The 72089-nt window shown below is 36.9% G+C and overlaps 5 protein-coding genes across 6 annotated transcripts in view; 3 read left to right on the forward strand and 2 right to left on the reverse strand.

The window, feature by feature from the left end:
• Positions 1-537, reverse strand: part of LOC143690079 (olfactory receptor 10A7-like) — a 945-nt gene extending 408 nt beyond the window's left edge. Inside the window, exon 1 of the mRNA XM_077168071.1 lies at positions 1-537. This exon is cut by the window's left edge and continues 408 nt beyond it. Within this exon, the coding sequence (XP_077024186.1) occupies positions 1-537 (537 nt within the window).
• A 16180-nt stretch (positions 538-16717) lies between these two features.
• On the reverse strand, positions 16718-54901 carry LOC143690081 (uncharacterized). 2 transcript variants are annotated; one of them, XM_077168074.1, is made up of 4 exons: positions 53995-54901; positions 52704-52957; positions 39889-40114; positions 16718-16807 (listed from the first exon to the last, which is right to left on the reverse strand). In XM_077168074.1, the coding sequence occupies exons 2-4, from the start codon at positions 52783-52785 to the stop codon at positions 16786-16788; spliced, it is 330 nt and encodes a 109-aa protein (XP_077024189.1). In that variant the 5' UTR covers positions 52786-52957; positions 53995-54901; the 3' UTR covers positions 16718-16785. The 2 variants fall into 2 exon arrangements, with proteins under 2 accessions (XP_077024189.1, XP_077024190.1); XM_077168075.1 differs by lacking the exon at positions 16718-16807 and adding an exon at positions 37443-37794.
• On the forward strand, positions 31781-32710 carry LOC143690265 (olfactory receptor 10C1-like). Its single transcript, XM_077168152.1, has one exon. It carries the CDS (start codon positions 31781-31783, stop codon positions 32708-32710), a length of 930 nt encoding a protein of 309 aa, XP_077024267.1.
• On the forward strand, positions 41678-42607 carry LOC143690276 (olfactory receptor 10C1-like). The gene has a single exon (XM_077168154.1). The coding sequence runs from the start codon at positions 41678-41680 to the stop codon at positions 42605-42607; it is 930 nt and encodes a 309-aa protein (XP_077024269.1).
• On the forward strand, positions 47005-55385 carry LOC143690080 (olfactory receptor 10C1-like). The gene is made up of 2 exons (XM_077168072.1): positions 47005-47052; positions 54371-55385. The coding sequence occupies exon 2, from the start codon at positions 54371-54373 to the stop codon at positions 55319-55321; it is 951 nt and encodes a 316-aa protein (XP_077024187.1). The 5' UTR covers positions 47005-47052; the 3' UTR covers positions 55322-55385.
• The last annotated feature ends 16704 nt before the right edge of the window (positions 55386-72089 follow it).

Genomic DNA, 72089 nt, shown 5'->3' on the forward strand with positions numbered 1-72089 from the left:
ACCATCACAAAAGAAGTGATCTAAAGCGTTCGGTCCACAGAAAGGAAGAGCCATCATCCATGCTGTCTGCAGTATAGAGACAGGGACACCAGACATCCAGGAGCCTATGGCCATCCATAAGCACAGGGTCCTGTTCATTAAGATTGAATAACGGAGAGGGTTACAGATGGCCACGAAGCAATCATAAGCCATCAGAGAGAGGAGGAAACATTCAGAACTGCCAAAAATGAAGTACATCTGGGTGCCACAACCCAAAAAAGAGATGGTTTTCCTTGGGGACATGAGATCTACGAGCATCTTTGGCACCATGACCAAGGTGAAACAGACTTCAAGAAGTGGTAGATTACGGAGAAAGAAGTACATGGGTGTTTGAAGAGCAGGATCCACACTGGTAACTACGATAATAAGAATATTGCCCAGCAAAGTGACTGCATAGATGGCCAGGATCAAAACAAAGAGGGTGACTTGCATTTCAGGGTTGTTTGAGAAACCAAGAAGAACGAATTCAGTGACTCTGGTCTGATTTTCGCAAGTCATGTCTTAGACCGGGTTCTCGCTAAGAATCGAAGTTAACATGTGTGTCAAAGAGTACTCTTTACATATAGATGTTATTTCAAAAATAACCATAAAATCCACAAAACACAGATCTGTTTTCAGTTATCTTTCTCATCATTCTGTTTCTGTGAAGCAGACAGAATATTTAGAATAAGAGAAAGTCAAAGAAATGAAAATAGTTTGCATGAATACCACTAATTGCTATCACCTAAGGGCAGATTTTTCTCTTATCAGTGGTCAGAGTGTGCAGTTCATATTTTTCATCAACAGCATGTTTTCTTGAAGAATTAATAGAAAGGGTTCAGACTGAAAACAAAATAATTAAAACAAAATTTAGTATTTTTTTAGTGAGTTCAGGATACAATAAAAATGAATACTGGACTTTTCTAATCTTTGATTTTTTAAATCACATTTTTACCAAATGAAATATATTTATACCGGTCGATCCACTACATACATACATACACATACTATACACATATCTATATAATAGATATGTGTATAATATGTGTATACTATACGCCTTGAAAAAAGGTGTAGCAAAACATAATATATGGTTTTGATTTGGATGCTCTTCTGTAGTCTCCATGGAACTGCTAATTTGTGTGATTGTCTCTTGACACATGACTAGATTTCATTGGGCCCTGTTTCTTTTTATGCACATGGGCATAGCCTTATGGTCTGAATTAAGGTTTAAAAAATATCTCCTGAAAAATATGACTTGCAATAAAAAGTTGTCTTCCCCACACTCATCTCACTCCTGTATATCAGATGTGATTCTGTTTCCTACTGTCCATCTTTTCCAAAACTACAGAGTCAGCAGTGAGTGCTGGTAACATTCGTTTCTATTTCTTCTTAAGTCCAATCATAAAAGTGATAATTTCATTATTATATATGAATCCAAACACCATCTTATTTAGCGTAAAATGTTTTGACCAACAGTAGAATACTAAATTTTTTTTTTCTCCAGGTCATAATTACCACGCCAAACATTCTCAGTCACACAACTGCATGTTGCAGAAACAACTATTCATAGTGCTACATTGGAGCCGGGCATATTTAAACAATGTTTTATTTTTTTCAAACATTGTAGATAGGTAAACATCGAATCAATTATTTTACAATGAGTTTTTCAAATTAGTTTACCAAAAATGTATACAATTTTTTACAGTCAAAATAATAAATAAAATAAATGTATATTCCTCTCTGAAAGTCAGAGCCCAAAATCCACAGCCTCTAGATCCATGCCAAAATAAGTGGCCTATTTGTAGGATTCTATGTTTTGTACTATACTGTAAAGATGTATATTCTGGTAACATCTCACCTATTTGCTAACTATAAGTTCTCAAACAAACACTCTCAACAGCATAAGAAAAGGAAACTTGGTGATCCCAGGCTGTTGTAATGCACCTAGAAGTCCTAGAATCTTAGGTAAACAAATAGAAGAGGGAATATGACTACCACTATCGCAAATTTATATAATACCCCCCTCATTATCCATAGTGGTAGCAACTGCATTATTATTCTAGGTATATTTAGCAGGACTTATAAAAAAAGTTTCATATGCATTATCATGCTTGCCAGCATTTTGCAACAATTCTAAGCTTGTGACTCTAAAATATCCCATTATCTGTCTTTCCTAAAAGAAAAAAAAGTGTTGGAGGTTATTTATTGTAGACTAAGAATTATTCAGTATCCCTAAAATGCTTTATCCACAACTGCATATCAGAATTCTGTTGCTGACAGTGGCAGAAAGTAATGCCAGCCTGACTGGCTGTTTCTTGGGTAATCAGAGGATGGTGTACCACACCTGGTCACCAATGCAATGTGAAATAGGAATAAGTCTATCCAAGAATATTGCCTTGTTTTAATAATTAGTATTGCAGGTTTGGAGAACCAGATGTTTAGAATGTACCTCCAAATATCTCCCTCAGTCTTTCTATATCCTAAAGAAAACTACTGGCTATGTTATAGATAATTTCTAAATAAAGAGATTTATCAGCAGTGTTGTCACTGTCACCACAATAGAGGTACACTGATGTCTTAAAAAAAAAATTGCAAACTGCAACTGAGTCCCATGATTACTGCATAACTCTAGAGAATGTGATATTTTGTTACATGAACTTTTGATAATTTAATGACATTAAGTCACTAATTTAGTTAGTTATGTCCTAATGAGGACAAAGAATTTCATTATTTGCATTAAGCAGGTCAACTTCCATCTTTTTTCAGGCAACAGACTTTACCCCTCATTTTAGCCTGCTCTCTTACAAATAAATGTTATCTCTAAGAATACTTATGGATCAATATAAATACATCACCAGTATTTAGAAAACAGTCCCAGAGCTGAGATCATCATTAAATTTGTCAAAATGGAGAAATACTTCTAACAACCCCAAATATAAGTGATTTAAAAATTGGAGAGCAAATGACTCTGGTATCAGAATTGAAAATGCTTTCTTTGTCTTGCTGTAACACACAGTAATTCTTAAACATGCAAATATCATTTTCTTAATATACTTTTCTTTAGCATTTTTGGATTTCATACAGAAAGGCCTTTTTGTTTCTTACTTTTATTTTAATAAAGTTTAATGATATTCAGTTTTCATAATTAAATGAAGTTCCATTATTTATTTCTATTTTTCTAAATGTTTTTGTTGTATGCAGATAGCATCATAATTTAAGCAGAAATGGATAAAATGGGGTGTTTAAAAATTGAGGAAAAAATACATTATAAATAAATACTTTACCAAATTAAATTCCATACCATATATCTTCTTTAATTAGAGGTGTAAGGATTAAAAAGAGAGACATGCAATCTTTTCTGATAATTATTAACTGGTTTTGAAATCTATTGCAAATGTTCATAACAAAGTAAATATCTTAGGCAGACTTCCCTGTTTTGCATTGGCTCTAACTGGTTGTTACATTTTAGTAATAGTATTTAAAATGTGGCTGACCTTGGGGAAATGAACCCTAGGACATTAGAAGGTATAGGTGGTAATTAAATAACTATTTATATCTCATAGGGATAATAAAGAACTTTCATGGAATTTTCTTTATTTTCTGTAAGTCATAATGACTGCAATTCAATGTTTATTTCTCAATGATAGATATCTGGGAGGCAAGATTCTTAGGTTCATTGCTTAAGTCCCCTGGGATTATGAATATTAATTAATATATCAAGTATATGTTAAAAACATTAAAATCTTTTAATTTGCCCTGTAAGATTTTCGTATTCACTGTGGAGTAGATTTTGGCCCAATTATTGCAAGAGAAATATGCACCATGTACTTTGAACCTTGCATAACTTTTAAATTTCATTTTTAAAAATCAATACTAGGAAGGTACACGGGTAGTTCAGTGGTTAGAATGCCTGCTTTCCATACAGGAGACCTGGGTTCGATTCCTGGACCATGTACTCCCCGCACCCCCCCCCCCCAAATCAATACTAGGAGAAAACCAGAATTTTCCTAATAATTACCATTCTTGAATGTTCAAATTGATAACTGGCATGTATCATATTATTAAGTATACCTAAAAGTATTCAGGCTATTGGTTCAATTTACTATGAGAACATTGTAAGCAATTCCAGTAAGATATATTGTTTCATTCAATGATATCTTATTAGTGTAAAGCATAGTTAATGTCATAAAGAAGTAGGTAATTTTTTTTAATCCTTAGAATTTTTAAGACTATACAAATAAAACTATGGACTAATAAAACTGCAGAAACCACTCTTTTATTGCAGTTTTATTTGTTGCAGTAACAACTCATATAAATAAAAATAAATTTAAAGCAATTATAAAGAAGCACAGAGGTAGTGATTTCAAAGACTTCTAATAAAATCTTATGGCTCAAGAAGCCCTGAAAATCTCTGAGGAGTTTAAGGGTAAATTTTACATCAGTAGAAGCATGGAGGGAGATTCAACACTGCCTAAATTCTACTTCCTTTTAGAGGAAAAAAAAGATGCTTCCTACATTTGGGGAAATTTCAATACAACTTCCTTAACCCCTATTTTCCCAGTAAACCAAATAAAATGTTAATAGGTTGAAATCTTATTTATTTTAATCCTAAACTAGGTGTAGTTATCTTTAAAACAAGTATAAATAGGGACTTCTGGGCAGATGGCAGAATAGGGAAAGCAGAGTTCACCCCTGCTCTGTGGAATAGCTAGAGAAGTGACAGAAAAAGGACTGAAACCACAGTTCCAGGGTATGAGTGACCAGAGGGGGACTTCTATATCACATAGGGAGGGGCTGGATGAAAAAGTGGAGCACTTATGAGTGAGTGTGCGGGGTGAGTCTAGCCACACCTGGGGCGGGCTGCAATGTGCAGGCCAGAGCAGGAGCCAAAGGAGCGCATCACTCCTGCACTCCCACTGCCAGATCAGCTTGAGAGCTCTTCTCTTCCAGCTCCACAGCCTGGGGCTCCCATGGGGAACCCAGGGGCCAGCATTGGTATGCCTATGCACAGAAACCTTGCTGGACACAGAGACCACTGCCCACACCTGAGGCAGGCTGCTGCGGGTGCTGTGGCCGCCTGGTATTGGTGGAGTCTGGAAGGAGGGAGACTCAACAGGGAGCTGAATTGATCAGACAATTGGCCAGTGAAAGAGACTCCTTAGTTCCTGCTGCTTTTATCCTTTTGCCACAGAGACCCAGAGTGCTCACAGAAATGGGCACAGATGGTGAGGTGGGGATGAGGGAGTGACTCAAAATACACCACCAGGCACTCCCAGGCTGGCTGTGGACAGGAGTAGTGGAAATACTCTGTCCCAAGCCCAAGGTCATTGCATGTGGGATCCTGGGGACCACCAAATCCATTGGGCCCATAAACAGATTCTCCATAGAGGTGTACACTGCCCAACCCCAAGCCCCATGGTTGGCAGGTTTCAGCACACATAGAGACCTGGGGCCTTGACTTCCTTTGCAGCTTGTTGGGTCCTGGCCCAGATGGCTGACATTATCAGGGAAAGTCAGGCCTGAGGAGAAGAGCACCAATAGCACCATCTGCTGGGAAGATGCAGAAAGTGCAGTCTGGCAAACAGGCTTTCTGTCTACGGTTTAATACATCTCCTATTAGAGCTGCACCTCCTGCATGAGGTCCCAGACTTGGTTTGGCAGGGACTTACTGACAGTCCAAGAGCAAAAGGACACCTCCAATGCAAAGCAAAGCAACTACAAAATCATAGGCAGATGAGGGAAATCAACTCTCAAAATAGACTATTAAGATAGTCAAATGTCTTGAGGGCAGCAGAACATCACAGAGCACATGAAGATGCAAGAAAATGTGGGCCAGCCAAATGACCAAACTGAAATACTGGAGGAAACACTTAATTTGGAACAACTAATCAAAAGTGTCCATTCAAATCTCCTAAATAAGTTCAAGAGATTTGCTAAAGACATAAGGGATATCAAGACGACACTAGAAGAGCATAAATCAGAATTTCAAAGAGTAACGGAAAAATAGTAGACCTTGTGGAAATGAAAGTTACTGTAGAATGATTCCACCTTGTTAATATTTTAATAATATTAAAAATATAATAGAGACACATAATAGCAGACTTGAGGAGGCAGAAGAAAGAATAAGAGAATTAGAGAACAGGATAAATGAAATCAAATGGCAAAAAAAACAAAAGAATAGTGAAAAAATGGAAAAGTTTGAACTGGATTTCAGGGAAATGATGTACAACATGAAACACACAAATATAAAAATCATTGTTGTCCCAAAAGGAGAAGAGAAGAGTTAAGTGCTAGGATGATTAGTTGAGGACATAATTAGGGAAAGCTTCCAACCCTTATTAAAACATTAATATGCAAATCAAAGAAACTAAATGAACTCCAAATACAATAAATCTAATAAACCCACTATCAGACACATACTAATCCAACTGCCAAATGTTAAAGAGAAGCAGGAAGTACTGAAAGTGGCAAGAGAAAAGTGATTCATCACATATAAAGGAAGCCACGTAAGATTAATTTTGGGCTACTCAACAGGCATCATGGAAGCAAGAGGGCACTGGTATGATGTATTTAAGATTCTGAAAGAGAAAAATTTCTAGTCAAAAATTATTTATCCTTCAAAAGTGAGGGAGAGATCAAAATTTTCACAGACAAACAAATGCTGAGAGAATTTGTTAACAAGAGACTGGCCCTGCAAGATATATTAAAGGAGGTTCTATCAGCTGAAAAAAAAAATACAAATGAATGGGACCTAGAGGAGGGCACAGAATTGAAGAGTATTAGTAGGGGTTACTTAAAAAATAAAAAGGAAGAGAGAGGAAAATATTTAGATTTGATAAATGAAAAGCCAGAGGATAAGATGGTAGATTCAAGAACTTTGAATGTTAATGGACTAAACTCACCAATTAAATGATACAGATTGGCTGAATGGATTTTTAAAATAATCCATCTATATGCTGTTTGCAAGAAATTTATCTTAGACCTATAGGTACAAATAGATTGATAGGGAAAGCATGAACAAAGAAATACTTTGCTAGCTGTAGTGAAAAAAAAACCCAAGAGTAGTTATACTGATATCAGACAAAATAGGCTTTAAATGCAAAAAGGTCATACAAGGAAGGATACTCCATATTAATAAAAGGGATAATTCACCAAGAAGAAATAATGATCGTAAATGTTTATGCACCCAATCAAGGAGTTCCAAAGTACATGAGGCAAACATTGGAAAAACTGAGGGGAGCAAATGATGTTTCAACAATAATAGTGGGAAACTTCAATACACCACTCTCTTCTATAGACAGAACAACCAGAGAAATGATAAGGAAACAGAGAACATAAACAATATAATAGATGAATTAGACTTAATAGACATATATAGATTGTTGTACACCAAAAACACCAGGATATAAATTCTTCTCTAGTACTCATGGAATGTTCTTCAGGGTAGTTCATATTCTGGGCACAAAACAGGTCTTAACACATTTTAAAAATTGAAATTATTCAAAGTACTTTCTCTGAGCACAATGGAACGAAGCTGGAAGTCAATAACTGCCAAAGAACTAGAACTCTCACAAATATATGGAGATTATATAACACACTCTTTTAAAATATTTTTATTGATAATTTTTCAAACACATACAGTCTAGACACAGTATGCAATCATTGGCTCACTATATCATCACAAATTTATGTATTCATCACCATGATCATTTTTAGAACATTTGCATCACTCCAGAAAAAATAAATAAAAGAAAAAAGAGTAAGCTCATAATCAAATACCCCACCCCCTCCCTCTCATTGACCACTACTGTTTCAATCTACCCAATATTTTTTATCCTTTACCCCCAATTATTTGTTTACTTATTTTCCCTTATTTTTTTATTCACCTGCCCATACCTTGGATAAAAGGAGTATCAGACACAACATTTTCACAATCATGTACTCACACTGTACAAGCTATATAGTTATACAATCATTATCAAGAATCAAGGCTATTGGAATACAGTTAGACAGTTTCAGGGGCTTACTTCTAGCCACTCCAAAGCACCATAAACTAAAAAGGGATATCTATATAAGGCAGAAGAATAACCTCCAGGATAACTTCTCTCTGTTTAAATCTCTTAGTCACTAATACTTTATTTTGTCTCATTTTTCTCTTCACCCTTTTGGTCAAGAAGGTTTTTTTTCCATCCTTTGATGCTGGATTCCAGCTCACCCAGGAGTCCTGTTCCACATTGCCAAGAAAATTTACCACCCTTGGGAGTCCTGTCATAAGGAGAGGGTAGTGAGTTCACCTGCCAAGTTGGCTTAGAGAGAGATGCCACATCTGAGCAACAAAGGAGGTTCTCTGGGGGTGACACTTAGGCATAATTATAAGTAAGTTTAGCTTCTCCTTTGCAGGAATAAAGTTCATAGACTCAGGACTCAACCCATTGAATTGGTTGTCCTTATCGCTTGTGAGAATATCAGGAATTCCCCAGGTGGGGAAGGTGAATATTTCCTCCTTCTCCCCAGCTCCCCAAAGGGATTTTGCAAATACTTTTTTACTCTTTGCCTAGATTACTCTGGGATATATCAGGGTATCAAACTAACCTCTACAAATCTACAAGATCTCACACCTTATTCGATCCCATGTAACTATGGTATTCAAATAAATTGACCATACTTCTAATTTATCTAAGTTAAATTAGATAATGCGCAAACAAAAACATACATTGCACCAAGTAAACATCTCTTGTTTTGGTGTCACACAGAATTTGAAATTTTAAAATATGTACCATATCATCGTTTACCCTATATTCTGATTTGCCTTAGTCCAGCCCAGATCAGCTTCATTCCTGTCTCTACTCAATGTCTGATCTATTCTTTTAAACTTTTTTAACAGTTGCCATAGGAGGTAATACTGACTTTCATAGCTTCAAAATAACACAATACTAAATAACCAGTGAGTCAAAGAAGAAATTTCAAGAGAAATTGTCAAAAATATTAAATGAATGAAAATAAGAAAACAACATATCAACACTTATCAAATGTAGCAAAGGCCATGCTGAGAGAGAAATTTATTGCCCTAAATGCATATATTAAACAAGAAGTAAGAACAAAATTGAGGACTTAACTGTTCCCCTGGAGGAGCCAGAGGAAGAACAGCAAACTCACCCCAAAATAAATAGAAGAAGAGAAATAAAAAAGGTTGAAGAAGAAATAAGTGAATTGATGAACAAAAAATGAAAGAATCAATAAAACCAAAAGACCTCAACAAACCAAATACAAGTAAAACAATTCAATCATTCAGCAGAAATCTTCTTATGAATAAAAGCCCAGGGTCAGATGGCTTCAGAGGTGAATTTTATCAAACATTCCAAAGAAAAAATAATGCAAATCATGCTCAAACTCTTCAAAAAATTAAGGAAAAAGGAATGTTACTTAACTAATTTTATGAAGCTAACATCACTCTAATACCAAAACTAGGTAAGGAAGCTATAAGAAAGAAAAATTGCAGGCCAATATCTTTAATGAATATAGATGCAATAAAACTCAGCAAAATACTAACAAATCAAATCCAATGACACATTAAAAGAATTGTACACCACAACAAAATGGGGTTTATATGAGGAATCCAAGGGTGGTTCATTGCAAGAAAATCAATCAATGTAATAGATCCATGAACAAATTGAAAGGGAAAAATCACATGATCATCTTGATTGGTGCTGAAAAATTTAGCATCCCTTTCTGTTAAAAACACTGCAAAAGATAAGAATTGACGGGCACCTCCCCAATATCATAGTGGCATATATGAAAAACCCAGAGCCAGTAACATACTCAATGGTGATATACTGAAGGCCTTTCCCCTGAGATTGGGAATGAGACAAGGATGCCCACTGTCACCACTTCTATTCGATATTGTGCTGGAAGTTCTAGCTAGAGTAATCAGGCAAAAACGAAAAAAGAAAAAGAAAAAGAAAAGTCATCCAAATCAGCAAAGAAGTAGTAAAACTTCCTCTATTTGCAGATGACATGGTCCTACAATTAGAAAAATCTGAGAAATTTAAGACAAAGTTACATGAGCTAGTGAACCTGTAAAGGACCTGTAGCTATAAAACTACAAAAATCAAAGAAGATCTATAAGATGGAAAAACATTCTGTGTTCACAGATAGAAAAGTTAAAAATCATTAAGATGTCAATTTTACTAAAATTGATCTACAAATTCAACACAATACCACTCAAATTTCCAACGACATACTTTGAAGATTTGGAAAAGCTAGTTATTAAATTCATTTGGAAAGGAAGGGCCCTGAACAGCCAAAAACATACTAAAAAATGAAGTGGGAGGATTGGAGGATTAACACTTCCTGGTTTTAAAGCTTATTATAAAACCATAGAGGTCAAAACAGCATGATACTGGCACAAATATAGACATATTGGTCAATGGAACTGAATTGAGAGTTTGAAAATTGACTCCCACATCTATGGTCAATAGATTTTCAACAAGACCTCCAAATCTACTGAACTGGGACAGAACAGTATTTTCAATAAGTAATGGATGGGATGACTGGGTATCCATAAGCAAAGGAATGAAAGAGGACCCTTTTCTCACATCTTATATAAAAATTGAAAGTGGTTCAGACACCTAAATACAAGAATCACTACCATAAAACTCCAAGAAGAAAATATAGGGGAACATCTTCAAGACCGAGTAATAGGAGGTAGCTTCTTAGACCTCCCTCCCACTTAAAGCACAAGCAAGGAAAGAAAAAACAGATAGGCGGGAACTCCTCAAAATCAAACCCTTCTGTGCCTAAAAGGATTTTGTCAAAAAGGTGAAGAGGTGGCCAACTCAATGAAAAAAATGTTTGGAAAACATATAAGTTATAAGGGTTTGATATCAGTATATACAAAGAAATCATACAGCTCAAAAACAAAAGAACAAACAACCCAATTATAAAATGGACACAAAATATGAATGGAAATTTTTCTGAAGAGAAAATGCAAATGGCTAAAATATACATGAAAAGATGTTCATGTTCATTAACAATAAGGAAAATGCAAATCAAAACCACGATGACAACGGACTTCCAAGAAGTCGGCAGAATAGGATAGGCTAGGTTCACCACTCTGCTCCAAGGAACAGCTAGAGAAGTGACAGATAAACAACCAGAACAGCAGTTCCAGTGTGCAGGTGATCTGAGAAACTCTTCTACAACACACAGGGAGGTCCTGGATGAAAAAGCTGAGGAACTGAGATACAGAGAATGGGAGGCCATCCAGCTAATCCAAAGAGCCTAATGTACCGCTTCCCAAACAGAGACCTAGAGCCCTCAGGAGTGCATGGACAGGGAAGTGGGGATGAGGAAGTAAACCAAGTCACACTCCTAAAACATGCTACATCCACGTGCCAACACCCCCCCCACATCCTGTGACCTGTGCCCCTACACCCCATGCAACCCAGTCGAATACCTGGTACCCAAAGCACTCCCCACCCCATGCCCTGACTCTGGAATCCCAGACCCTGTGGTCACATGCACCCACATCCCATCCAACTGCATTTGCACACTGCCCCCAAGCAACCATCACACATGCGTACCTGCATCCATCCCCCAACCCATGCCCCCCCATAAACCAGGCACTGTACACCAGCACCCTGCCCCCCATGATCTGTGCAACACATACCTGCACCCCACCCCCTGCACCTCAACCCCCATGCTCTAATCCCCACAACTGCCACTCCCCTCACACACATGCAACTGTGTTTTGCTTCATCTTAGACACAAGGATACAAATAGATTGAAAGTGAAAGGATAGAAAAATTATACCATGCATGCTGTAACGAAAAGAAAACACAAGTAGCTATACTAATATCAGACAAAATAGACTTTTAATGTAAACAAGTCATAGAGATAATAAAAAGGACAATTTACCAAGAAGATATATGGACCATAAACTTTTATGTTTCCAATCAAGGAACTCCAACAGACATACGACAACCTTTGGCAAAACCAAAAGGAGTAGTAGATATTTTAACAATAATTGTGGGAGACTTCAATATACCACACTCCTCTATAGATAAACAACCAGAAAGAGGATCAACAAGAAAATAACAAATTTAATGTGATAAATGAATTAGACCAAATTCATATTTAGATTGTTACACCTCAAAACACCAGGATATGCATTATTCTCTAGTGCGTATGGAACATTCTCCATGATAGATCACTTGCTGGGGCACAAGCTACATGCTTATAAATTTTAAAAGATGGAAATATTCAAAGCATTTTCTCTGATCACAATAGGATAAAGCTGGAAATCAATAACTACCAAAGAAAAAGAACTTTTCCAAATGTATGGAGATTAAGTAATGCACTCTTAGACAATAAGTGGGTCAAAGAAGAAATTGCTAGAGAAATCTGTAAGTATCTGGACACAAAAGAAAATGAGAATATGAAATATCAGAACTTATGGGATGTGGCAAAGGTTGTGTGGAGAGAGAAACTTATTGCCTTAAATGTGTATATTAAAACAGATTAGAACAAAAATCAAGGACTTAACTGCTATCTTGGAAGAACTAGAGAAAGAATAGCAAACTAACCCCAGAGCAAATAGAAGAAAAATAAGAAAGATCAAAGAAGAATTAAATGAATTGGAGGACAAAAGAGTCATAGAAATAAACAATAAGACCAAAAATCGGTTCTTGAGAAAATCAATAAAATTGATGAACCCCTAGCTAGGCTGAAAATGAAAAAAAAAGAGAGAAGATGCAAATAAACAAAATCAGAACTGAAAGGGGAGTCATTACCATGGACCCTGGAGAAATGAAAAATAATCACAAAAGAAAGCTATGAGCAGCTCTATGCCAACAAACTAGACAACTTAGATGAAATGAACAAATTCCTAAAAACACATGAACAATCTACACTGACTCAAGAAGAAATAGAATATCTCAACAAACCAATCACAAGTAATGATATTGTATCAATCATCAAAAATCTTTCTACAAAAGCCCAGGATCAGTGGTCTTCACAGGGGAATTTTATCAAATGCTCCAAAAAGAAGTAACTGCAATCCTATGCAAACTCTTCTAGAAATTTGAGAAAAAAGAACACTACCAACTCATTTTGAATGGCTATCATTACTCTAATACCAAAACCAGGTAAAAATGCTATAAGAAAGGAAAATTACAGGCCAATCTCCCTAATGAATATAGATGTAATAATTCTCAGCCAAATACTAGCAAATCAAATCCAATGACACATTAAAAGATTTGAACAATGTGACCAAATGAGATTTATACCAGGAGTGCAAGGGTGGTTCAGTTCAAGAAAAATCAATCAATGTAATAAATACTAGAACAAACTGAAAGGGAAAAGTCACATGAACATCTCAATTAATGCTGAAAAAGCATTTGACAAAATTCAACGTCTTTTTCTGATAAAAACTACAAAAGGTAGGAATCAAAGGAAACTTCTTCAATATGATAAAGGGTATATATAAAAAAAACCCAGAACCAGCATCATATTCAATGGTGAGATACTGAAAGTCTTTTCCCTGAGGTTGAGGATGAGACAAGGATGCCCACTGTCACACTATTATTCAGCAATGTAGTAGAAGAGCTAGCTAAAGCAATCAGGTAGGAAAAAAAATAATAAAAGGCATCCAAATTGGAAAGAAACAAGTAAAACTTCCATTATTTGCTGATCACATTGCGATTCTACCCAAATTGATCTATAAATTCAATACAATATCAATTATAATTCCAAAAACCTACTTTGAAGACTTGGAAAAGCTAGTTTCAAAATCATTTAGAAGGGAAAGAGAACTCAAATAGTGAAAAATATCCTAAAAATAGAAGCAGTAACATGAAATGAGGTCCTAACACACATGACAACATGGATGAACCTTGAGGATATACTACTGAGTGCAATAAGCCAGAAACTAAAGAATAGGTACTGTATGATTTTGCTTTTATGACCTTGGTAAAGGTAAACTCAGAGGCTTATAATACAGAATATATGGCACGTAGAGATACACAGAAGCTAGCAATGTGTGAAAGGTTAGCTAATGAGGTTGCACTTAAATGTTAGGGATTGTATAGAAATGAAATTAGTTTATTAGAGGGTTTATAAGTAGTACTACCATAATGAAGGGGAATGTTCTTGAAGGTGGTTGTATAGAGCCATGCATCCAACAACTAACACTATAAATATAAATAAGTTCATGCATGAATTACTTCAAAGGTATGATTTTAGTACAAAGAATAAATAATATCAGGATATGGGGGAAAGCTACTACTGTGTGCTTTGGGATGTGATTTAGAAGAAGACATCAACAGTATGACAGCAATACCTGGGGGGCAGGCAAGAGTTAAGGGGAGATTTAAATTTTCTATTGGGTAAGTGTGTGTTTATCAGTTATTTTTCTCTTGAATGCAATGAAAATTGTCTGAAATTGACAATGTTTATAACTTTACAATTAAGTGAGGATAATGTGATACATGGGCTGTTGACTTTGGACATTATACATGATGTCGGATGGATGAAGGTGGCTGAAGGACACACTGACTGAGAAGTAGAATGGTTAACTGTGGTGTATACATATGATTGAATATTGTTCTCCTATAGAACAGAACAAAGTTTTGTGGCATGCAATGAGGTGAATGAAGCTGGAGGACATTATGTGATGCAAAATAAGCCAGAAACAAAAGAGCAAATATTGTATGGTATCATTTAGAAAATATTTATAAGAAAATTGGGGTCTAGATTGTGTATAGCAGTCACATTTGGTCCAGAGGTCTAATTGTTATTACTAGATTTTGAGAGGTTCTGCTGTATATATATAACCTGGTGTTTCCCTGGAGCTTTGGGTACCTAGGTGACCTAAGACTCAGAGTAGGAGTTCTGTAGTTCTGAAAGACGTCATTGCCACATTCATCTGTTGAAGAAATGAAAAAAATAGATCAGGCTTCAATTAGATAAGAATGAAGCCAATTGGGTCAGGACTAAGGCAAATCAGAATACAGGGGTGAAGAGGACATTGTCTCTATTTGAGAAATTCACCTACTCCATGAGACCAAAGGAAGAGATGTTTATTTTGTCCAAAATTTAAATTTTCTGTAACTCACAATCTAACTGAACCTTTTTGGCCAGCTCAGTTAAGGAGCTTAAATCTATGGAGTTTAGAATTAGCAATAAGGTCTTGCAATTCTGTAGAGCTTAAGTAATACTCTGATACATCCCAGAGTATGTTGAGCAGATAATTAAGATGTACTGCCAAAATCTCTTGAGGGACTGGAAAAAAAAATGGAACTGTTAAACTTCTCCATCTGGGAAATCCCTGATACTGTCTCAAACATTAGGAGCTCCCAAGTTAATAGGCCAAGCCCTTGATCTTGAGACTTGCTCTTATGAAACTTGTATCTGTAATAGAGAAACTAAGCTTGACTATAATTGCACTAAATAGTTGCTTTTAGAGAACCTCTTTTGTTGCTCAGATGTCCCTCTTTCTTTCTAAGCACCACTCTGCAGGTAAAATCGTTACCCTACCCCTAAGTGAGACATGATCCCCAGGAATGAGTCTGGCCCTGGCACTATGGAATTGACAATGCCTACCTGACCAATAGGGGGAAAATAAATGTAACAAAATAAGGAATCAGTGGCTTAAAGCTTTCAAATAGAGTTGAGAGACTATTCTGGACTTACTCTTATGCAAGCTTCAGTAGATATTGCTGATTATTATGATACACCAAGCCCCAACCAAAAGTATTCCTGTAAACTCTAAAGAATATCCAGGACACTATCTCCAACACATAAAAGTTTCACTCACTTAGTTTATTTTTCATGGTCTTCAGGGCCAGATAACCCTGAAATCCAAAGTTACCAGTCTCTTCAAGAGCATTAAGCAGTTGCATTCCTCTATCCTATGATGTTGATACCCCTTTTCAACATGAAGAAATTAGAATGGCCATTGCCCACTCTAAAGAGTGGGAGAAGGATGAAAAGAGAAGGAGGTGCTGTATAAAAGAAGATAGGATTTAACAAATGAGTATGGCTACTGAATCATTATATTGATATTTCTTTGCAGTCTCCAGTATTTTAGAGCAGCTGGAAGGAATCACCTGAAATGGATAAAGTGTACCCATACCATACTTTGAAATTTGTTCTAAAACTACATGCTAAAATGTACTTAGAATTTTATCACCTCTTATATATGTTATATTTCACAATGAAATGTTGATGAACAAGTATAAATAAATTTCTAATCATCCTCAAGAAAACAATGTTGTAAACGTTGTTAAAATATCTTTCATAATTAATTCCTGTACCAAATAAATAGCCATATTGAAGGAAACAATTCCAATAGTATGCAAGAAAAATCAAAAGACAAAAATGTGAATTATTAAAACAAGTATCAGTTGTTGTTGTTTTTAAATTTTGTTTTGCTTTTTCAAAAAAGTAAACTAAAATGAAAGTTTTGAAAGACCTCAACAAGTAAGTTTTTAAAAATCTCATTATCTGAAACTGAGGTAAAACTTCAACAAAGTCATTTCTATATTCTCTGTTCCTAAATAAGCATCAATACCCTAAGGTAATCGGTAAAGTACAGCTCATGTACTTGCTCTTACAGATGCAAGAGCCCAATTGCCATTCCAGAGCAGTCCAACTGTTGATCAAACAATTCCTAAATCAGACTATAAAGTTTACTTACTGACACTTTTATTTTTCCATGCTGTTTTGACAAATCCCACACAATGTGCTGTCTTCAACAGTGAGAAATTACTGCCTTATGATTTTGAGGCTAGGAGAAGTACAAAATTGAGGTGTTAGTGAGGTGCTGCTTTCTCCCCAAAAGTCTGTAACATTCTGCTACTGGCTGCCAGTGACAGATGGAGTCCCTTGGGTTTCTCATCACATGAAGATGTTCTCTCCTTTCTCTTCCACATTCCTGCTGATCTGGATTCTCCCTGTGACCTTCTTTCACTATATCTGAATTCCTTCTGCTTATAAAGGACTCCAGTAATCTTGATTGAGAGCTAACCTCATTCAGTTGGACCACACCTCAACCAACAATAACCTCTTCAAAAGATCCTATTTACAATAGGCTCACACCAACCAGAATATGAATTAAGATTATGTACAAATTTGGGATGCATAATTCAGTCTACCACACCAACTATATATTAATGCCATCTTGTGGATAGCTTACCTGAGTTATTTCAGGGGAAAATAGTTTATACTGTTATATGTTGATTTTGCCTGGGAGGAATATCAGTAATTATTTTCCTCTAAATATTTTGGTTAACCTACTAGGTGGAAGGCACTACGCTAAGCAACAAGTTGGAAGGGTAAAACAGACACAGTCTCAAAAATATTGCATTTTTCATGTTACTCATTGGACTTATTCATTTTGTGGAAATAAAGAAAGAAGAAATGTCAGCAAGAGAGGCTGTTTAGTAGCTCATGAAAAATGTGAAAATGTATGTTGGTCTAAGGTTTGGTCCATAGAGTTCAGGTTCATAATTTAACTATGTGAATTAATACAGGTGATTAACAATGTTAGAAAAAGACAGACGAATTAAATTAATGCAAACCTGTATAAATCAAAATACTATGTGTGTGCTTAAAGCATAGAAATACATATTTTTAATAGCCTGACAAATCATGCCTACTGACCTGGAGGTTACTTTGTAGAATTCAAATCACTTGGCAAATTAAAATAGTATTTACAACATTACTTTAAAAATGAGAGCAAATGAAAGTGAATGAACTTTGGAAATTCTCCCCATAGAGGCTTCAGAAATTGTTGTTGAACAGACTTTTTTCTGAATATAGTATATATGCCTTCTAAAAAGTCAGAATATTTTTGTCTTCATATCATAATGAAGACAACCTTAAGCAGACATTTCAAAATATAATCACTGTACACAATATAATCTTTTAAGTACATTTATTGTAAATAATAAATTGTAACCTCAAACAATTATGAGAGAGAATAGTTAGATGAATATAGAAGAAAAATTTCAAATATTAATGTTTTAGATGTGCATTAGTACTGAATTATTCGTTCTCTCAATATATTATTCTGAGAAAGATACTAAGCATTTCATTTCTTTTTAGAAAAGTGTTGAACATTTCTCACTTACTAGAAAATGTTGAGGGTTAAAATAAAAGAAAAGAAAAAAATCATTGTAAAGCATTTACTACAGTGCTACAACATATTGGATACTATCAACACTAATTTTCCCCTTGGTATTACAGTTCTAGTGTCATGGAAGAAAAGCTGATGAGTATAGAAGACAATCACCAGTTCAGCTAGATTAGTATTTGAGTGAACTTTTGATGCTAAGGCTAAAATTGATGGAGTTTTAGACACATATCAGATAACATTCGAAGTGCTTTACATTTATTAGTTCCTTTAAGTTCTGCTAAAGTTTAATAAAGCAAGAAATGCTTAATTACCACTTTATAGGTGAAAATATTAAGTTAGGAATCAGGGTACAAATTTAAGCACTCTGATTCCAAAGCACATCCTTTAACTGCAAAAGTATGCTGACTCTAATTTGATAACATTATATAGAATTCTCCAAATCATCAAGTCCTAGCCCTTTTTGTTTAACAGTATTCACCTCAATTTATCTCTCTCTTTCCACATTTTAATAAGGTAGCAAGAGATTTCACTGTACTTAGAAGTCTCGGCTATATATCTAAGTTCACTGTTTATAGGTTTTGCTATCCATATAAAGGCAGGATATAATTCAGCTAAGTTTTCTACTACTATTTAACAAGGATCCTATTTCCTTCAGGTTCCAATAATATGCTCCCCATTTCCTTCTGAGCCCTCTCAAGACTTGTGTTTAATGTCCACATTTGTACTAGCAATCTGTTCACGGATATTTAGATATCTGTAAGGAGACTTAGGTTTTCTCTATCACGCTCCTCACTTTCTTCTGAGCCCTCATTGTTTAAGCCTTCAACACACAAGTTTCTACTAGAAGTCTCTGAAAGGCAAACTAGGTTCTTTCTATCATGCTCTTCAAATACTACTACTCTTTACAATTTGACTGATCTAGAAGCCACTTCCATATGGTTAGGCATTTGTTAAAACAGCACCTCATTTCCAGGTACCAACATCTGTATTAGTTTTCTATTTCTCCCAAAACAAATTACTGCAAACTTAGTGACTTAAAATGACACAAATTTATTTTCTTACAGTTCTGTAGATCAGAAGTCTGAGTGAGGTCTGAATGGGTTAAAGTCAAAGTATTAAGGGCTGCATTTCTTTTGGAAGTTTTAGGGAAGAATTGATTTTCTTGCCTTTTCGGCTTCAAAGGCCACTGTATTAGTCAGGGTTCTCTAAAGAAATAGAACCAACAGGAAATATCTGTAAATATGAGATTTATAAAGGTTTCTTATGCAACTTTGGAAATGGAAGAATCCAAAATCTGTAGGGCAGGTGTGAAGCTGGCAGATCCAATGGTTTCAGTGAACTCCACAGGAGAGGTTCACTGGATAAAGAGCAGTGAAAAAGTCTCTTTTCTTCCTTAAGTCTCCAACTATTGGATTATCATGTTTGAGGGAGACATGCCCTTAGTTGATTGCAGATGTGATCAGTCACAGCTACAATCAACTGACTGATGACTTAATAAACCCAAAAATATCCATGCAGCAATGGTCAGGCCAGTGCTTGCCTGACCAGACAACTGGGCATATCACCTGGCCAAGTTGACACCAGAACTTATCCATCACGGTCCACACCTTGTCAACTTGGCAGCTATTCACATCACATTGAAACATGCTTAATTTCCAAATAGAACACAATAACAAACATATGTTTCACCTAACAATACTCAATTTTCCTGTGTAAAATGCACTACATCTCTCCAGAATAGGGTGCAAATCTTTAGGGAACATTCACTCTTAAACTTCAGATCCTGTAACTTAAATACTATAACATGAATAATACAACAATGTCATATGATAAGAGAAACAAAATATTTGCTTACACACAAATATTAACTTAACTCATTATAAAACAGGTAGGAAATATTCATACCATCACAGTCCTAATTTCTGTAACTGTAATATGGTCATAACTCATATTTATTACTACCTTCTTCTACTAAGCATTCAATGATCCCTTTACCCTCAGTAAGAACTTTGGCTGGCTATAGTTCTATGCCAGATGGGATGACACAAATTTTCATTCCTGAAGTTTCTGGACTTGGTGGCCTTGCCTGGATTGGATTGTTGAAGTTTTCCATTGACTTTAATTATAGGGCATTGTACTACTAACAGACACCCTAGGGAATCTCCTGCATTCCAGGAAAATACTTCCTTACCTCCATTGTCTAATTGCAATCCTATTTCCCCTTGATAGTCAGGATCAATCAACACTTGTCGATTCAGTGGCATGAGGATCCCAAAATAGCCAGGTTTAGCAGTCTTAGATTTGAAGTTCAGTGGAATCATTACTATGCCTCCTGGTAGGAGCACTCCTTTTGGAACTAAGATCTGTTGACCAGCAGAACTTAAGTTACCAGTGTCAGTAACCCAAAATGCTCCTAGTGGATCACTAGTGATGACAGTAAGTGATGCCACTCCCATTTCCACCCCCTTGATTCCTGGACCTATGAATCCTGCCTATGGGAGAAATAGCACCATACAGTGTAGGCTGATTCAGAGGATACACAGCCTCCCTGATAACATTGTCCCAGCCCTGCAAGGTATTGCCACCTAGCTGGCACTGTAATTTGGTCTTCAAAAGACCATTCCACCATTCTTTCACCCCAGCTGCCTCGGGATGATGAGTAATATAGTAAGACCAGAGAATTCCATGAGTATATGCCCATTCCTGCACTTCATTTTCTGTGAAAAGGGTTCCTTGATCAGAAGCAATGCTGTGTGGAATATTATGATGGTAGTTTAGGCATTCTGTAAGTCCACAGAGTATAGCTTTACAGAAGTATTGCATGCAGGAAAGGAAAACCCATGTCTGGAATTTGTGTCTATTTCAGTTAGAACAAACTACTTCCCTTTCCATGATGGAAGTAGTCTAATGTAATCAACCTGCCACCAGGTAGCAGGTTGATCACCTCAGGGAATGGTGCCATATCAGGGACTGATTGTTTCTCCAGCTGGCAGACTGGGTATTTATCAGTGGCTGTAGCCAGGTCAGCCTTGGAGACTGGAAGTCCACCTTGCTTGGCCCATGAATAACCTCCATTCCTACCACCATGACCACTTTGTTCATGAGCCCAGTGGGCAGTGGCAGGAGTGACTAAGAAAAAATGATGACTTGTATCCATAAGATGAGACATCTTATCCACTTGATTATTAAAACCTTCCTCTGATGAAGTCATCCTCTGGTGAGCATTCACATGGGACATGAATATATTCATGTTCTCTGTTCATTCAGAAAGGTCTAACCACCTACCTCTTCCCCAAACCACTTTGTCACCAACTTTCTGATCATGCTTCTGATTTCCTGACCATCCAGCCAAACTATTAGCAACAGACCTTGATTCAGTATACAAATGCACCTCTGGTTAGCTCACCTTCCAAGCAAAATGAGCAACCAGGTGCACTGCTTGAAGCTCTGCCCACTTGGGAAGATTTCCCCTCACCACTGTCCTTTAGGGACATCCCAGAAAAGGGTTGTAGTGCTGTAGCTGTCCACTTGTGGGTCGTATCTGCATATCATGCAGAACCATCTCTAACCAGGCCCAAGTTTTATTTTCCACAGTCAACTGACTATAAGCTTGCCATACTCTGGTCTGGGAAAGAGAAAGTAATGTGGCAGGAGGGGGGGCCATGGGCATATGGGACACTTCCTCAAGTAACTTACTTGTGCTTTCAGTGCATGCTCAAGCCCTATCTCTTATATACCACCTCCATTTTTTGATGGAGTGGTGCTGTATACACCCAACTTTATGGCTTGGTTGGTCAGACAACACCCAGTTGTTGATGATAGGCAAATCAGGTCTCAAGGCAACTTGGTGACCCATGTTTAAGTATTCAATCTTTACAAGACCTGGCATCAGACTAAAAAGAAGAGTAATTATCTGCAGCATATGGTAAGGCTTTGCTCCAAAATCCTAGGGCTCTGCATTGTGATTCTCCTATAAGGGCCTACCGAGGGCTCTAGGCAGCATCCCTATTTGCCATTGGCACTTCTAGCACCATTGGATCTCCTTCATCATTTGGCCCAGGTGGCAGAGCAGCTTGCACAACAGCCTGGACTTATCATAGAGCCTCTTGTTCTGGTCCCCACTCAAAATTAGCAGCTTTTCTGGTCACTTGATAAATGGGCCAGAGCAGGAGTCCCAAATAAAGAATATGTTGTCTCCAAAATCCAAACAGTCCAACTAGGCATTGTGCCTCTTTTTTGGTAATAGAAGGGTCCAGATCCAACAGCTTATCCTTCATCTTAGACAGGATATCTGAACATGTCTGATACCACTGGATACACCCTCAATTATGAGGTGGAGAACCCCTGTATTTTTGTTGGATTTGTCTCCCATCCCTTGACCCACAAATGCCTTACCAATAGGTCAAGAATAGTTGCTTCTTCATGCTCGCTATGCCCAATCAACATGATATCATCAATATAATGGACCACTGTGATGCCTTGTGGGAGGAAGAAATGATCAAGATCCCTGGAGACAAAATTGTGACATAGGGCAAGAGAACTGATATACCCATGAGGTAGGACAGTGAAGGTATACTGCTGACCTTGCCAGCTGAATGCAAACTTTTTCTGGTGCTCCATTATTGACAGCTAATGAGAAAAGCACATTTGCCAGATCAGTAGCTGCATACCAGGTACCAAGCAAAGTGTTGATTTACTAAAGCAATGATATCACATCTGGAACAGTGGCTACAAGTGCAGTCACCACCTGGTTAAGTTTATGATAATACACTGTCATCCTCCAAGACCTATCTGGTTTCTACACAGGTCAAATAGGAAAGGTGAATGGGGATGTGGTGGGAATCATCATCCCTGCTTCCTTCAACCTCTTAAGAGTGGCTCTAATCTCTGCAATCCCTCCAGGAATATGTATTGCTTTTGCTTCACAATTTTGCTAGGTAGAGACAGTTCTAGTGGCCTCCACTTGGCCTGTCCTACCAGTATAGCCCTCACTTTATAAGCCAGAGAACCAATGTGGGGATTCTGCAAGTTGCTGAGTATGTTAATTCCAATTATGCATTCTGGAACTGGGGAAATGACCACAGAATGGGTCCAGGGACCCACTAGACCCAATGTGAGATGGACCTAAGCTAAAACTTCATCAATCACCTGACCTCCATAAGCCTGTACTCTGATTAGTGGACCTGAGTGATGTTTTGGGTCTCCTGGAATTAGTGCCACTTCTGAGCCAGTGTCTAATAATCCCTAAAATGTCTGATAATTTCCTTTTAATTTATTTTCCCTCAATTAACAGTCACCCATGTAAAAGGCTATAGGTCTCCTTAGGGAAGGTTCAGATGAAGGTTAAGATTGTAACTTTTGGGAAGTGTAACAGGGTCCTTCCCCAAAGGTACCCAGCCCTCCCCTCATTCAAGGGGCTCTGGGTCTCTAAACAGTCTCCAGTCTTGGAATTGATTAAGGGGCTTTACTCTCTGTTTTTGCAATTCAAATTAGACTTCTGTTCACTTGACCAAGAACTCTTTGGCTTATATAGCTCAAATAAGAATCTAGTACACTGCCCTTCTATTTTACTTCTAGGTACTTCATGATCTACTAACCAATCCCACAGTCTCAGCATGTCAGATTATTTCGACTGCTGCTTTGAGTCTGCTATCTATTATGGTGGCCACATTCACATTGTCTATGATGATTAACTGTTATCGCATGGCTTCTGCCAACTCAGGACCCAATCCTCTCCATTGTGTTTAAGGACTCCAGCTCAGTGACAGAAGTTCACACTGTAATATCTGACCTACAGAGAAAGGCAGCTACAGAGCTCTTCAGGGATAATAGAGCTAGTCTCAAGAACTTATTTCTTAAGGTTCTGGTGAAATATGTGTCCTCTGGACATTCCTGGGGTGTGTGAGCAGGTTTTAAATGGTAAATCCACTCTCACATTCCAAGCTTTCTAAGTATCTGGATCCCCTCATCTACATTATACCAGGGCAGTTCTGGCATTTCTACCTCAGATAATGTTGGCCACCTTTTGATCCACGTTTCAGCCAACCATCCAAACAAATTGTTAATGCCCTTTCTAACCTCTTGAGCTACAGCAATGAATGCAGAATCTCTGCTTGGTGGGCCCATATAAATAATTCAGCTTGATCCAACTTTATATTCCTTATACCACTATCCCACAACTGTAATATCCATTCCCACATATATTCCCCTGATTTCTTTCTATGTAGATTGGAAAACTCACGCAGTATAGCATTCCTCCTCATAGGTCACCTACTTCGTACCTCTCCTTTCAGGGCCTGTTGGGTCTTTAGTCTAGTTACAGGTCTTGAAGAAAAGAAGCATAGTGTGAGTAGGACATGAAAATAAATAGAAGTGTCTTTCAAATCAATTACCTCAGGACAATCCATTGCAGTATCATCTGGTGAGACAGGATTAGTGATTCCTGACAGAGGGATGAGGGCTGGGTTGTTTCCCCAGGGGAGGTGGATATATATTTCTCAGGCACTGAAGGGTTAATCTCTTTAGGTGGAGGTTGGATGACTGATTCTTCTGGGTAGACTGGTGGCTGAGAAGCTGTTTCCACAAGGCAGTCTGGAGGTCTGGAAGAACTTTCCTCAGGGCAATTCATTACAGGTCTATCTAGCAAAGGCTTAGCAGATTCAGAGATTCCATCTCCCCATCACCATCATTATCAAGCCAAAGATTCCCATCCTGAGTTTCAGGACCCCATTCATTTCCAATCAAAGCCCCTACTTTAACCGCAACCCCCCTGCAAGGCTGCAATTTTAGTTTAGATTGTAAATCTTTAACTCACACAATGAGGCTCTGTGTCTTGTTTTCAGAGATCTCAAGTGTGAGACCAAAGGAAATAAGATTTTCTTTCAGGGTTCACAGGGAAACTTTTACATCTTTCATACAGTGCTTAAGTGGCAAACTTGAAGTCTTCAGCTCATTTCTTTCTCTCATTACTGTATTCAGCATATCTAACAACAATCAGCCAACATTGTTATACCTTTTGATTCCAAAAACCTCCACAAAACTGTCAAAATACTCTCACCCAGAGCTTTGCCATATATAAGCATACAACTAACAGAACCTAATGGTGATATTTCATGTATCCATCTTGTAAAATCATGTCAAGAACTGTCAGTGCCATCTTGATTACTGGAAAAATTCATTAGTACCATTGAACATAATCAGAGTGGAAAACCAATTGTAAAAACCCATTTTTAAGATTCTGTTTCTGAAGAACCACTCCTGGTAACTAGCTGTATTAGTCAGGGTTCTCTAGAGAAACAGAATGAACAGGAGACATCTGCAAATATGAGATTTGTAAAGGAGTTTCATGCAACCATGGAATAGGAGAGCCCAAAATCTGCACAGCATGCTATGAAGATGTCAGCTCCAATGAAGGGTCTTGACAAACTCACAGGAGAAGCTCACTGGCTCAAAAAGCTATGAAAGTCTCTCTTCTCCCTTAATAGCCTTCAACTTATTGTAGGAGACAAATTATTTGTGGGAGACATGCCCTTAGTCGATTGCAGATGTAATCTACCACAGTTGCAATCAACTGACGAATGATTTAATAAACCAGCCTTCTAGTTTATCAACAAGCCATGAAATAGCCTTGCAGCAATAGTCATCCCAGTGCCTGATCAGACAACTGGGCACATCAGGTGGCCAGGCTGACACAAGAACCTATCTCTCACAGCCACCCACATTCTTTGGTTCATATATCTCTTCCTCCATCTTCAAGCCAACAATGTCACATCTCTTCAATTCTTCTTTCATTGTCACATCTCAGATTGCAGTTGAGAAAGTTTCTCCACTTTTAAAGACTTGTGATTAGTTTGAGCTCATGCAGATGCAGATAATGAAAGGATAATCTCCACCCTTTTAAGTTCTCTAATATTGATTAAATCTACAAAATTTATTTTTTGCCATATAAATTAGTGATTCCACAGCTTTTGAGGATTAGAGCATGGACATATTTGGGGGCCATTATTTTTCCTGCCACATTGATTTATCAATAAAATGACCTGGAGTGCATAAAATCAATACTTAAGGTGAAGTTAATATACTTTATTTTTGTGTTTTTGCATGGGCAGGCACTAGGAATCAAACCCGGCAATAATTCTGCCCATCAGCCACCATTGCACCACCATAATATACTTATTTTAGTAAGGATGAAAAGATATCCATCCCAAGAATTTAAAAATCAATGGCAAAGTTGTGATGGTCAGGCTCATTCCGCTTGGCCAGGTGATGGTGTCCAGTGTCTGGTCAAGCAAGAACTGATCTATTTTGTTGTTATAAGAACATTCCATGGACTTAAACTGTGAGCACATTGGTTTTGTTTTTTTCTGTTTCTTTGTTTAGTGTAACATATATACAAAGCAAAGAAATAAAAAAAGCAATAGTTTTCAAAGTACTCTTCAAAAAGTGGTTACAAAATAGATTCCAGAGTTTGCCATTGGCTATCATATAGTCCCCTCATATTTTCCTCCTAACTGCTCCAGAATATAGGAGGCTAGAGGGCTTAAATACTTTTTTATCATCACAATTGACTTTTTTCCTTCTTTTATTGTGAACAATAACATATATACAAAAAAGTTATACATTTCAAAGCACAGCACCACAATTACTTGTAGGACATATTTCAGACTTTCACGTGGGTTACAATTTCACAATTTTAGGTTTTTACTTCTAGCTGCTCTGAAATACTGGAGACTAAAAGAAATATCAATTTAATGATTCAGCATTCATATTCATTTGTTCAGTCTTATCTTCACTGTATAATTCCACCATCACCTTTGTTCCTTCCATATGTCTCATTGGGGTTGTTTGGGCTATGGCAATTCTAAATTTTTCATATTGGAAGAGTCTTTCACTAAGATGAGATCGGGAGATGGAACTATCTGATGTTCTGGAGAGGCTGGGCTAGGTTTCAGGACTTATCTGGACCAGGACTCATCTAGAGATGTAGGTTTCTGGAAAGTTACTCTAGTGCCTAGAACCCTTGTGGAATCCTATATATTGCCTAGGTGTTCTTAAGGATTGGCTGGAATGGTCCTGGTTGGGGATTGGCAGGTTATGACAGGTAGCAAGGTGTAACTGAAGCTTGCATAAAAGCAACCTCCAGAATAGCCTCTCAACTCTATTTGAACTCTCTCTACCACTGATACTTTATTAATTACACTTCTTTTCACCCTTTTGGTCAGGATGTAATGGTTGATCCCACAGTGCCAGGTCTGGATTCATCCCTGGGAGTCCTCTACCATGTCACCAGGGAGAATTTTACCCCTGGATGGCATGTCCCAAGTAGGGGGGAAGGCAATGATTTCACTTGCAGAATTGGGCTTAGAGAGTCTGAGGCCACATCTGAGCAACAACAGAGGTCCTCCAGAAGTAACCCTTAGACATGCTATAGGTAGTCTAAGCTTCTCCACTACCTACATGAGCTTCACAAGAGTAAGCCTCTTGATCATGGGCATGGCCTATTGATTTGGGTATCCCTAAGATTTGACACAGTATCAGGGAATTCCTTGATGTTAAGGTTTAATAGTCCCATAGTCTTTCTCCCCTTCCTCAGGGGACTTTGCGAATACTTTTTGATTATCTACTTAATATACCCTAGGATGTGTCCAGGTATTACAACAATCTATATAGGAGTAAAGAACCACTTTCTTATTCTGTGCTTCCTGTGTTTCAGTTGTTCGAGTGAGCTAAACAGATAGGTTGAATTAGATTATGCACTACAGAAAATTTCAGTTTCAGATCAAGTAAACCTTTCTTCCATTGGTCTCAAAAAGTATGTGTGGTTCTAAAATATAGAAACTGTCTTCCTTACCTCTGTGCTCTAAATTAATTTAACCTCAACCTGTTCAGCTTCATTCTTACCTCTAAATATCAGGTAATATATATAAAACAGCCTCTCAAAATCCAGAAATAATAAGCACCACTAAGGAACTAAATGTGTCTGCTCTAGAAGCTCGCAATCTAGGCGCAGCACACTGGTTTTCATCCATGGTTGTTTACAACTGCAGTTGGTTAAGGGAAGTGTCTTCTACAGTGAGTGATGTTTAATCCTCAAGACATGGCAGCTGGCTCTTCCCAAAGTAAATGATCAAAAGAACAAGGTGACAGCCATGTTGTCTTTTGTAAACTTTTTCTATTATATAAAATAACAAAAAGGAATGGATTTCAATGCACTCTTCAACAAGTAGTTACAGGACAGATAAAATTGTGAAATTGTAACCAATGTCAAAATCTGAAATATGTTCTACAATTAATCACAGGGTTGTGCTTTGAAATGTATAGCTTTTTTGTATATGTGTAATTTTTCACTGAAAAAAGAAGGAAAAAATGTCGATTGTGATGATAGAAAAATATTTAAGCCTGGTAGCTTCCTATATTCTGGAGCAGCTATAAGGAAAAATATGAGAGGATCTTATGGTTGCCCATGACAAACTCTGGGATCTGTCCTGAAACCACTTGTTGAAGAGTGCCTTGAAAACCATTGCTTTTTTATTTCTTTGCTTCATATATATGTTACACTATACAATGAAAAAAGTAAAAAAAAAAAATACATGTTGGTATTGAGATAACTTGGCTTCACATTGCAGCTCCACTCCTTTGTAGTCATAATACCTTGGAAAATTATTTAATAGCTCCATATTTAAATTTCCTGTCCTCTATAATAGGATAACAGTATTTTTTTTCATAAAGTTGATAAAAATATTAAAGGAAAAATGTGTATAAATTTTCAGGCACTGTACCTAGCAAAGGGTAAATTGTAAAAATATTAGCAACTATTATGAGTAATGGTACCACATCTGTTATTATTGTTATTATCATTATTTAAAGATTATCTCAATATTGCAACAAGCAATGGATGAGATTAAGCTCTCTAAAACACGATTTGGAATACAATTAAGATGACCCCTTATCTTAAATATAATATTGCAAGTAGTGGAAGCCTAAGGTCTTTAACATGACAAATATATCTCTTTGTAAGCGTTCTACTATGAAATGCTCATAGTATTTGAATTAATACTTTAATTCAAAAATTAAAATTGCAGCAATACAATTACATTTCCAAAATGTTGGAAAAGGAAGGCTTTGTATTAGATGACTTCTTTACATCAGCTATTAAACAGCTCGTGGCTCTTCTATCTTTAAATTTTAATAGTGAATAGCAATAATAAATAAACTTGTCCTGTCCTTTATTTTTGCCGTCTTTCTTTACCTCTTCATGGCCAAATTTCTTCACTTGTTGCTTCCTTTGTTTCTTTTATTTTTAAACTATTATTCACTTCTCATTTCTAACCAGTTCAAACATTTAACTTTCTCAAAATTGTTCTTTTCTGAGGTCATAAATGACCTATGTGTGCCTAAAAATCAACATATAATTCAAAACTATTTGCCTACTTGACTTCTCAGAAATGTTTGGTACAGGAAAATCACTCCTTCCTTAACTATTCTGTTCCCAAACATGTGGATTCCCACGTTGCCATGATCCAACCTTATATGCCAAGTCTATTTTTCAGGATCATTTACAAAACTCACGTTGTATGGGATTGGTTGGTTGTGAGAAGTCATTACAGGATCTAGAGCCCATATTTTAGTGTCACAGGACCCTGTTAATCAGCACCCCACATTTAACCATTCACCAATAATTATTTTTTTAAATATCTTCTTCTGGATTCAAAACCAGTTTGAAAAATAGACACAGCACACTGGGTACAGATTAAAGTAGATAAATATTACAGGTTTTCTTGATTGATTTGTTTGGTTTTGTTAATATTTTGTTATAGAAATACATTAAAGAAATGTAGTTGCTTAGTTCTATCTCTGGACATTTTGGGGGAGTTTTGGTAAATTTCATGATCATGAATGTTGACATCTTTTCATGCAATTGTCCAGGCAGAATAAAATGCTGTCAAGTAGAACTTTCCACCACCTATTCAAGGTAACACATTATTCCTTCCACAGTGAATGGAAAAGCAATATCCCCAAAAGTTAAGGCTTTATTTTCTCTCTAAAGAGCATAAGCAGAGAGAAAAAAAAGATCAGAAATTTTTGCCTGATATTTTAGGGGAGGAGACAGAGTTTAAAGCTCACATTCTTTGATTTTTTTTTTTTTTTAACATGGGCAGGCACCGGGAATCAAACCCGGGTCCTCTGGCATGGCAGACAAGCATTCTTGCCTGCTGAGCCACCGTGGCCTGCCCCCATCCTTTGATTTGATGTGGAATTATAGAAAAGGAAAAAGGCAACTCTACAAATAACTCAATCGTTTCTTAAATATTCTTACAATGTCCACTTCACTTCCATAAACCCTACTCCATTGAATTTACCATGTTGACCAGGTAGTAGAAAGAACATGTGTCCCATTTGAATGAATGGGAGCCCTGGAGATTAAATAGTATGTTCATTTTTTTTTTTTTGAGGGCAGTGTCAAAATCAACTTTTTTTTCATATTTTTGATAAATTATTTTAGTTAATTTCATTGGAAATTTGAAATTTCCCTTACCCATCCAGTCTATTTATTTATGCTGAAGCATTGCATTTGAATCATAGATAATGAGTAAAATGGTTGTTTTGTGTGAGATTTGGGGAGACCATTCTGTATACAGCACTGTGCCTACCAATAACACAAGGGCCTAAAAGCAGACATATGCCCATTTCAGGAATTTATACATTATAATGGAAAGCAAACATTAAAGGTCAAAAATAATTTCAACTGTATCATGGGTACCAACTAGAAATTATTATCATTAAGGCTTGATTTTTCTGGAAATACATGCTCAAGAAATGAAATCCAAACTGAATATTGAATACTCATTGTTATTGTTTCTTATGAATTTCTCTTGAGGCAAGTATAATTAAGTTTAAATCCCTATGCTCTCTTGTAAGAACATAAATACTGGCTGTTCCATTGCCATATTAACATCTTCAGTCTTAGAAAGTCAGAAAGAAAAATTGTTAACCTTGTCAACTCAGGCATGTTCCCCTATTCATACTTTCTTATAAAACTATAGTTGATATGGTGGAAAGCAGACATGTTGATTTTGTGTTCCTTAGATTTTAGCTGCCTATTAACTGGTTTATTTGTTCAAGTAAAAACTAGTAAAAATTAGTATTTAAATAGATAGATAGATGGCTAAAACATACCTCCTTCCAACCTGTTAAGAATGGTCAGGAAAGTTGGGAATTTAGAAGATCAGAAAATAGCAACTTTTAATTTTATGGTTTATACCTAAGTATTGTATGACTCCAAACAATTAGAATGCCTTCCTATATTACTTGTGTAACAATATGTGTACATAATTAGAATAAACACTAAAAGATTAGAATACATAACTGAAAATAATTCTTTCCTCCAAATTTTTGTGAGAAGAGTATGATATCCACAATTTAAAAACAGGAAGGAATATGGCATCCATTTTAATTGGGCAATTATTTAGAAAGATTTAACAAAAGAAATTCAGATGTCCTCATCCTCAGCTGTGACCACTGATCCTATCAGAGCTTCTTTTGGTGAAGACTGTGATAGGTAACTGGATTTGTTTAAAGTCATCCTCCTGTTTGTCTCTACAGATGTCTAACTCTGAGCCCACGATGATTGGAAACCAGTCCCTCTGTACAAAATTCACATTTGTGGCTTTTTCCGCTCTAGCAGAGTTGCAACCTGTGCTCTTCATTGTGTTCTTAGCCATCTACCTGTTTACTGTGGGAGGAAACCTCCTCATCATCTGCTTAATCTGTGCCACCCCTGCCCTGCGCACTCCCATGTATTTCTTCCTGATGAACCTCTCCTTTCTGGAGATGTGCTACACCACCAGTGTGGTGCCTCAGGTGCTGGTGCACCTGCTGGTGGAGAACAAGACCATTAGCATGGGAGCCTGTGCAGCCCAGATGTACACATTTACTATACTGGGACTGACAGAATGCTGCCTGCTGGCAGCCATGGCTTATGACCGCTTTGTAGCTATTTGTTACCCTCTGCATTACACTCTTCTTATGGGCCCTCGTGTGTGTTTGAAATTGGCTGCAGCATCTTGGACCACTGGGGTGGTGGTGGAGTCAGCCCAGACGACCTGGATCTTCACTCTGCCCTTCTGTGGAGCAGGAGAGATTCAGCACTTCTTCTGTGACATCATGCCTGTAGTGAAGCTGGCTTGTGTGGATACCTCACAAAACGAGGTCGTGATGTTTGTTCTCTCATTGATCTTCATTGTGAGTCCATGTTTGCTCATTCTAGGCTCTTATGTGCTCATTCTTATGGCCATCTTAAAGATTCCCTCTGCAGCTGGCAGACGCAAAGCTTTTTCTACTTGTTCTTCTCATATCCTGGTTGTTTCTCTTTTCTACATCACTGCCTTGTTCACTTATATCCAACCTAAGACTGCCCACAGTCCAGAAACAGACAAGGCAACTGCACTCATGTACACAGTAGTCACGCCTGCTCTGAACCCTCTGATCTATACCTTGAGGAACAAGGAAGTGAAGGAAGCCTTTCAAAGGAGCTTTTTTAGACAAATGGCTTAAATCTTGATGACTAGATCATTGAAGTTGAAACTTTCACTACTATACAGAGAAATTACATGAGGTTTATGACCCTGCTACCAATGTATGTTACTTTTAAAGCATTTATAGCCTAGAACACAAAAGTACTTGGATTAGGTCTAAATTTTTCAGTGTGTTTAAGGAAAAAAATCTGTACAATATGGTTACCAGGTAGTTTAAACATTCATTTGTTCAACGATATTGACAGAGCCTCTTACGTGTGCCAACCACCATTTATTTTTTCCTTTCCCAGTGGTAACAGGATAAAGGCCAGTGTGTTTTGCCTCATATTAAAAAGAAAATGAAATGCTTTTCTTGAGGAAAAATATAATTTAAATTGAAAGAAATAATTAACATATTTGACTATGATATAGATTAAAATCTGCTTTTAGTAAAGACTAGGCTCTCTATTTGCTCTCCTCTTATTCTCATATATCATTAAAAAACAGCTATTAGTAATCATTGATGACTGATGTATACTGTGAGGCCATCCTAAATATATATCTTCTAAAATCCACTGAGGCACTATGATCCTTTTCCAAAACTATATTCTTTCAATTTTTAATTCATAATTTGTTTTACTTTGTTTTGTGTCTAGAGAAAATTCATCCATAGTAACATTCATTCTTGTTATTCCTGTTATTAATCCTGTATTGATCTCAATGTAATTTCTTTTAGGCACTGTCCATAATATTCTACATAATTAATTACATTGACTTTGCCTCCTTGAATAATAAAGACCAAGATGCCACAAGTGACTAAACTAAAAACCTACTTTTAACAAATGCTGTTTTCTTTTGACAATATTTGGTCATTAGATTGACAAAAAATTAAATGAACACTGTCATTTTTCAACGTGAGAGGTAATCATTGATTTCACCTCTGTGATGTTATCTTAGAATCAAACCTTAAGACAAGAGCTAGTAATTTATTTGAGAGAGGCTCAGAAGTGGGAAATTTACAGGAAAGGAAGAATCCAGGGACCACAGAGGGCCACTAGAATAATCTCGAGAGAAAGAGAATAAAACATGATCCAAAAACTCGCCATCTAGGTGCAGGTAGTTGGAATATACACACCATGGTCAGCAATCACTGCTGGAGGGCCCTGCCTGGGAGGTGCTGACTCTGAAACTGCTGCTCTGCTGTCAGCTGGAGCAGACTTCTGGAAATGCCTGCAGGTCAGGGATGCGGATATTGGGCAGCTGGAAATCACAGGCAGCACCATGAAACCATAAAGTCTGAGGAAGATGGGAGTGGACTCCATCAACAAATGCTGCAAGTTGAAGGATTCTTGTATGTGGACTAGTAAAAAGGGTGAAGCGGGTATGGAAAATTAAAGCTTGTTGTAAATATAGGTGAGAAGTTATATTGCAATAATTACTTTTCTCTCTTTCACCTTCTGTCTCCTTATTAGAGGGGCAGGTTAATTCCCAAAGTCTGAACTATTGCTACATATGAAAGCAATTAGTAGGGGAAAACTGCGAATCTTACCATATCATCCTTTTTTTCATCATGGCTCCGTTTTCCCTTGTCTCACTGATTTATTTTCTTTAGATGTCTAAAAATCCTCCCCTCCTTAGAGTATCAAGATACCCAAAAAATATTTCTCATGACCCATTTCTTAAACTAAATATACTGTAATTAATCAATTTCACTAATTCCTTCTCTGTTTGCAGCTGTTAGTCCCATGATTAGAAGAAAACATGAATTAACTTGTATAATTATTTATTCACCAAAATATCCACTATTGTAAATATTTTGATGCTTATGTTAGATAGTGTGATACCACTAGATTTGCTTTTAGCATTAAACAGCCACATCATCTTAAAGATTTTAAAAGAGGCATAGCAATCTTTTTAGGACATTCAACAACCTTTTTATTTGTTTGTTTTTACTGCTGCCCTTGTTTGAACTATTCAGGTCCATTGGTAGGAAAGTCTTGGATAATAATTTTGGATTTTTTTCAAAACAAAATAATTTTTTTTATAATGAACATAAATGTGACTTCAATTTTTTCTTGATGAACTTCTTTTTGAAACACATATTACTTTAAAATTTTTATTATGACCGAATAACAGGAGTCAATTATTATTATTTTTGTTATTATTATTTTGATAATCCCTCTATAATGTGGTGAGTCAGTGAGTTAAAAAGAATTATTAAAAGTCACCTAATGTATATACTGACAGCAAATAGCCACTCAAAAAGGTTTTATTATTAGCTTTATTAATATTGATATGCTTTGATAAAATTCAGTGTATTGTTAATAATTTTGAGCTATTCCTCTTCATTCAAAAATGGATTTATTTGCAAGAGTTTCTTGCACTTCTAGCACTTGTGAATCTACTTACAGTCATAATGTAGTGTTCTACATGCCCTGATTCTGATACTAAAGTGAAATAAATTAGAATATTTTTGAGCAGTAAGTTACATTCAATGATAAATAAAGAAATACAATACATAGCTTTTCCTGGAAAGTATTAAGTAATAATTTATAATAAGAAATAAGTTTCTATTGTTTTAAAGATTATATATCTATAATATTCTCTGTTGGGATATTTCAAATAATTTTCTCAGATGTGTACAAGACTGGCAAATATCAAGTAAATATTTCAAGTACACAGAAAATTAAACAGCAAAATTTGTTAACCACGTTCTCAGGCCACAATCTTGGTCCTCACAGTTAACTTACATGAAATATTTTGAAAAACATTATACACCTATCTATCTATCTATCTATCTATCTATCTATCTATATTTAAATACACAAATGTATGTAGATATACACATATATACGTATATATATATTATTTTTTCTTAGCTGATGTTTGATACATGAGTTGCATCTTATTTACATGTCTTAAATACTTTTAAATGTCAATAGCATTTTTTTCCACTTTTCCTGTTTTTCCCTGCACTGAATGCACAGTGCTTTATCTTGGACAAATAATTATTTCAGTCAAGTTATCATTTTAGCTCATGTTTTATTATGCTGAGGGTCAGCAACTGGAGTGCATATTAGTAGAATTAGAGATGGAATGGGCACAGTTTAGATTTCATATTCAGAGACTAAACATCACTACAAGTAGAATCTGAACAAAATGTTCATTACCTGTGGCTAGGCAACATGATTTTCTCCTTTCCTTATTGGGAAAAGATAAGTGATTTTCACTGTCTACAGGGTGCTGTGATAATCTTACATGAAAGCACCTTCAGAAAAGTAGAACATCTCAAGCTTCCCAGCCACAATCTGTACAACAGCAAAGCCTCACACCCTCAGACCCTTTAAAGACGTCTTGGTTGGCTCTGAGACACAGCAAATGCCTCACAATGGACACAGACGTCAGACTGGCAGTTCCGATCATCATGGAGTATCTGATCTTTTCTATGGTTTTGCTCCTACTTTTAAACACACACTACTGTGCAAAACCACTTAGAGAAGTTTTGCCATTGCTAAGCATTAATCAAAGTCTACTAAGAGATCCATATTGGGGCCGGAAGTAATGTTTCTGGATTCTCTTATTCTCTAGACTTCTGGGATCCAAAAATGATGCTGCATTCCCAAGGAAAGAACGAAAAAAAACCACCTCTCTATTAGTCAAACCTATTTTATTGCTTGGGCTCCAGACAGGTCCTCCCCAAGCTAATAGTATGAAAAAGAATAGCATCCATATGTATCATGAGAGACAAACCAATGCCAGCTGTTTGTTTAGAGATATGGTTCCAAAAAGCAAATGCAAAGAAATGCCATACTAAATGTAAAATATGTAAAGAAAAAATTATGTATAGAAATGGAATATAACTAATAAAAATTCATGGTCACCAATAAGATGCTTTCCCAATACATATCTATTTCAGTGGTTATTGCCAGCATCAAGCTCCCCCAGGTTAAGACTCAACTACTTCCACAGCCAAAACTGATTTTAAGTATTGGAATCTCCAGTGGTTACTTCTAAAATTCTCCAAAATAATAAAAACTGATGTTGACATTTTTTCAAGATGTCAAAGTACTTTAAACTCATGTAGTAAAGTTGATACTGTGTTCACTGGAACCATTGTTGTAAATATATGACAGCTATGAAGACATCACTTTTCACTGTTTAGCAATTTCAGATGGGGACAGAGTAATGGAAAGATGCACTTTAAATTCTAAGAAAGACTAAAACTGAACCAATATTAACTGTGCTTAATAAGAAGGTGGAAAATGACCCCAGCTACCTTACATATCAGTCTGTATATGAGAAGACTATGGAGAGTACGAGGAAATCAGAGCTGTTGTGTTTATAGAATTGCCATATTCATGAGGAGACTTTCCCTTTCTGTCTCAGGAGAAATAGGAATGCAGTACTACCCAGTATGCCAAATTATATTAAGGGTGCTTCAAGGGGAATCATTTGTAGATATCACAATGACTATGAAAATAAAAAACTGTACTGTAGGGGTTTGAGAGTGTGGTAGGGGTTTATCTTACCGCAGCTGACTGCATTTCCTTGTGATGAACAAATAAACCCTATGCTCCAGAGTAGATGAGTTACAGTGGTGTTAGGTCAGGGTGATAAATGTGGGCTAATTCCTTCTCGGAACAGCCTGTAGGTAAAATATATCCCATTGCAGATACTGGATCCAAGACACATTCCTTTCCTTTTTGTTCCAAGCACACATATTCATTCACTGGTGACAGCTGGCTAAATTATTTAGATTTTTATACCACTTGCACAACCTCTGCTGCTATATCTGTTCCTGGTAAGGAGGACACAAAATTTTTCCACTATGGTACAGGAGGGGTATGTATATATGTCTTCCTTCGTGGGCCATATATTCAGACATGCTGACCATCAGGGACCATTGGTCGCTAAGCAAGCTGACTTTGATTTGTGTCTTCTCTTTGTATATAAATGTGGCTCCATCCAGGTGTGTGTGAATTAATTTTTGGTCAGTGACTCCATACCTTCAAACCTTGGGGTAGATTGAGACCTGAGGACACACCCTGTTATGCTCTCCTCCCACAGGTGGTAACAGGTGTCTCTTCTGAATGACAAATAGGGTGGCCCCCAACTCATGGCTACCTGGAACCAAAGAACATGTCCTTATTTGGAAGCAGGGACTTTGCAAATGCCATTAGTTCACCTAGATTAAAGATGGGTCATAAATCCAATGATAAGTGTCCTTTTTAGAAGGAAGAGCAAAAGGGCACACATAGAGGGAAGGCTATGTAAAGACAGGGAGGCAGAAAATGGAGCTATTCTGTCACAGCTAAGGAATGCCAAGAGCCACCGTAAGCCTGAAAAGGCAAGAAAATTTTCTGCCCTAGAGCCTTTGGAGTGAGTGTGGCCCTGCTAATGACTTGATTATGAACTTCTAGCCTCTAAAACTGGGAGGAAATAAATTTCTGCTTTTTTGCTAAACTACTTAACCTATACAATTTGAGGCAATTTGTTATGACAGCCACAGGAAATCAACACAAGGACTATAGTTCTACAGCTGGATGCTTATTGAGATGCCAAATCTGTGTACAAATTATGCACTCCCATCTGAGTGAAGCTTGCAGATGGCAAAGAGTTGAAAACTGAGCTTCGGTATCCCCTAGAATTGGGACTGTATTTGAACATAAAGGCTTGGGTTTTTTCTCTTCCAGTGATTACCGTGGGTATGATGTTCGTTGTAGGAGTCCTTGAAAACATCACTGGAAAGGAATTAAATGCATCATAATTGAAAAGGTGTCCAAAACTCTCCAAACTTTACCAACTTTCTATAACATGTGTAGACAATAGGGCAGGACCTAGTTTTTCCCACATCTTTATCTGAAGAGCATGGAGAATAGCAACAAGAAAGAAGAAAAACAAAAGAAGAAACTGGGGTATACACTACTAGATGAACCAAAGGAGTACACAGTTGGCCCCTCTTCTGGGGAGGTTCTCAACGTTAGAGGGAGCTAGAGTGAAACTGAACATTTACTGCAAGAAATTATATGCATATCTTCATTTGGAAACCTAGTGGATTTGTTGAAATCATATGCAATTATATCAGGGACATAATTGCATTGGTAACTATATCCCATCGTTTCCTTCCTCACACAGTGAAGACATTCGCCCCATCCTTCTCCCTCACATGTGGTTTAACAATTCACCGGAGGACATGTTAGACAATTGCTGAGTTTTGATTTAAATGGTATTGGAAGATTTAAAATTGAAATTCCATGAATTTTAATAACTAAAATATTATACAATCTGACAGATATAGTTAAGGAATTAAAAAGGGGAAATCAAACGAGCAAGGTTAGCCAATGCTTGAAAAAAAAGGGAAACAATTTCATAATTTATTCCCAAATATTTGTATATTTGAGACAAACTTACAAGTGCTTTTTTTTAAATTGCTTCAAAATCAGTTACATAGTGTTACATTATAGACCTGATTAAGCGGTATATTTGAATTCTCCATCCCTATATTAGGCCCAAATTGGCAGAATTTACTACAAAAAAGGAAAATTGGTAGTTACCCCCCACTTAATATACTGCTTTATAAATTCCTAGATACAATGTGCATAGAAACTTTTATTTTATCTTCAGAAACCTTCCTTGTTTCATGCTATTTAAATTCTTCCAGCAATTTTAGTAAAAAAATCCTATAATACATACTAAAAATGTTAAATGAAAATTTAATTTTTTAGAAGAAAAAGATGTTTGCCAGTCTGTGAACACAATTCAGGAAAATTATATTTAAAAAATTTACCATTTCCGGTCAGTGGAAAAGAAAGAGAAGAAGAGAAGATATTTGGTATATTTGAAAGTATAAAAGTGCGTTTTTTGTAAAAGGTTAAGAGAAAGATTTCCGTAAATAGTTTGAAGAGAGTTAACATTTTCCCCGTATTTTCCTTTTCAAAAAAAACGTTTAACCCAATTTTTTAGTAAGCGATCCATATGTATGTAAAAGCCTGTTCATCAGTTTGGCTGATAATATGTGGTCTTTAAACTGTACATACTCCAATGAAATTTGGCATACTGCCTATTTCAGCTGAATTTCAACACTTTAAGCCATAATCAACCATATAACAACTGGAAATTTTTTTTTCTTCAGCAGGTACTTCAGATGTTTATCCAAGTTAATGTCTTCGTTTTTTGGAATCAGAAATTTTATTATTCAGTATTCACTCTTAAAATTACCTTTCAAATTCGGGACGGAGGAGTTTGCGAAACGTTTGTGGGGTGTTTTGGAAGATATCGCGATCATGCACAGTCTGATCTTTGGCGGCAATAAGGGGTCCCGTGACCGTGAACAGAACGTTGTCTCCTTGACGACTTCTCAGTGTGATGCAGTCACTCAGGCGGTGTTCCCGTGGTGGCTGGGGAAACGCTGTCCCCAAACCAAGCCTCTCTAAGGAGCATGCAGCTACAGAAAAGAGAGCAGAGTTTGTGTGCCTGGTATTTTATGAGAAGGGAGACAGCGTTTAAAACTCACAGATTTAGAATACTTGTGGGAATTTGGGAAGAGAAAAAGTCATTCTTTCCAATAATGCTATAACTTCCTGTTCTTTAACCTCCCTTTTATAACCCTTAATCCCTATCCCAGTGATTTTACCATATCGACCAAGGTATGGGAAAGAAATAAAAGTGTTCTACTTGGGACCACAGTGTGTCAGCAGGCAGAGTTCTCGTCTGCCATGCCGGAGACCCAGGTTCGATTCTGTTGCCTGCCCATGTGAAAAAAAAAAAAAAGTGTTCTAGTGGAATGAATGGAGATCACGGAGAATGAATAAGATTTTCATTTGTTGAGAATAGTGCCAAAAACCTCATCTTCCATAGTTTGAAAACTTATTTTTATTAATTCAATTAGAAATTTAGAATTTTCCTAATAAGGTTTATTTATTTTTGCTGCTAACAATTGAATTATGAATCACAAATAAAGTGCATATTACCTATGGGACTCATAGACTATACTCTATGCAATGCCCTGTACCTACAGGACCTGAAATTAAACACAAACATGTTCATCCAATAGAGAAACGTAAAGGTTACTCTAGCAAACATAAGATGAAGGTGAATAATTATTTAAAATGCAAGATGGATATCTATTAAAAAGTATTACTTCTACAAATCGAAATCTTAAGTAAAGTGTCTGAGAACAACAGATCATCTCTGGGAAAAAGTACTCAAAACATGAAAACCAAATTACATGTTGGATATTTATTGTTGTTACTGTACATATTCCTCCTGGGACACATATAATTATATCATGCAGAGGATGCAATCCCCATGGTATTTTTAAGTATATGAATAAGGTCTGGTTCATCCTAAGTTAATATTTGGAAGCCTGGAAATATTAGAAGTTCGCAGAGAAAAATTAGAATTACCTAATGGTTCTAGGTATGTTCCCTTTTTCCTAATTTCCTGTAAAATTACACATATGTAAAGGAAAGGTGATTCTGTCTCCACAGATTTTAGCTATCTATTCATTGGCTCATTCTATTAAAATCAAAATGAGTAGAAATATGCATATAAATATATAGATAAATGTCTTGAAATACACTTACTACCAAATTTTTAAGAATGTCTGTATAGTTGAATTTGGAAAGTCAGAATATAGCGTCATTTAAAATTTTATGTCTTAGGCGTTATGTGACTCCTTTACAATTAGAATGCCAATATACATTAATTGTATGGTATTATGCATATATAATTAGATTTTAAAAGGATCAAAATATGTAACTTTAGGTGTTTCATCTAAATTTCTTGATGAAATCATGACAGCCAAAACTCAAAGACAGGATGGAATGTTGCTTTTCTTTTATTTGAGTGGTTATTTAGAAAATGAGAGAACAGGTGTTTCTATTCTCAGCTATGACCACTTATCCTTCCACAGCTTCTTTTGGTGAAGACAGAGACTGTGATGGGTGACTGGATTTGTTTAAATTTGTCCTGTTTGTCGCCACAGATGTCTGGCTCTGAACCCACGATGATTGGAAACCGGTCCCTCTGTACAAAATTCACGTTTTTGGCTTTTTCTGCTCTAGCAGAGTTGCAACCTGTGCTCTTCATTGTGTTCTTAGCTGTCTACCTCTTTACTGTGGGAGGAAACCTCCTCATCATCTGCCTGATCTGTGTCACCCCTGCCCTGCGCACTCCCATGTATTTCTTCCTGATGAACCTCTCCTTTCTGGAGATGTGCTACACCACCAGTGTGGTGCCTCAGATGCTGGTGCACCTGCTGGTGGAGAACAAGACCATTAGCATGGGAGCCTGTGCAGCCCAGATGTACACATTTACTATACTGGGACTGACAGAATGCTGCCTGCTGGCAGCCATGGCTTATGACCGCTTTGTAGCTATTTGTTACCCACTGCATTACACTCTCCTTATGGGCCCTCGTGTGTGTTTGAAATTGGCCGCAGCATCTTGGACCACTGGGGTGGTGGTGGAGTCAGCCCAGACGACCTGGATCTTCACTCTGCCCTTCTGTGGAGCAGGAGAGATTCAGCACTTCTTCTGTGACATCATGCCCGTAGTGAAGCTGGCTTGTGTGGATACCTCACAAAACGAGATTGTGATGTTTGCTGTCTCTGTGCTCTTCATTATGAGTCCCTGTTTGCTCATTCTGTACTCTTATATGCGCATCCTTGTGGCCATTTTGAGAATCCCCTCTGCAGCTGGCAAAGGCAAAGCTTTTTCTACTTGTTCTTCTCATATCCTGGTTGTTTCTCTCTTCTATGGCACTGCCTTGTCCACTTATCTCCAACCTAAGACTGCCCACAGTCCAGAAACAGACAAGGCAACTGCACTCATGTACACAGTGGTCACACCTGCTCTGAACCCTCTGATCTATACCTTGAGGAACAAGGAAGTGAAGGAAGCCTTTCAGAGGAGTTTTCTTAGACAAATGCCCTAAATTTTCAGGACTAGATCATTGGGGTTGAAACTTTCACTAATACACAGAGAAATTACACCAGATTTGTCATACTGCTATCAATATATATTAGCATAGAAAATTTATAATGTAGAACACAAATGCATTGAATTTGCTCTAGGTTTTTCAATGTGATTGAGGGGGATTCTGTAGGTCTTTGGGGTCATTGCCCAGCACAGCAAAAGTGACTTGTCACAACAGTTTGATCTCAGAAGAAAGAGATTTATAGTAGTAAGATGCAGGGTACCTCATGGTCTATGACCTGCCTCTCCAAAGCACTGCATGAAGAGGTTTATATACATTAATTGAAACAAAAAGGATTGGAAGAAATATAGAAAATCACAGAGATGACATTTATGGAGTCTTTGGAAAATGAGAAAAGTTAGGAGATGCAGTTAAAAGTTTAGGGGTGCAATCTAGTTTCCTATTTGTGTCTGCTAAAATTAACCGAGATGTATGGGGTATAAACATTTGATCAAAAAACTTTAATCAAGGCCTAAATGTCTATTTACTATTCTATTGACAGATCTTCTGTCAGAATATTCTGGACTACTGGGAGGGGCTAGAGATATCAGTATACTATTATTACCTCTGCTAGGAAATAAGAAACTTCATTACAAGGGGCTTTTAGAGAGATTAACACAATGTTGTTATCATCAATGCTGGGAACTGAGGGACCTAGTTGCTCTTTCATAATAATGCAACAGAAACTATGCAGAAAGGTCATGAGGGTGTTTAAACATTTATTTTTCAACAATATCGACTGAGCATCTCACATGTGACAGCTACCATTCAATTGTTCCTTCCCCAGTGGAAATAGGATGAAGGTCAGTATGTTTTGCACCATTTCAGTAAGGAACATGAAATATTCTTCTTGAGGAAAAATGAAGTGTGAATAGAAGAAGTAGTTAACAATTTTTTGCCTGCTGTAGAATACTAAAATATATTTTCTTGGTTGGACTACACTCTCTTAATTGCTTTTCTTTTATTCTTATACCTCATGAAAAAAAAAAAAAAACTCTTAGTAATTACTGATGAGTGATACACTCTGTGGTACATCCCTAAATACATATCTTATAAAATCCATTAAGGGACCATGAATTTTTTTTCCAAAACTATATCCTTCATTGCTTTATCCATCTGTTTTTGTTTTGTTTTTAGAGATGCATCACCCATAGTGACATTCACTCCTTGTTACTCTTAATTGTGAACTGTACATTGATTTCAATATAATTTCCTTTAGGCACTATCCCTAGTATTATAGATAATTACCTACATTAGTTTTGATTTATTGACTAATAAAGACCAAGACTGCCACAAGTTACTAAAATAAAAACTCACAACAATTTTTTTTCTTTTGACAATACTTGATAAATTGAGAAAAAGTATTAAATGTACAGAATCATTTTGTGAATGTAAGAGGTAATCATTGGTTCCATAATAGTATTTTTACACTAGAATCAAGCCGTTAAGACCTGAGCTAATAATTTATTTGAGAGGGGCTCAGAAGTGGGAAATTTACAGGGAAAGGAGAGGCCAGGGACCATAAAGGAACAACAGTTTAATCCTAAAAGAAAGAAAATAAAACATAGTCCAAAAACTCGCCTTCCTCATGTAGTTGAGGAATTTACACACCCATTGTATATGGCCAACAATCATTGCTGGACGACCACGCCTGGGAAGTGCAGCTGGAGCAGAATTCTGGAAATGCCTGCAGGACAGGGATGACTCCTCATCACTGGGCAGCTGGAAATCATAGGCAGCACTTCGAAACCATCAAGTCTGAGGAATATGGGAAGGGACTCTGTCAACAAAAGCTGCAAGTTGACTCTATAGAAGGATTTTTGTATGCGGAATAGTAAAAAGTGTGAAGTGGGTATGTAGAATAAAGGTTTCGTGTAAATATAGGTTGAGGATTTATATCACAATAATTACTTTTCTCTCTTTTACTTTCTGTCTCATTATTGGAGTCGTAGGCTACTTCGCCAAAGCCTGAGCTATTGCTATATATGAAAGACAATTAACAGAGGAAAAATGCAAATGTTGCCCTATCATCTTTTTTTCATCATGGCTCCACTTTCCCTTGTCCCACTCGTTTAATTTTTTTGCATGTCTAAAACTCCTCCCTTCCTCGGAGTACTTCACAAATACAGATTTAACAACTTTACGTTAATCATTAGATGGAAGAAATATAGGTGTGAGTTCTAAAAACATATTCATATAAAGTGAGTTTAATTGCAAATATTTTTTAAGATGCCTAGTAAATATTTCTCATGACCCATTACTTAAAATGAATATACTGCAATTAATCAATTTCAGTATTTCTTTCTCCATTAATAGCTGACAATGCTATTATTAGAAGTAAATATGTAATCAGTTATATAAGTATAAAAGAGACATAACAATCTTTTTAGGACACTCAACAACACTTTTAGAACCTTTTTTGTTTGTTTTTTTTTACTGATGCTATTGTTTGAACTATGAACTATACCCATTACCAAGGTCTTGGGTTATAAATTTGAGCAATTTTCAATACAAAACAACTTCTTTTATAATAAACATAAGTGTGATTTCCATTTTTTTCTTTTTGAAATACACATCATCTTTTATAATGTTTAGTACAATCAAATAATAGAAGAGCCAATTATTATTACTATTATTATTATTATTACTTTGGTAATCCCTCTATAATATGATGAGTCAGTGACGTAAAATGAATTATTAGAAATCACCAAAGGTATATATTGACACTGAATAGTTACTCAAAAGTTTTTTTTATTCACTTTATTGACACTGATATGCTTTGACAAAAATCAGTGTATTGTCAATAACTTTGAGTTATTCCTCTGCATTCAAAAATGAATTTATTTGCAAGGGTTTCTTGCACTTCTAGCACTTGTGAATCTACTTACATAGTTTTCTGTTCTACATGTCCTGACTCTTATACCAAAGTAAAATAAATTAGAATATTTTTGAGTAGTAAGTTACATCCAATGGTATTTACAATGCATAGCTTTTCCTGCCAAGTACTAAGAAATAAATCTGTTTTGAAGATTATATAAGTAAACTATTCTTTTGGGAAATTTCAAATATTTTTCTCAGAGATGTGTAAGACTGGCAAATATTAAGTAAATATTTCAAGAACACAGAAAATTAAATTGCAAAATTTGCTAACCATGTTCTCCACAGTCTTGGTCCTCTCAGTTAACTTACACGAACTATTTTGAAAAACACTATGCACATATATGTATATGTATTTAAATAAATGCATGTATGTAGATATATACATGTATATATATATATATTTTTAGGCTGATGTTTAAAATGTTTCCTTTTGTTTACAACTCTTACATACTTTTAAATGTTGATGGTATTTTTTCCAGTTTTCCTGTCTTGCCTGAACTGAATGTACAGTGCTTCTCTTTAGACAATAATGATTTTAGTCAAATTACCTCTTTAGCTTGTGTGTTTTAGTATGCTGAGGGTCAGAAACTGGAGTGCATATTAGTAGATTTAGAAATGGAATGGGCACATCTGAGATTTTATATTCAGAGACTGAACATCACTACAAGTATAATCTGAAGAAAATATTCATTACCTGCGGCTAAACAACGTGATTTTCTGCTTTTCCTATTGCGAAAAAGTGAGTGATTTTCATTGTACATGGAATACTGTGACAATTTTAGATAAAGAAACCTTCAGCAAAGCGAATGTCTCAGGCTTCCCAGCCACAATCTGGGGACAAAGCCTCAGACCCTCCAAAGATGTCTTGGTTGGCTCTGAGACACAGCAAATGCCTCTCAATGGACACAGATGCCAGTCTGGCAGCTGCTGGTAATCACGGAGTATCTGATCTCCTCTATGGTTTTACTCCTACTTTTAAACACCCACTACTGTGCAAAACCACTTAGAGAAGTTTTGTTGTTATTAAGTATTAATCAAACTCTATTAAGAGATCCATATTGGGGCCAGAATAATGTTTCTGGATTCTCTTATCCTCCACTCTCCCAGGATACAAGAATGGTGCTGCATTTGCAAGGAAAAAAAACAAGACACAAAAAAACCCTCTTCTTTTAGTCAAACCTATTTTATTGCTTGGGCCCCAAACTTATTTTATTGCTTAGGCTCCAAACAGTTCCTCCCCAAACTGATGGTATAAAAAAATAGTTTCCATACATATCATGAGAGACAAACCAATACCAGCTGTTTGTTCAGAAGATTTCATATTGATTCCAAAAGGCAAACACAGAGAAATGCCATACTGTGTTTGGCATAAGAGGTATGGGAAGGAAAAGGTGTGTGTAGTAATAGAATATAAACAATAAAAAGTCATGGACACCATCAGCACTACCACAGCAACAACAGAGGCAAATAATGGGGGGAGGGGCAAGAGTTAAGAGGAGGTTTAGATTTCCTACTTCGCAAAGGTATGTTTATTGGTTTTCTTTCTCTTGGGAACAATGAAATTATCTAAAATTGAGAATGTTGATGGACTGTGAACTCTGAGCCCTATACATGGTGCCTGATGAATGCAGGTGGCTGAAGGACACACTGACTGAGAAGTGGATTGGCGAATGATGGTGTATACTTTTGAACAAATGTGCTACTACAAAAAAGAACAAAGTTGTAAGGCCTGAAACGATGTCATAAATATGTGGGACACTTGGTGAAGCAAAATAAGCCAGAAACAAAAGACAAAGAATGGTATGGTCACCCTTAGAAAATGTTTTTAAGAAAACAGGGGCCTAGATTGTAAGCTTTTAGAACAGACACTTTAAGTCTGGAGTGGTGATTATTATTTATGAATTTTGAGAGGCCGTTTTATAAATATAACCTGATATTTAGAGATAAGAACAAAGTCGAACAGGTTGGGGTTAAAGTAATTCAGAACATAGGGGTAAGGAAGACAGTGTCTATATTTTAGATCCACACATACTCTTTGAGACTAAGAGAAGAAAGGTTTATTTGGTCTGGAACTGAAATTTTCTGTGGTGTATAATCTAATTCAACCGATCTGTATAGCTCATTTGAACAATTGAAACACAGGAAGCACAGAATAAGAAAGAGGTCCTTTAATCCTGAATAGATTATTGTAATGCCTGGATACATCCTATATTAAGCAGATAATCAAAAAGCATTGGCAAAGTCCCCTGAAGGATGGGAGAAAAATATGGAACTATTAAACCTTACCATCAGGGAATCACCTGATACTGTGTCAAACTTTAGGGACACCCAAATCAAATAGGCCATTCCCTTGATCATGAGGCTTACTCGTATGAGACCTATACAGGTAGTGGTGAAGCTTAAACTACCTATAGGTATCCCAAGAGTTACTTCTGGAGGACCTCTTTTGTTGCTCTGATGTGGTCTCAGTCTCTCTAAGCCCAACTCTGCAAGTGAAATCATTGTCCTCCCCTCTACATGGGACATGACATCCAGAGGTGAAAGTCTCCCCGGTGACTTGGGAGATGACTCACAGGGATGAATCCAGACCTGGCGCCATGGGACCAACAATTCCATCTTGACTAAAAGGGAGGGAAAATTAATAAAGTATCAGTGGAAGAGAGAGTTCAAATAGAGTCTAGAGGCTACTCTGGAGGTTGTGCTTAATGCAAGGTTAAGTTAGACCTTGCTACCTATCATAACCTGCCAACCCCCAATCAGGACCATTCCAGCCAATCCTAAAAAACACCTCACATAATATTTAAGATTTCATAAGGGTTCCATGCACTAGAGCAACTTTCCAGAAACCTACAACCTCCAGATGAGTCCCTGGTCCCGATAAGTCTTGAAACCTAGCTTAGCCTCTCCAGAACATCAGATTGTTCCATCTCCCTACCCTCTATTAGTGACAGACCCTTTCAATATGAAAAATTTAGAATCGTCATAGCCCAAACACCCCTAAAGAGAAGGATGGAAAGATCAAAGGTGATAGTGTAATAGAGAAGATAAGATTTAACAAATGAATATGAATGCTGAGTCATTAAATTGATATCTCTTTGAGTCTCCAGTATTTTAGAGCAGCTAGAAGTAAAAAACGAAATTGTGAAAACTGCAACCCATGTCAAACTCTGAAATATGTTCTACAACTAATTGTGGTGCTGTGCTTTGAAATTTATAGCTTTTTTGAATATGTGTTATTTTTCATAAAAAAAGAAGGAAAAAAGTTGATTATGATGATAAAAAAATATTTAGGCCCTAGCCTCCTATATCCTGGAGTAGCTAGAAGGAAAAATATGAGAGGATCGTATGGTAGCCCATGGCAAACTCTGGAATCTGTCCTGTAACTACTTCTTGAAGAGTGCTTTGAAAATTATTGCTTTTTTATTTCTTTGCTTTGTATATATGTTATACTACACAATAAGAAAAGTTAAAAAAAATTAAACACTTCCTTTGGGATGAAACAGGTAATGTTTTTCCTTCACTAGTTCATTCGGAAAAGTGGCTTTGCTAATTGAGAAAATTTAATGAATTTTGCTTGTATTAAAACAAAAATGATTGCTTCATGGCAACATTGCACTCATTTGAGAAAGTCATTTCATTTATGTATTGTGTTTTCATATAAATACTTTTGCCAAAATGTATTAACAAGGACTATAATATTATGGTTCATGGTTCATGTAGTATCTGAAAAGAGTAATTGTATCACTAATCAGTGAAAACAAAGTAAATGTTCCTCTTGGGTTTGTACAATAAAAATGGAATTATTCAGGCTTAAGAATGTAAATATAATACATCTCTAACAGCAGAAAAATAAAAATTTAAAGGCAAAAAAAGGCCATTGTCACCAATAAGAGGCTTTCCTAATACATATCTATTTCAGTAGTAATTGCCAGCACCAAGCTCCCCCAGGTTAAGACTCAACTACTTGCACAGCCAAAACTGATTTTAAATATCAGAATCTCCAGTAGTCAATACTTTTTAAATCCTCCAAAATGACAAAAACTGATGTTGGAATTTTTTTTCAAGATGTCAAAGTATTTTAAACTCATGTAATAAAGTTGATACTATATTCACAGGAATAATTCTTGTAAATATATGACAGCTACAGAGTAAAGGAATCGGGCACTTTAAATTCTAAAGAAAACTAAAAGTGAGCCAGTAATATTTGTGCTTAGTAAGAAGGTAGAAAATGACCCCAGCTACCTTACATGTCTTTATCAGCTGTGTATCAGAAGACTATGGAGCATATGAGGCAATTAGGGCTGTTGTGCTTACAGAATTGCCATGTTCATGAGGAGATTTTCCCTCTATGTCTCAGGAGAGAGAGGAATGCAATGCTGCCCAGTATGCCAAATTATATTAAGGGTGCATCAATGAAAATCATTTGTAGAAATCAGAATGACGATGGAAATGTAAAACTGAACTTAAGAGGTTGGAGAGTGTGGTGGGGGGTGGGTCTGAGTGTAGCTGGCTGCATTTCCTTGTGATGAACAAATAAACCCTCTCCTCCAGACTAAATGGGTTAACCTGGTGTTAGGTCAGGGTGATAAATGTGGGCTGATCCTTCTTGGAAATTCCTTGAAGTAAAATATATCCCACTGCAGATACTGGACCTAAATTATGCCAGTTTTATAGCACCTGGCCAACCCATGCTGCTATAACTCTTCCTGGCAGGGAGGAAGCATAACCCTTCCACTGTGGCACAGGAGGGTTGTGTATAGATATCTCCCTTCATGGGTCATATATTCAGATCTAATGGCCCACAGGGACCACTGGTGGCTAGGAAGGCTGACTTTGATTTGTATCTTCTCTATGTGAATACATGTGGCTCAATCCAGGTGTGTGAATGATGTTTTGGCTGATGAGCCCACGGCTACAAACCATGGGGTAGGTAGAGACCCAAAGATGGCTATCCCCAATGACAGGCATTGTTATGCTCTTCTCCCAGAGGTGGTAACAGGTGTCTCTTCTGAATGACAAATAAGGTGCCCCCCAACTCATGGCCACCTGAAAACATGGGACATTCTGTATTTGGAAACAGGGAATTTGCAAATGTCATTAGTTACACCTGGATTTAGGATGGGTCCTAAATCCAGTGACAGGTCTCCTTTTTAGAAGAAAGGACAAAAGTACATACATAGAGGAAAGGCCATATAAACACATGGAGGCAGAAATGGAGTTATTCTGCCACAGCCAAGGAATGCCACTAGCCACCTGAAGCCTAAAAAGGCAAGAAAATCTCCCCTAGAGACTTTGGAGAGAGTGTGGCCCGCTAATGACTTGATTATGAGCTTCTTAGCCTCCAAAACTGTGAGAGAATAAATTTCTGTTTTTGTTAAATGACTTAAGCCACCCAGGTTGAGCCAATTTGCTAAGGCAGCCACAGAAAACCAATACATGGTCTAGTTCTATAGCTGGATGCTTACTGAGGTGCCAAACCTGTGTTCAAATTATGTACTCTCCTCTGAGCGAAGCTTAGGATGGCAAAGAGTTGAATGTCAGAGCTTTGATATCCCCTAGAATTGGAACTGTATGTGAACATGAGGGCTGGAGTCTTTTCTCTTCCAATGATTATCATGAGTGTGATGTTCACTATAGGAATCCTTAAGAACACAGCTTGAAAGGAATGAAATGCATCATACTTGAAAATATGTCCAAAACTCTCCAAACATTCCCAGGTTTCTATGACGTGTGTAGACAATAGAACAGAACCTAGTTTTTCCAACGTTTTTATCTGAGGAGTATGGAGAACAGTAACAAAAGAGAGAAAAAAACAATAACAAGTAGATGTTGGAGTCTAGACTACTAGAGGGACCAAAGGAGTACACAGTTGGTCCCTCTTCTGCAGATGTCCTCAACATTTGAGGGAGCTAGGGTGAAACTGAACACTGCTGCAAGATATTATGTATATATCATCACTGGGAAACCTAGTGGGTTTGGTGAAATCATATGCAATTATTTCAGGGGCATAACTGCATTGCAAACTATATCCCATCATTTCCTTGGCCTCACACAGAGAAGACATCCACCCCATCCTTCTCCCTCAAACATGGCTTATCAATTCACTGAAGGACATAAAATATAGCAGCAGACAAATGCTGAGTTGAATTAAATGATATTGAAAGATTTAAAATTCATATTCTCTGAATTTAAATAACTAAGAGATATTATAGAATCTGACAGTTATAGTTAAGGGATTAAAAAGGGGAAGTCAAAGAGCAAGGTTAACAAGTGCTTGAAAAAAAGGAAAAAATTCTTAGTTTTATTCTCAAAGATTTGTGTATTTGAAACAAACTTGCAAGTGCTTTCTTTAATTGTTTCAAAATCTGTTACACACATAGTGTTCAATTATAGATTTATCAGAATAATTGAATCATCCATCCCTATATTATACTCATAGTACCAGAATTTACCAAAAAGGAAGGACGCCTCATTGTGGGAACATTGGTAGTTACCCTTTCAATTAATATATGGATCTATAAGTTCCTAAAATACAATGTGCATAGAACTTATTTATTTATATTCAGAGATCGCCCAGTTTATGCTCTTTATGTTCTTCCAACTATTTTTGTAAAAACCCTTATGATACATATGAAAAACATTAAATGAAATTTAATTTTTTGGAAGGAGGAGATGTTTGCCATACATTGCACTCAGTTTAGGAAAGCTATGTTTTTAAAATTTACCATTTCCACTAAATGGAGAAGAGAGTGAGGAGGAGGAGATGCTGGGCATATTCAAAATTATAGAAAGTGCATTGTTCTTTTGTAAAAGGTCATGAAGGGAAAGATTCCTGTAAATATTTTGAAGAGAGTTAATATTTTTCCCTATTTTCCTTTACAAAACAACAACAACAACAAAACATTTAATCCAATTCTTTAGTAAATGATCCATATGTACGTAAAGGCCTGTCCATCGGTTTGGTTGATAATTCGTGGCCTTGAAACTATATGTACTCCAATGAAATTTATCATACCATACTGCCTATTTCAGCTTCATTTCAACAACATAACCCATAACCACCCATATAACAATTGGAAATTTCTTTTCTTCAGAAGCGACTTAAGATAAACATTTTTATCCAACTTAATGTCTTCATCTTTTGAAATCAGAAATATTATTATTTGGTACTCACTCTTAAAATTGTCTTTTAAAATCAGGATGGAGGAGTTCGCAAAAGTTTGGTGGGTGTTTTGGAAGGTATCACGATCATACATAGTCTCATCTTTTGAGGAATTGGCTCAGGGTACCTGAACCAATTCACCGTGACTGTGAGCAGAACGTTGTCTCCTTCACAACTTCTCAATGCGATGCAGTCACTCAGGTGGTGTTCCCATGGTGGCTGGGGAAACGCTGTCCCTGAAGTAAGCCTCTCTAAGGAGCATGCAGCTACAGGAAAGACAGCAGGGTTTGTGTGCTTGATATTTTATGAGATGGAAGATACAGCATTTAAAGCTTACAGATTTAGAATTCTTATGGGAATTTTGGAAGAGTAAAAGAGACTCTCTCCAATAATGCAATAACTTCCTAACTGTTCTTTCAACTTCTGCTTTTATAACCCTTAATCCCTATCCCAGTGATTTTCCCATATTGTCCAGGCATTAGTAAATAAAACAGCGTTTTACTTGAATGCATGGAGGTCACAGAGAATGAATAAGTTTTTCATTTCTTGAAAATAGTGCCAGACATGCTATTTTTTATAGTTTGAAAACTTACTTTTATTAATTCAATTAGAAATTTAGAATTTCCCCAGTAAAGCCTATTAATTTTTGCTGCTAACAATTGAACTATGAAAAACAAATTAAGTGCATATTACCTGTGGGATTTTAGAGCCTACTATGTGCCGTGCCCTGTCTACAGGACATGAAATTGAAGGCAAACACATTCACCTAATTGAGAAGTATACAGATTTCTATAGCAAACATAAGGTGAAGGTCAATAACTGTTTCAAATGCAAGATGAGTACCTACTAGATTAGATTTACAAATCAATATCTTAAGTGAAGTAACCGAGAGAAATAGATCATCCCTGGAAAAATGTATTCAAGAAATAAAAGCCAAATTACATATTGAATATTTATTTTTGTTTCTGTACATATTCCTCTTGGGATATATATAATTAAGTCACTCAGAGAATGCAATCCCTACGGTATTTCTAAGAATATAAATAATGTCTAGTCCACCCTATGTTAACATTTGGAATCCTGGAAATGCTAGACGATCGCATAAGAAAATTAGATATAATTAATGATTCTAGGTATGTTCCGCTCTTCATAATTTTCTGAATAATTGCATATACATTACGAAATGAGATTCTGTTATTTCTGTTTCTTCAGATTTTAGCCACCTATCCATTGGCTCATTCTATTCAAAGTGAAATGATTAGAAATATGCAAATAAAAATCAGATAAATGTTTTGAAATGTACCTGCTATTAAACTTTTAAGAATGACTGGAAAGTTGTTGAATTTTGAAAGTCAAAATATAGCACCATTTAAATTTTTCTTTTTATCTTGGGCATCATGCGACTTCTTTACAAGTAAAATGCCTATGTACATTAACTGTATGATGCTATGAATATATATTATTAGAATAAAACAGAAAGATCAACCCTAAATAGTTGTTTCCTCTAAATTTCCTTCATGAGATCTTGACAGCCAAAACTCAAAGTCACTACATAGCAAAAAACAGGTGTTTTAATTCTCAACTATGACCACTTGTCCTACTACAGCTCCTTTTGGTGAAGACAGAGACTGTGATAGGTGACAATTCCTTTAAAGTCATCCTCCTCTTTGTCTCCACAGATGTCTAACTCTGAGCCCACGATGATTGGAAACCAGTCCGTCTATACAAAATTCACATTTGTAGCTTTTTCTGCTCTAGCAGAGTTGCAACCTGTGCTCTTCGTTGTGTTCTTAGCCATCTACCTGTTTACTGTGGGAGGAAACCTCATCATCATCTACCTGATCTGTGCCACCCCTGCCCTGCGCACTCCCATGTATTTCTTCCTGATGAACCTCTCCTTTCTGGAGATGTGCTACACCACCAGTGTGGTGCCTCAGGTGCTGGTGCACCTGCTGGCGGAGAACAAGACCATTAGCATGGGAGGCTGTGCAGCCCAGATGTACGCATTTACCATCCTGGGACTGACAGAATGCTGCCTGCTGGCAGCCATGGCTTATGACCGCTTTGTAGCGATTTGTTACCCACTGCATTACACTCTCCTTATGGGCCCTCGTGTGTGTTTGAAATTGACGGCAGCATTCTGGACCACCGGGGTGGTAGTGGAGTCAGCCCACACTGCCTGGATCTTCACTCTGCCCTTCTGTGGAACAGGAGAGATTCAGCACTTCTTCTGTGACATCATGCCTGTGGTGAAGCTGGCTTGTGTGGATACCTCACAAAATGAGATTGTGATGTTTGCTGCTTCTGTGCTCTTCATTATGAGTCCCTGTTTGCTCATTCTGTACTCTTATATGCGTATCCTTGTGGCCATTTTGAGAATCCCCTCCACAGCTGGCAAATGCAAAGCTTTTTCTACTTGTTCTTCTCATATTCTGGTTGTTTCTCTCTTCTATGGCACTGCCTTGTCCACTTATCTCCAACCTAAGACTGCCCACAGTCCAGAAACAGACAAGGCAACTGCACTCATGTACACAGTGGTCACGCCTGCTCTGAACCCTCTGATCTATACCTTGAGGAACAAGGAAGTGAAGGAAGCCTTTCAAAGGAGCCCTCTTAGACAAATGGTGTAAATCTTGATGACAAGATCACTGGGGCTGAAACTTTCACTACTCTACAGAGAAATTACACCAAATCTATGATACTGCTGCCAATATATATTACCATTAAATCATTTATAACCTAGAGTACAAATGCAGTTGGATTTGCTCTACATTTTTCAATGTGATTTAAGGGGACCCTATAGGTCTTTGGGGTCATTGCCCAGTGTAGCAAAAATGAATCATCAATCCAATTTGGTCAGAGAAGAAAGAGATTTAATCTCCAGAAATACAGGGTACCTCATGGTCGAAGACCTACTTCTCCAAATCACTGCACTAAGAGATTATATGCATTTTTTGGATCAAAGAAAATTGGCAGGGAAATCACAGAGATGATATTATGGATTCTTTGGGAAATGAAAAAATTAGGAGTGCAATCTAGTTTTGTATCTGAGTTCGCTAAAATGTAACTGAGATGTATGGGTTAAACATTTGGTAAGAAACCTTTCATCAAAGCCTAGATATCTGTTTAATATGCACATTGATCGATCCTCTGTCATAAAGTTCAGGGCAACTGGGCTGGGTTTGAAATAACAGAAAATAGTTATTATCTTTGATAGGAAGTAAGAAGCTTCATTACAGAAGGCTTTTAGAAAGATTAACAGTGTTCTTATCACCGATGCTGGGAACTGAAGGATCTAGTTGCTTTTTCATAGTTATGCAACAGAAATTATGTAGTAATATCATGAGGTTGCTTAAATATTCATTTTTCAACAATATTAACTCTCTCACATGTACCAGCTGCTATTCAATTTTTCCTCCCCCAGTGACAATAGGATGAAGGTCAGTATGCTTTGCACTATTGTAAGGAGCATGAAATATTACTCTTGAAAAAAAGTTAAATGTGAATAGGAAGAAAATAATTAATTTTTTGTCTGATATAGACCATTAAATATATTTCCTTAAATGGACTGCAGTCTCTTAATTGCTGTCCTTTTATTCCCATACATCATAAAAAAAAACTGCTGTTGGTAATTATTGATGAGTGATGCACGGTGTGATACAACCCTAAATATATAACTTGTAAAAGCTCTTAAGGGACCATGAGTCTTTCCCAAAACTATATTCTTCATTGCTTTATCCATTTGTTTTTGTTCTGTTTTCAGAGAAGCTTCACCCATAGTGACATTCACACTTGTTACTCCTATTATGAATCCTGTATTGATTACAATATAATTTCCTTCATGCACTGTCCATATATCCTAGATATTTAACTACATTAGTTTTGCCTCATCAAATAATAAAGACCAAGACTGCCACAAGTAACTAAATGAAAAACCTATTTTTAACCAGTATTTTCTGTTGACATTTTTGATAATTAGATTGACAAAAAGAACTAAATGTATACTGTTATTTTGTAACTGTGAGAGGTAATCATTGATTTCATCCTAGTGATGTTTCCCTAGAATCAAGCCTTAAGACAAGAGCTAATAATTTATCTGAGGGACTCAACGTGGGAAATTTATGGGGAGGGGAGAGGTCAGGCGCCACAGAGGGCCACTAGATGATCCTGAGAGAAAGAGCATAAAACACAATCCAGAAACTCGCCATCTAGGTGCAGGTAGTTGGAATATACACACCATGGCCAGCAATCACTGCTGGAGGGCCCTGCCTGGGAGGTGCTGGCTCTGAAACTGCTGCTTTGCTGCCAGCTGGAGCAGACTTCTGGAAATGCCTGCAGGTCAGGGATGCGGATATTGGGCAGCTGGAAATCACAGGCACCACCTTGAAAATGTAAACCGCAAGGAGTCTGGGTGGGGAATCAGTCAACAACAGCTGCAAGTTGACTCTTTAGAAGGATTCTTGTATGTGGAATAGTAAAAAGGGTGAAGAGGGTATGTAAAATAAAAGCTTGTTGTGAATATAGGCTGAGGATTTATATCACAATACTTACCCATCTCTCTTTCACTCCACTTTATTGGGGTGTCAGTTTAATTCCCAAAATCCAGAGCTATTTCTATATAATAAAGACAATTAACAGAGGAAAAATGCAAACCTTGCTATATCTCTTTTATTCATCATGGTTCCACTTTCCCTTGTTCTACTGGTTTAAAATTTCAGATGTCTAAAACTCCTCCCTTCCTTAGAGTAGGCTTCATGTATACAGATTTAACATCTTTACATTAATATTATATGGAAGAAATATAGGTGCAACTTCTAAAAACATTCATATATGATGTGTTTCATTGTAAATATTTTTCAAAATATCCAGTAAAGTATTTCTCATTACTCATTACTTAAACTGAATATACTGTATTCATTTTCACTATTTCTTTCTCCATTTACAGATTTTAGTGCTATGATAAGAAGAAAATATATAATCATATAAGTATAATAAATACTTATATTGACCAAAATGTCCACTATTGTAAATATTTTGATGTTATTTTTGTTAGGTAGTGTGATACTACTTGATTTGTTTATAGCAGTAAACATTTAAATTGTCTTAAAGATTTTAAATGTGGCATAGCAATCTTTAAAGGACACTCAATAACACTTGCAGGACCCTTTCTAGTTGTTTGTTTTTACTACTGCTCTTATTTGAACTATGCAGGTCCATTGACAGAAAGGTCTTGGGTAATAACTTTGCGTTACAAAGTTATTACAAAATAACTTCTTTTTTAATAAACATATGTAATTTCCATTTTTTCTTAATGAAATACACATCATCTTTTAAAATGTTTAGTATGATCAAATAACAGAAGAGCTTATTATTATTATAATTTTAATTATATTATTATTATTATTTTGGTAGTCCTTCTAGAATATGGTAAGTCAGTGAGGTAAAAAGAATCATTAAAAATCATCTAAGGCATATACTGACACTGAATAGTTACCCAAAAGTTATTTATCACTAGCTTTATTAATAATGATTTGCTTTGAAAAAAATCAGTATATTGTCAATAATTTCAAGTTATTCCTCTGCACTCAAAAATGGATTTATTTGCAAGTGTTGCTTGCACTTCTAGCACTTGTGAATTTATTTACACTCATAGTTCCACGCTCTACATACCCTGACACTTATACTAAACTAAAATAAATTAGAAGATTTTTGAGCAGTAAGTTATAGCCAATGGTAAATGCAATGCATAGCTTTTCCTGTCAAGCACTAAGAAGTAATTTATAATAAGAAATAAATCTCCTGTTTAAAGATTATATAACTATACTATTCTTTGTTGGGACATTTCAAATATTTTTCCCAGAGGTGTACAAGACTCGCAAATATTAAGTAAATGCTTCAAGTACATACAAAATTAAATAGCAAAATTTGCTAACCATGTTCTCACTCCACTAAAATAGTCCTCTCAGTTAACTTACAAGCAGTATTTTGAAAAACATTATGCACGTGTATGTATAGATACATATGTATCTGTACATAGATATATTTTTTCTAGGCTGATATTTAAAATGTTTCCTCCTATTTACAACACTTACATAGTTTCAAATGTTGACAATTTTTTTTCCAGTTTTCCTGTCTTTCCTTATACTGAATGCACAGTGCTTGACTTTGGACAACAATGGTTTTAGTCAAGTTATCACTTTAGCTTATATTGTCCACCATGGTGAGGGTAAGAAATGTGGAGGATATTAGTGGAATTAGAAACAGAATGGGCACATGTGAGATTTTATATTCAGAGACTGAACATCACTACAAGTAGAACCTGAACATAATATCTATTACCTGTGGCTGAACAACATGATTTTCTGCTTTTCCTATTGGGAAAAACGAGTGATTTTCATTGTACATGGGGTGCTGTGATAATCTTAGATGAAGTCACCTCCAGAAAAGTGGAATATCCCAGCCACAATCTGTACAACAGCAAAGCCTCAGACCCTCCAAAGATGTCTTGGTTGGCTCTGAGACATAGCAAATGCCTCATAATGGACACAGACAGCAGTCTGGCAGCTGCCAGTCATCATGGAGTATCTGATCTCTTCTATGGTTTTACTCCTGCTTCTAAACACCTGCACTGTGCAAAACAACTTAGAAAAGCTTTGCTGTTGCTATGTATTAATCAAAAGGGGGAAGAGAGAAATCAGAAAATTAAAGTCACTAATTGGGAGATTTCAAACAGAGTTGAGACATTATCCAGGAGGTTATTCTTACGTATTCTATAGCTATCCCCTTTTTAGCTTATGGTGTATTGGAGTGGCAAGAGAGTAGTATATGAACTGTAGAGCTGTGTTTCAGGAGCCTTGTTTTTTGAAGTTAATTGTATAATGACATAGCTTTTACTATGTGAATGTGTGATGGTGAAAACGTTGTGTCTGATGGACATGGACAGATGAGTAAAAAATATGGGTGAAAAATAAATAAAGAATGGGGGAACAAAGGTTAAAATAAATCGGGTAGATGGAAATACCAGTGAGAGGGTCAATGAGAGGGAGGGGTAAGGGTTATGTATGCATGAGGCTTTTTTTCTTTTCTCTTTTTTATTGCTTTTTCTGGAGCGATGCAATTACTCAAAAAATGATCATGGTGATGAATACACAACAATGTGATGATATTGTAAGCCACTGAATGTATGCTATGGATGGAATGTTTCTATGTTAAGAATGTTTGTACGTCCAGTTTTATCAATAAAAGTACGTTTAAAGAAAAGAAAGGAAACGTGCCTTTTCTCTTCTGTCTGGCTTTCGATATCGTCTGAGACATTCCATCTTTTGTAGTACAGGATTCTAGACTAAGGATTCTTGTACCAAGCAAGGTATAGTCTTTGACATTCTGAGAAGTGATCTCTGGTTTAGGCCCATGGGAATCGGGTACTTTCCAATGGGAGTGTCTCCCCCTGAAGCAAGAAGTGAGGTTTTCAGGGTAAGCAGAAGCCCTGGCTATCCTAATTAGAGTGAGTTAAGCCTATGAAAGCCAGTAAGCCCCGAGCATGCAGGCCTCTGGCTATCTGCTCATTCCTGAAATAAAAACAAAAGGAGATTCACACTGGGGCCAGAATTAATGTTTCTGGGTTCTCTTATACTCCAATTCCCTGGGATTCAAAATGGTGTTGCATTTCCAAGGAAAAGAACAAAGGAAAACTCTTCTTTTAGTGAAACTTATTTTATTGACTGGGCCCCAAACTTATTTTATTGCTTGGGGTCCAAACACTTCCTCCTTAAGCTAATAGTATGAAATAATTAGCATCCATACATATCATGAGAGACAAACGAATACCAGGTGTTTATTTAGAAGTCTGCATATGGGTTCCAATGAGCAAACACACATAAATGCCATACTGCAGAATTTAAGGGAAGAAAAGTTTTTGTGTAGAAATGGAAAAAATTAGTAAAAAACCATGGTTACCAAAAAGATGCTTTTCCAATACATCTATTACTGCTGGCACCAAGCTCCCCCATGTTAAGACTCAACTACTTGTACAGCCAAAACTGATTTTAAGTATCAGAATCTCCCATAGTCAGTACTTTTTAAATCTTCCAAAATGATAAAAACAGATGTTGACATTCTTTCAAGATGTTAAAGTATTTTAAACTCATGTAATAAAGTTGATACTATATGTACTGGAACCATTATTGTAAATATATGACAGCTATGAAGAGGGCATTTTTTTCACTTGCTTAGTAATTTCAAGTGAGAACAGAGAAAAGGACAGAGGCACTTCAAATTTTAAAGAAGTCTAAAAGATAGACAATAAAAATTGTGCTTATTAAGAAGGTGGAAAATTACGCCAGTTAACACACAAGTTCTTATCAGCCTATATATGAGAAGACGGTGAATCTTATCAGGTAATTAGAGCTGTTGAGCTTACAGAATTGCCATGTTCATAAGCAGATTTTCCCTATGTATCTTTTAACAGAAAGGAATGCAGTGCTGCCAAGTAGGCCAAATTATATTGAGGGTACTTCAAGGAGAATCATTTGTAGAAATTAGAATGCCTATGAAAATATAAAACTAGACTGTAGAGTTTGAAAAGGGTGGTAGTTTCTGTCTGAGTGTAGCTGACTGCATTTCCTTGTGACCAACAGATAAACCCTATGCTCAGACTAGATAGGTTAACCTGGTGTTTGGTCAGGGTGATAAATGTGGACTGATTCCTTCTCAGAAGTGTCACAAGGCAAAATATATCCCATTGCAGATACTGAAACCAGGACACATTCCTTCCCTTCTTGTTCCAAGCATATATAAACATATATCAACATTCAATGATGACACCTTGACTCAATTGTGAAGACCTGGTCAACCCTGCTGCTAGAACTGTTCCTGGCAGGGAAGGAGCACTATAGCACAGGAGAGGTGTGTATAAATATCTTCTTTCATGGGTCATGTATTCAGAACTACTGGCCATCAGGTACCACTGGTGACTAAGGAAGCTGACTCTGATTTGGGTCTTATCTATAGGAATAAACATGGCTAATTCAGGTGTCTGTGAATGATGTTTTGGCTGGTGACCCAACACCTGCCAACCATGGGGTAGGTTGAGACCTGAAGACTGCTGTCCCCAAGGACAGGCATTGTCGTGCTCTTCTCCCAGAGCTGGTAACAGATGTCTTTTCTGAATGACAAATAGGGTGCTCCCCAACTCATGGCAACCTGGAACCAAGGAGCATTTCCTTATTTGGAAACAGAATTTGCAAATGTCATTGGTTACACCTCGATTTAGAATGTGTTCTAAATCCAATGACAGGTGTTCTTTTTAGAAGAAAAGACAAAAGGACATACATAGAGGGAAGGCTATATAAAGACAGGAAACAGAGAATGGAGCTATTCTGCCACAGCTAAGGAATGCCACAAACCACCAGAAGCCAGAAAGGACAAGAAAAACTTCTTCCCTAGAGCTTTTGGAGAGAGCATGGCCCTGCTAATGACTTGGTTATAAACTTCTGGCCTCCAGAACTGGGAGAGAGTAAATTTCTTTTATTCTTAAACTACTTAAGCTATACAATTTGAGGCAATTTGTTATGGCAGCCACAGGAAACCAATACATGGATTACAGTTCTAGAGCTGGATGCTTACTGAAATGCCAAACCTGTGTCCAAATTATGTACTCCCATCTGAGTGAAGTTTAGGATGGCAAAGAGCTGAATGCTAGAATTTTGCTATCCCCTAGAATTGGGGCTGTATGTGAACATAAAGGCTGGGGTCATTTCTCTCCCAATGGTTACCTTGAGTGTGAGGTTCACTGCCGGAGTCCGTGAAAACACAGTTGAAAGGAATGGAATATATCATACTTGAAAAGATATTCAAAACTATCCACATATTGCCAGCTTTCTATGTCATGTGTAGCCAATAGAACAGGACCTGGTTTTTCGTACATCTGCATCTGAAGCGCATGGAGAATAGCAAAAAAAGAGAAAAGGAGAGATTGGGGTATAGACCACTAGAGGAACAAAAGGAGTACAGTTGGCCGCTTTTCTGCAGAGATTCTCCACATTGGAGGGAGCCAAGATGAAACAGAGCACTGTTGCAAGAAATTATGTATGTATCTTTATTGGCAAACATGGTGGGTTAGGTAAAATCATATGCAATTATATCAAGAACATAATTGTATCGTGAGCTGGATCCCATCATTTCCTTGGCCTCAGACAGTGAAGACATTCACCCCATCTTTCTCCCCCAAAAGTGATTTAACAAGTCATTGGAAGATATGAAGTATCGAAGCAGTCAGACAATTGCAGAGTTTTGAATTAAATTCTACTGGAAGATTTAAAATTACTTGAAGGTTGTTTGGCATGCTATATGGTGGGGGCCACATTTCATTCCTTTTCTATGTGACTATGTAGTAATGGCAGCACCATTTGTTGAATTTTTGTTTGTTTTTTTTTCTTTTTGCTTTGTTTTATTTGTTTTTCAGGAAGTACCCAGGCCAGAAATTGAACCTGTGTCTCCCACATGGCAGGTGAGAATTTCTACCATGGACCTATCTTTACAACTCCAAATTCCCTGAATTTTAATAACTGAAAGATATTATAGGGTGGTGTGACAGTGGCTCAGTAGCAGAATTCTTACAGGCCATGCTGGTGACCCAGATTCAATTCCTGGTGCCTGCACATGCAAGAAAAAAAAAGATATTTTAAAATCTGGCAGATATAGCTCAGGGATTAAAAAGAGGACATCAAAAAAGTAAGGTTAACCAGTGTTTAAAAAAAAGAGTAAAACATCTTGGCTTTATTTGCAAAGATTTGTGTATTTGAAACAAAAGTGTAAGTGCTTTATTTAATTGCTTTAAATCAGTTGCTACATAGTGTTCATATCATAGACCTGATTAAGCATAATGTGTGAATCACCCATCCTTATATTATACTCAAAGTAACAGAATTTACCAAAAAGAAAGGAGAACCTCATTGTGGCAAAATTGGTAGTTACCCTTCTAATTGACAAAGAAAATTAAATGCACACTGTCATTTTTAAACGTGAGAGGAAATCACTGATTTCATCTTAGTGATGTCTCCCTAAAATCAAACCCTAAAATATAAACTAATAATTTATTTGAGAGGGGCTCAGAATGGGAAATTTACAAAGAATGGAGAGACCAGGGACCCCAGAGGGTCACTAGTATAATCCTGAGAGAAAGACAATAAAACACAATCCAAAAACTTGCCATCTTGGTGCAGGTATTTGGAATATACACACCATGGTCAGCAATCACTGCTGGAGGGCCCTGCCTGGGAGGTGCTGACTCTGAAACTGCTGCTCTGCTGCCAGCTGGAGCAGACTTCTGGAAATGCCTGCAGGTCAGGGATGCGGATATTCGGGAGCTGGACATCACAGGCAGCACCTTGAAAATGTAAAGCCTGAGGAACTTGGGAAAGGACTCAGTCAACAAGATCTGCAAGTTGACTCTTTAGAAGTACCCTTGTATGAAAATAGTAAAAATGGTGAAGTGGGTATGTAAAATATAAGCTGGGTGTAAATATTGGTTTGGGATTTATATCACAATAAATACTTTTCTCTCATGCATTTTCTGTATTATTGGAGTCGTAGGTTAGTTCCCAAAGTCCGATCTATTGCTTCATACAATAGACAATTAATGGGGAAAATGTAAATCTTACCATATCAATATTTTTCATCTTAGCTCCAGTTTCGTTGACCCCTGATTTTTTTTTTGATGCCTAAAATTCCACCCTTCCTTAAAGTAAATTCACAAATACAGAATTTTACATTTATCATTAAATGAAAGAAATATGGGTGCAAGTCTAACTATATATTCACAAAGAATTTAATTAAGGTTATTTTTCAGAGATACCCAGAAAACTATTTCTCAGGACTGAAGCTAAATATTACTCCATTTCACTCTCTTTGAATCTGCTTGATGCCATGCAGAGAAAATGAAAAATGCAATCAACTATTTAACTATTTGTTCATCAAAATATGCACGATGATAAATATTTTAATGTTTTATATTAGAAGGAAGAAGGGAGAAGATGTGACTGTAGTGGTATGCAGATCTGGGTGGCAGGGACCTGTGTGCCTATGCACAGAGCTCAATTTCAATAGTTTCATCTGCATGTGCCGGTGTCGGGTGTGGCCTGGCTGCACAGATCAATGCGTGCCCAGAGCTGCATTGTTTTTCTTTCTAGTCCCTTTCTCCCCATCCATGCACTTCTGAGGCTGTGGTGTAATACTACTTGACTTGCTTTTAGCATCACATATCCCTATGTGATAAGTGTAATACTACTTGACTTGCTTTTAGCATCACATATCCCTATTATCGTAATGATTAAAAAAAAGGTTCTATAATCCATACAAGATACTCAACAGCACTTTCAGGACCTTTTTGTTTGTTTGTTTCATTCTGTTGTTGCTTTAACTATTGAGGTCCATGGGCAGAAGGACTTGGGTAATTGCTCTATTTGTTTTACAATACACATCCCCCCAGTATGCTTAACATCATCCAATAACAGAAGATCCAATTAAGTTTTGGAATATATATAGCTTATGGTGATTCAATAGGGAAACAAAAGATTTATTAAAGATCACCTAACACTGAGTAGTCACATAGTAAGTTATTTATTCTTAACTTTATTAATACTGATATGCTTTGATACATATCCGTGTACTTTCAATTATTTTGAGGCATTCTTATGCACTTAAGCATTGATTTATTTGAAGTTCCGGGAAGATGGTGGAAGAGGATAGGTCGAGCTCACTCCTGCTCCGAGGAACAGCTAGCGAACGGACAGGAAGGCTACTGGGACGGTGATTCCTGGGTGATGTGACCTGGGAGGGTCTTCTACACCACATAAGGAGGTCCTGGTTGCAAAAGCTGAAGAACTGAGACCCAGAGAAATGGAGACTATCCATATAGTGCAAACAGCCTAATGTGCCCCTTTCCAAACAGGAGACCAGAGCCCTCAGAAGTGCACGGATGGGGAGAAAGGGACTAGAAAGGAAAACAAGCCTATTTCTTGAATGCGCTACCCTTGCTGGTGCAGCCCCATGACCAGTGACTCACCCCACACCCCACACACCTGAACCCCATCACACATAATCTCGTCCTTGCTACCCTTCTCCACATACCTATACCTGCCCCCCATCCCCATCCCAAATGAACACATGACTACCCCAGCCCAACCCACCTTTCCTGCACACACTCAGACTACACCCACCCCCAGTTCATACAGACGCACAACACTTCCCAACCCCCCCGAGCTATGTGCATGTGTATACCAGTTTAGAGCCCTCCCAGGTCTGTGCACAGGCCGGACACCAAGTTACATACCCCAACTGTGGGCATGCATTGATCTGTGCAGCCAGGCCACACCCGACACCGGCACATGCAGATGAAACTATTGAAATTGAGCTCTGTGCATAGGCACACAGGTCCCTGCCACCCAGATCCGCATACCACTACACTCACATCTTCTCCCTGCGCTGGGAGATCAAGCATTCAGGCACTGACTTCTTGACCCCTGAACCCAATCACCTGCCCCACAGACATGCACCCTTCCCAGACACCACCAGCAGAAATGCCTTGCTCTATACCTCACAGTTGTTCATGGGCGAATCTGTGCTACATAGCCTTGTCCTGCACATGTGTGCACACCTGCTCCAACTGCTCCAAACCTGTGCACCCGTGCCAGGGCACTGTGGCCCCAACACCACTCCTTCCCACATACCACAGCCCTAGTGACTTGTGCCTGCCCCGACACACACCCACATCCACATCCAGGGGTCTCTGCACCCTATCCCCTGCACAAAGAAACACCCGCACTCTACCCATCCTGTGCCCCAACCTCTGTGCCACCTACTCTACACCCTGATAACCATGACCCCCATGTCCATGGACCCTCCCACTATTCTACCTGCACATCAGCCCCCACATATCCACATAGCTTCTCAATCAGCCTCCCATCGCACTCGACCTTTGTGTACCCAATGCTGCACTCTGCTCCTGCACTTTAATGTATGCCTGAGTTGCATCCCGTAACCTTGGCTCCTGCACCATACATCCACAACCCTACAACCCACACCCCATGCTCACAGGCACCAGCTTAGCATCCCCAACCTGTGATGCAATGCATCACTACACTGTGGTGCCCCTACACTCTGACATCCTGCTTCATATCCATTCTACAAGCACAAAGCTTTAACTACAGAAGTAAATTAATTTCCAAAGGAAACCTCTCAAGATATTTACATGCTTCAAAGACAAAAGAAGATCACTAAGCACATCAAAATGCAGGCAGATAGCCCAGCTTAATGACCAAATGAAACACTGGTAGAGACACAGATTTTGGAACATTTAATCAAAGATGTTCATATACCTCTACTAAATAAAATAAGTGGTATGGCTAATGATATGAAAGAAATCAAGAACACACTGGGCAAGCATGAAGAGAAATTTGAAAGAATAAATTGAAAAATAGGAGATATCACAGAGATTAAAGATGCTGAAAGTCAAATGAAAAATATACTCGTGACACACAACAGCACAATTGAAGAGAGAGAAGAAAAAATAAAAGAACTAGAGGACAGGACAACTGACTTCAAACACTCAAAACAGCACATGGCAAAATAGATGGAAAAATGTTAATTGGATCTCTGAGAAATAATAGCCAAAAGAAAGCACACAAATGTAAGCATCACTGGTGTCCCAGAAGGAGAAAAGGAGACTAAAAGTTTAGGAAGATTAGTTGAGGGTATATTGGGGGAAATTCCCCAACCTTTATAAAAAACATCGATATGCAAATCAAAGAAAGTCAGTGAACTCAAAACAGAGTTAATCCAAACAGGCTACCCCCAAGACACCTACTAATCAGACTGTCAAATGTTGATGAGAAGCAGAAAATCTGAAAAGCAACAAGAGAAAAACAATCTACTGTGTACAAGGGAAACCACAGAGGACTGAATTCAGACTACTCAACTGGCACTATGGAAGCAAGAAGGCAGTGATACTACATTTAAGATATTGAAAGAGAAAGACTTACAGCCAAGAATTCTGTACCACGCCAATTGTCCTTCAGAAGTTACACTGTGTCATCAACAATGCCATCCTGACCAAAAGGGGGAAAAGAAGTGCAACAAATAAGATATGGGTGGCTGAGAGAGTTCAAATAGAGTTGAGAGGCTACACTGGATGTCACTCTTATGCAGCATCACTTAGGCATTGCTACATATCATAACTTGCCAAATCCCAACCAAAACCTTTCCAGCCCATCCTAAAGAACACCTAGGGTATTATGTAAGATTTTATAAAGGTTCCGTGCACAAATATGACTTCTCAGAAACCTACAACTTCCAAATGGGTCCCTATACCAGGTAAAACCTGAAACACAGAAAGGCCAGTGTCTCCAGAGTTCTTTACCCCATATTAATGACAGACCCTTTGAACACGAAACAGTTAGAATGAGCATAGCCCAAATATCCCTAAAGAGTGGGAGAAAGATCCAAGGTCATTGGGAAGTTATACAGAGAAGGTAGAGTTTAATAAAGTAGTACGATTGCTAAATCATTATAGTGATATTTCTTTTAATTTCCACTATCTTAGAGCAGCTAGAAGTAAAAACCTAAAATTGTGGAATTATAACCCATACAAAACTCTGAAATCTGTTCTACAACTAATTGTAGTGCTCTCTTTGAAACGTATTGCTTTTTTGCATATATGTTATTTTTCCCAAAAAAGAAAAAAAAGTTGATTGTGATGGTAAAAAAAGAAGTATTTATTCCTTCTAGCCTCCAATGTTCTGGAGCAGGTAGAAGGAAAAATCAGATTTGGTGTTATGGTAACCCATGATAAACTCTGGGATCTCTCCTGTAACTTATTATTGGAGAGTGTTTTGAAAACTGCTGCTTTTTTCTTTCTTTGCTTTGTATATATGCTATATTCTATGATAAAACAAAAGTTTTATCAAAAAATCATCAAAAAATTGATTTATTTGCAGTGTCATAGGGCAGCTTGAAGGGAAAACCTGAAATTCTGGAATGGTAACCCATATCAAACACTGAAATCTTTCTATCCCTACTTGTTACACTTGGGGTGGGGGTGGGGGCAGGTACAGCTATGTGGGGAAGGGTAGAAGGGAGGTGGTTGCAGGTGACGGGGTTCAGGTGCCTGGGGTGTGGGGTGAGTCACAGGTCATGGTAATTGTACATTTAAATAAACTTACAAATATTGTATTTAAATACTTCAAAATTAGTTACACATAGTGTTCACCTTACAGACCTGATTAAGCAGAGTATGTTAATCATCCATCCTTAAAAATATGATAGGTTACCAAAAAAATCAACACCTCCTTTAGCGTACATTGGTAGTCACCCTTCTAATTAATATACTGAGCTATAAATCCTAAAATACAGTTGTATAGAACTTATTCATTTTATCTTCAGGGATCTTCCTCCTTTAAATTCTTCTAAGATTTTTTGCAAAAACTTCTCTAATATATGCTAAAAAATCATATCATAACTTCAATTTTTAGATGATAGGCATGTTTGCCATTATGTAAGCACAATTCAGGGAAGTTGTATTGGACAGAGAGAGCCCTATTTTAAGACAAAGGGAAAGAGAAAAAAACAGGTTTTAGGAATATTTGAAGTCATAAAAGTGCGTCATTTTTGGTAAAAGTTTATTGAGTGTTTCCTGTAGATATTTTGAAAGGAGTTATCATTACTTAACCTATTTTCCCTAAAAAAAAAAAACAAATTATCAACTTCTTTAGTAAATTATCCATAAGAGTATAAGGGCCACATTCCTGCATTTGGCTGATAAATTTAGTCTCTAATACTCCGTATGTTCCAATGTCATTTACAATACCCCTATTTCAGTTTCATCTCAATACCAGAACTGCTGACATCCCATAGTACTAATTTGAAATTTGAAATCCAGTTTCTAATTGACTTCTCTGCTTGGAAGTTCAAGACGCCTCAAACAAAACCTGCCCCAACCAGGCATATGTGCGACTTTCACTCTGAAAAAAAATAAAATCAAAATTCTCCGTTTGTTATTTTAACAGCAAATTACTCCACCATTCGCTCTGCTGTGGAAGAAATCTTGGAATTTCCTTGACTTATACCTCTCCCTTTCATATTATTCAACCTATGATAAACAGTTTATACCTGAAACTTATGAAAATTCATCTATGACTCTATCTCCACTGGCATAGCCCAAATGATAATCACTTCTTACCTTATAATTGACCTCCTTTCATCCGCTAAGATAGACCTTTCTCTCAGTCATTGTGATAGTTTCAAATATAAATTTCATTACACCACCATGTTTAAGTGAATACAATTATTTCCCATTGCTTTCAGGATAAAGATCGAAACTATTAACATCACCCAAAAAGGTCTTGTATAATCCACCTCCCCAACCTCAGTAAATACTCTTTCTAGTTCAGTTCAATGACCTTCTGTTTCTTGAGTGCTGTCCCATCACAGACACAATGCACATGCTGTTCCCTCTTCTTAGAACATTGACTCCACAAACTATCCCCTTCACCTAATTAATTCATGCTCTTCCTGCATATCTCAACTCAGTAATTATTTATGAAAGCTTCCCTTTACCTTCATAATTACATCTTTTATTACTATCTTATGACACTCTCAAACTTTCATTTTTTTCTTAATTTTCCTTTCCAAATTTAGTGTGATTCAATTTTGCATCTATTTTTATTGGTATCTATATTTTCACTAAATTGTAGATTCCTGAAGGCAAATACCATGTCTCATCTATTACTGTATCCCAGAACTTAATTCAATGCCTATTAGGATAATAAATGAACAAATAAATGACATAGTTGGTTTTCAGACATTTTAACCCAATTGTGAGATCTAGTCACATATTCTTTCTCTAAACCATTTATAATTGCCCCACAGATCTTGTACTTTTCCAGTCTCTTTCTACACAAGGAGATAATTGACACATTGCGAGAATGTAAAATAGACCTTGACCTCCGGCTATCTGTCCCTACAAAAATAGTGGGCACTAACAATTAGGTAAAATATTTATTTAGCCCCTACTATATGTTAGGTGTTATACTGAGAATTTTAGAAAGTCTATCTCCTTTATATTTTGTAATACAACAATGAGGGCATGTAATATTATCTCCATTACTCAAGTGACAATCAAGGGAGAGGAACAGAGAAGTTAAGAAACTTGCCAATAGTTACACCATCTGTAAATGATAGATCCATGCTCTTAAATATGATATTTGATGTTCCTTTTTTCTTCAAATTATACCCTTTTCTCCACTCCCCTTCAGATCAACACCTAAAGATGGCTGAATGGGACAGCAGTTCACTTCTGCTTGTTCCAGACATGAGGCAAAAATCAGTTGTTAAACCAGCTCAAATATTTGTATATTTAGTCATTATAGGAACGTCTTTATATGGTCTTAAAATAGATGTGCAAATAAGCCTGAAATCACACTGGGAGTCTGATTAGTCTCGTCCCAAATACATGCTTCTATAATGGAAACATCGGAATTGGGAAGCTGAACCCTGAGAATAAACTGCTAGGGTGTTTCTTGGGTCTAAGAAGAAAAGATAATTGAAGAGCGTGAATAGAAAACACAGATATGGAATATTCTTCACTCATAAGGTATTATTCCATCTAACTCCATTCCACCTTCAAAACAAGTAATCAACTTTCATTTTTAAGTTTCATAAATTTGATAGGAAATCAGAAATATTTAATACTCATCTGTGCATTTTCCTGGCACCCCACTTACCATGGATTAGAGGAAAGAAGTTTATTCTATTTACATTTTATTATGCTTTTTGTTTCTACACCTTTATTAGTCTTAATGTGTGAGGAGCATTTTTTTAATCTTTGTCTCCCTAGAATCCATTGTCCCTTTGTTTTATATCTCACTGAAGAAACACACCTTCCCAATTCTCAAATGATGTAAACTTTGGCTCAAAGTTTAGTGCATGACTTGATAAGGTCCTATCAAACTAAATCTTGAGGTTTTATTTAGGCAAATGAATATGTTGATAATATTTTTCATTAGATATGAACTTGGGATGATGTGACTGGCCCTCTTGAGGGCCGTATCACAAGGGAAGGGTGCACTTCACATTAAGGTCGATGGGAATAAAACAACTGCTTAAGGCTGCAAAAGTCTTTAGTCATGATGACACGTAGGTCTCTGAATCCAACTTTAGTAACTGGAACATCCTGCTGAATTAGACAATAATGTTGTCTTTTATTTTTTGATCACATCACTCTAAACTGAAGTGATACTTTTTATCATTAATTCAAAGATCCCTACTAATTCAAAAGTCATTGTAACAAAAGTTCTGAGACTTTCTATGGCTAATTTTTTTATTATATCTTGCTCTTCTAGAAAG

Source organism: Tamandua tetradactyla, chromosome 7, assembly GCF_023851605.1.
Source record: "Tamandua tetradactyla isolate mTamTet1 chromosome 7, mTamTet1.pri, whole genome shotgun sequence".
NCBI classification, from domain to species: Eukaryota; Metazoa; Chordata; class Mammalia; order Pilosa; family Myrmecophagidae; genus Tamandua; species Tamandua tetradactyla.

What these genes read in the sequence shown, in the direction of transcription:
- LOC143690081 (XM_077168074.1), bottom strand. Translation starts at nt 52,785, where the DNA reads ATGTATGATCGTGATACCTTCCAAAACACCCACCAAACTTTTGCGAAC. An exon ending in TTTAAAAGACAATTTTAAGA is followed by an intron (nt 40,115 to 52,703) that starts GTGAGTACCAAA and finishes TCTTTTCTGTAG; the next exon opens with CTGCATGCTCCTTAGAGAGG. An exon ending in CTCCGTCCCGAATTTGAAAG is followed by an intron (nt 16,808 to 39,888) that starts GTAATTTTAAGA and finishes TACTTCTCCTAG; the next exon opens with CCTCAAAATCATAAGGCAGT.
- LOC143690080 (XM_077168072.1), top strand. Translation starts at nt 54,371, where the DNA reads ATGTCTAACTCTGAGCCCACGATGATTGGAAACCAGTCCGTCTATACA.
- LOC143690265 (XM_077168152.1), top strand. Translation starts at nt 31,781, where the DNA reads ATGATTGGAAACCAGTCCCTCTGTACAAAATTCACATTTGTGGCTTTT.
- LOC143690276 (XM_077168154.1), top strand. Translation starts at nt 41,678, where the DNA reads ATGATTGGAAACCGGTCCCTCTGTACAAAATTCACGTTTTTGGCTTTT.